Source organism: Lactuca virosa, chromosome 8 (genome assembly GCF_052849685.1).
Source record: "Lactuca virosa cultivar CGN04683 chromosome 8, Lactuca_virosa_CGN04683_v6, whole genome shotgun sequence".
NCBI classification, from domain to species: Eukaryota; Viridiplantae; Streptophyta; class Magnoliopsida; order Asterales; family Asteraceae; genus Lactuca; species Lactuca virosa.
Window position 1 is genome coordinate 8,382,467 of NC_136433.1, and position 62,320 is coordinate 8,444,786.

The 62,320-nt window shown below is 35.6% G+C and overlaps 5 protein-coding genes across 10 annotated transcripts; all 5 read left to right on the forward strand.

Annotated features, from left to right (window-relative positions):
• The first annotated feature begins 11,639 nt into the window (after positions 1 to 11,639).
• On the forward strand, positions 11,640 to 13,112 carry LOC145134155 (uncharacterized). The gene is made up of 4 exons (XM_079069048.1): positions 11,640 to 11,880; positions 12,089 to 12,565; positions 12,650 to 12,781; positions 12,854 to 13,112. The coding sequence occupies exons 1-4, from the start codon at positions 11,776 to 11,778 to the stop codon at positions 12,944 to 12,946; spliced, it is 807 nt and encodes a 268-aa protein (XP_078925174.1). The 5' UTR covers positions 11,640 to 11,775; the 3' UTR covers positions 12,947 to 13,112.
• A 1,208-nt stretch (positions 13,113 to 14,320) lies between these two features.
• On the forward strand, positions 14,321 to 19,999 carry LOC145129597 (uncharacterized). 4 transcript variants are annotated; one of them, XM_079064366.1, is made up of 7 exons: positions 14,321 to 14,453; positions 14,669 to 14,838; positions 14,937 to 16,365; positions 16,475 to 16,555; positions 16,634 to 18,672; positions 18,759 to 19,008; positions 19,100 to 19,999. In XM_079064366.1, exons 3-5 carry the CDS (start codon positions 16,302 to 16,304, stop codon positions 17,299 to 17,301), a joined length of 813 nt encoding a protein of 270 aa, XP_078920492.1. In that variant the 5' UTR covers positions 14,321 to 14,453; positions 14,669 to 14,838; positions 14,937 to 16,301; the 3' UTR covers positions 17,302 to 18,672; positions 18,759 to 19,008; positions 19,100 to 19,999. The 4 variants fall into 4 exon arrangements, with proteins under 4 accessions (XP_078920492.1, XP_078920490.1, XP_078920491.1 ...); XM_079064364.1 differs by having other exon boundaries at positions 16,475 to 18,672; XM_079064365.1 differs by having other exon boundaries at positions 16,475 to 18,672; positions 19,114 to 19,999.
• A 3,480-nt stretch (positions 20,000 to 23,479) lies between these two features.
• SPDS3 (spermidine synthase 3) lies at positions 23,480 to 26,233 on the forward strand. Of its 2 annotated transcripts, none has more exons than XM_079064461.1 (9): positions 23,480 to 23,655; positions 24,321 to 24,544; positions 24,637 to 24,758; positions 24,847 to 24,969; positions 25,067 to 25,171; positions 25,257 to 25,329; positions 25,419 to 25,686; positions 25,764 to 25,893; positions 25,999 to 26,233. In XM_079064461.1, the coding sequence occupies exons 2-9, from the start codon at positions 24,352 to 24,354 to the stop codon at positions 26,056 to 26,058; spliced, it is 1,074 nt and encodes a 357-aa protein (XP_078920587.1). In that variant the 5' UTR covers positions 23,480 to 23,655; positions 24,321 to 24,351; the 3' UTR covers positions 26,059 to 26,233. The 2 variants fall into 2 exon arrangements, with proteins under 2 accessions (XP_078920587.1, XP_078920588.1); XM_079064462.1 differs by lacking the exon at positions 23,480 to 23,655 and adding an exon at positions 24,121 to 24,210.
• Positions 26,234 to 39,382: 13,149 nt separating this feature from the next.
• On the forward strand, positions 39,383 to 43,148 carry LOC145132076 (putative protein phosphatase 2C 76). Of its 2 annotated transcripts, none has more exons than XM_079066728.1 (9): positions 39,383 to 39,805; positions 40,593 to 40,900; positions 40,986 to 41,113; positions 41,457 to 41,555; positions 41,636 to 41,794; positions 41,894 to 41,980; positions 42,067 to 42,158; positions 42,396 to 42,470; positions 42,564 to 43,148. In XM_079066728.1, exons 2-9 carry the CDS (start codon positions 40,638 to 40,640, stop codon positions 42,828 to 42,830), a joined length of 1,170 nt encoding a protein of 389 aa, XP_078922854.1. In that variant the 5' UTR covers positions 39,383 to 39,805; positions 40,593 to 40,637; the 3' UTR covers positions 42,831 to 43,148. The 2 variants fall into 2 exon arrangements, with proteins under 2 accessions (XP_078922854.1, XP_078922853.1); XM_079066727.1 differs by having other exon boundaries at positions 39,384 to 39,696.
• A 745-nt stretch (positions 43,149 to 43,893) lies between these two features.
• On the forward strand, positions 43,894 to 47,406 carry LOC145132481 (uncharacterized). Its single transcript, XM_079067280.1, has 2 exons — positions 43,894 to 44,105; positions 44,994 to 47,406. The coding sequence occupies exon 2, from the start codon at positions 45,147 to 45,149 to the stop codon at positions 47,154 to 47,156; it is 2,010 nt and encodes a 669-aa protein (XP_078923406.1). The 5' UTR covers positions 43,894 to 44,105; positions 44,994 to 45,146; the 3' UTR covers positions 47,157 to 47,406.
• The last annotated feature ends 14,914 nt before the right edge of the window (positions 47,407 to 62,320 follow it).

Genomic DNA, 62,320 nt, shown 5'->3' on the forward strand with positions numbered 1-62,320 from the left:
TCTTCCATCCTTTGGTCTTTACTAATTCTCTTATCCTGGATTGCTTCTTCGGCTACTTTCATTATCATCTTGGCCTCTGGCTGCTTCTCGTGATCCTGCAAACAAAAGGTTACCATTCGTGATAAGGAGTCTGCTAAAACATTTTGTTTCCCATCAATATGTTCGATATTGATTTGGACTCCAGTTCCTGTAACTGCATCTGTAAACTTTAACCACCGGACTCTTGAGGCTTTGTTGGAATTAGTTTTGTTGTAAAAACTAATTATTGCCTGGCAATCAGTTCTGAGGGTTATTTCCTTCTTGTCTAAGTAATGGATCTTCAATTTCTCCAGTGTGTTTATGCAGGCATTGATTTCAGCGTCAATGGTGGATTGTATAGTTTTAAACCTCCCGCTGGTATAGGCGCAAACTTGTTCTTGAGACTTTGGGTCTCCTTTCTTGTTCACTAGGCCTTCTTTCGAAGAGAACCAATATACGTGGAGCCAGATACTGTCGACTCTAAAAAGCAACGTGTTCGGACCACTTTACAGCTGTTTGTCTGTTTGTTTAAATTATTATCCTACTTTGCCTGGTTTGTCAAATTTTCTCTAGAAACCTGCCCCACCTCACAGCAGTCCTGAGAATTATTGAAGCCAGCTGTGAATAAGTTTGAATAATAGGTGGACCAGCTACCTTATCGTGGGTTTTCTCTATAATTGAGTTGTCCACTTAAAATCTTGTATAAATAAGTGTGTTTATTTTCCGATAGAGAGGCATCGAAAAGCATATACACTTCTCTCTCTATCTCCCTTGTAAGAATCATATTGTGTGAAATATAAGTTGGAAGTTCTTAAACCTTTTTTTCAAGTAAGTTTTAATAAATATATTTGAATATTCTAAGATTTAGTCTTTGTTCTTAGAATAAAAATACTTTCCTGGTAAATATTTTTATTATATTTTTATTTGGTATCAGAGCTTATGAACAAAGTGTTTATAAGCATGGTAGCTTAAAAGCCCATTCAAGGTTTGCAGGAAAAGGATATTTGTACATTTCTTCTAGTTTTGTTTAAAAATCTTTGGTTATTTAAAGTAATATCGTCTGTATTATCCTAAACGGTTGTTATTGGATTTCTTATTTATGTGGGTCCTGTTTTCAAAAACTAATGTAAAAGCCAAAGTACACGCGATCAAGTACCCAGAAGGGGGAATTATGTGTGGAAACGTGAACATTTTTCAAAGAATTTTAGCATCCACAAGTCCAATAAGAATAGTAACTCCCTTAGTATAAATACAGAAGTTATTATTTTCTATGACTGATCGTTTTGAACAAGATATAGCAGATTGGTATAAACATTCCCGAACTGCTAACCTTGAATATCTCAACCTTGAAGAAACTCAAAAGGTCAAGCTGCCAGTTTTAAGTAATAATATTTCCTGTATTCATGATAAACTACTTTTACACGCAAAAGTTTGCATCAAACGTTTTCATCAGATACTTGAAAATCAAAAGGAATTACAACTTCGTTTAGAAACCTGTGAGGAATTGATAAGAAAAACCCAGAGTGAAACCAGAAAAAGCCTACAGCAAATCTTGTTTGAAGTACATCAATATCAACCCCTCACTAAAAGTCAAGTTCTCGATCTAGTTCAAAGAATAGCCGAGCAACCAAAATTGGTTGAGAAAGAAGCACTCAAACTCACGGAAGACCTTAATCAGAAGATCCAGAAGGTTGAACGCCTTCTGCATGAAGTAAGAGCCTTCTTAACCTCATGAGCCTAGCTAGTGTCAGAGCTAGTTCGGACTATCAGGAAGCCGTCGGTGCAACAGAAGACTTTGATTCACCTGCAGTTGGATTTGCAAAACCATCTGATTACAAAAGTGGTGTAGCAGCGCAAAACACAGCCATAATTAAACAAAACAACACCCTATTATATCTAGTAATAAAGCAAAACCAGAAGCTTTCAGAAATAGAAGAAAAGGTTGAAAGACTACAAAAGGAAATCAGTCGTGGAAAAGAAGCAACACCCGCAGACCTTGAAGAATCCATCATCAGCTTATCCAAACGGTTAGACAAAGTTTCAATTACGGAAAAAACAGTTACTTCAAGAAAACAAGGTCCTATATACTTTTACCAAGATCCCAACATAATATTTAAAGAAGAATACAAGAAAGACTCGAGAAAATGAGCCACAGGGCAGCCGTTCTTAACAGAGAATCTGTAACCCAGACTCAACCACCAACACAAGAAGATCAGATACGAGGATATCAACAGATTCAACGACTTCAGTACAACACAAGAAGAAGTCTTCAGAGGACGTTTGGAACAAGGTACAACAGAACCTTAGAATCCATGGTTAGCCCAGAAAGACAACTAGAACTTTCAAGAAGCAGAAGGGCAAGTCTCGTTCCGGCAGAAGTCCTGTACTCCAACAACAGAACCACAGTTCGTCACAGAGTGTATCAACACTATTCAGAAAGAAGGATACTGGTAACAGAAGGGCAACAGACAAATATAAGGCTCTGTAATGATCAAAGTTACAGACAACTTCAAGAATCAGGGTTGCAACATGTACACATGGGATTAATTATGATCCGCATACATGCACTCCATAGGAGAGGAGCAGGGACTATGGCACTAGCAATACTCCGTGATACTAGATGGGAAAACAGTACAGCCATCATAGGGACAATGGAAATAGACTTATATGCAGGAACGCAGTTAATCTATATGGTGCCAAATATGATGATAAGCACAGAAGATTTCCATAACCACATTGAAGTTGCAATCCAAACTCATGGCTATGAAGCATGGCAAGGAGGAGAAAGCAACCTCCTGGTAACCATTAATCTCACCGGAAGATTATCAAACACCAGCTACATGGGCTTTGATATGAAGTCCAAAATGCAGTAGACCACCTGGAAACAAGCGGAATCATAGCAATTCCAGGCGAGAATCTAAGCATATCAGACCTTGAGGGAAGAAGTTGGCACCTTCAACCATCAACTCAAGCAACAGTCAGAGTTCCAATCGGAGTAGCTGTCAATAACAGGCTTGACAGATCACAAAGCTTAAAGTTCACAAGATACTCACGAAGGCCAGAACCTAGAAGATACTCTGTTGACAATAATGATAGAGAAGTCCTTGAGCAAGATGAGCCTGAAGAAGAATTTATTGGGGCATTTATTCAACAAAACAATTGGGATACTCTAGGAGAGCCATCTGGAAAATTTGACTATCTGGTCAAATATGATCCCCCTTCTGAAACAATTGCAATAGAGGACATCATACCTTCCGGCTGGGAGACGGATGATGAACAAGACGAAGATGAACATGATCAGAAAGACCCCTTTGGTGCGATAAACACAGAAAAAACAGTTGCCGTCACAACCGAAGAAGACGCTATGGAATATCCAAGAATCCGAAAGCTCAGAAGAGACCTAGAGCAGTTAGCCTTCCCAAATACAGAAGAAAGCGGACAATATGATCCTCCAAGTGATCATAATATGGGTCTCCCAACCTACCCACCTGCTAGACAGCAACAACAGCAGCAACCCACAGGGTTCAACTATCCAAGAACCAATAGAGTGTTTAAAGGAGGATATGGTGAATACTATAATCAGCGGTGGACATTACCACCAGCCCACCTCGGCACAGGAGTTTTACTAATCCTACCAGCAGATCCAGGCTTATGGGCAGACGTAATCTCCAGATGGGAGTCTATAACAATTAATAGACTCAACGACCAAGATTGGCCTGACAACAAAGCAAAACTTGCATTTGTTGAAAATCTATTTGGAGAAAATGAAAAAAGAATGTGGCAACAATGGCGAACCATGTACCCTGATGCCTACACCACACTAGAGGCTATAGCGGACGACCCACAAAACATTACTTCACAAGTTCGCCAAATTATTCTTCTGGAAGACCCCTACCGAGGATCTACTGAAGAACAAGATGCAGCCTACAGAGATCTTGAACGACTCACCTGTGAACACACAAAAGACCTATGGAAATTCCTTGATGAATTCAGGATTTTGGCTTCAAAATCAGGCAGGATGTTCTTCCCATCCACAACAGAGAAATTCTTCACCAAACTTCCACCAATATTATCAAAGAAAATTGAAGAATTATTTAGAGCCAAATATCCTGGTCTTGGATCAGGAGTCCTACCAGCGATCAAGTTCACACATAGCTTTGTTGCAGAAATGTGCAAAGAAGCTGCCCTACAAAAAGAATTAAGAGCACTTGACTTCTGTTCTAACATCCCAATCCCCGGATATTATAAAGCAACAAAGAAATACGGCCTCAGAAGATCAACAACATACAAAGGTAAACCCCACAAAACCCACATCAAGGTCTTCAAGAGGAAATATAAAGATGATAGGAGCAGGATTTCCAAATGCAAGTGCTACATCTGTGGAAAGGAAGGACACTTTGCACGAGACTGCAGAAGTGAAAAAGGGAATATGGCTAGAGCCGCCGTATTTCAAAATATGGAACTTGGTGATGAATGGGATGTCATTTCAGCCGACAATGATGATTCTAGTGTTTATAGTTTTTCCGAAGGAGAGCAAGGAAAAACAAATCAGAACATTGGGACATTAATCAATGAATCACCACTTGAAGAAACATGTTTTATGTTCCATCCAGGAAGTTCTTCACAAATTCAAAAGCAAACACAGGAAGTGGGCTCATGGAGGCCAGACAAACAACTTCCTCAAAATAGCAAAAATTGTCAGCATAATTGGGAAGAAAATGGTCTGACAAACCATGTGATGTGCTATTATTGTGGGATAGCTACAACACATAGGTCCAAGTTACATTGCTCACACTGTAAGCTCACAACATGTGCTCTTTGTGCCTTCAATTACCTTGGCAAAAGGATAACAATCAAAAGAGAAGAAAGAATTGCTGAAAGTACCCAACGAGAGGTTCAGTTGCTAAAAGAACTTTTGCAAGAAAAAGACAAGAATTTCAAACAAGCCCTCCAAGATCAAGCCAAGGAATATGCAGAAAGACTCAGGACTGAAGGGCATGCGCTCTTAAATAGAGACATTGACACTCTAAAACTGCAAAATGAAATACAAAGCTTAAAGGAAACTCTAATGGAGCAAAGAGTTGAAATAGCAAACATGCAGAAAGACTATGAACATCAGCTGCATAATAGAATTATGGATGTTCATATTCTTAAAGATCAGCTTAGAATGGCAAGAGAAAAGATAACTAGAGGAAGAGATAAGATGTTTCCAAGAAATAAACACGCCCGAACCAGAAACCCCATACCAAGACTCTCAAAATCCTTACTCGAATGAACAATTCCCACCCTTAGAAACCCAGAAGTCAGCCAAAGTGTTCATCGAAACAGAAGTCCACCATTCAATGAATACAGTTGAAGAACCCAAAGTACGAAAGGTGACAAACAAACTATACAATGTCACCGTTGAATTCGAAATCCAAGGCGTCCAGATGTTCAAAGTAAATGCTATTTTAGATACTGGTGCAACCGCTTGCTGTGTAAGCAAGGCAGTCATACCACAAGAAGCCTTAGAACCACTTGAACGAACTGTTTATTTCAATGGTGTTAACTCACGGCAACCTGCAGATCACAAAATTAAACCTGGCTACTTTGTGATTGAAGGTAATAAATTCAGAATGCCTCTGATCTATGTTCTTGATATGAGCATAAGTGATGGGATACAAATGCTCATCGGAACGAATTTCACAAGAGCCATGAATGGAGGAATTCGAATTGAAGGGGACGAAATAACCTTGTACAAAAGGGTTACAAAAATAAGATCTTTCCCCCAGGCAGAGGTTGCTGCAGTCGAAGAAGTTCAAGGATGGGACTGGTACGACGATGAAGCTCATCAAATGTTACAGGAAGCATATGCAACTTCACCTGCTATACCAGAGATTAGTCTAAATCTCTCAAAAGATTTCAACCCAGTCATCCAAGAGCTTAAGAAACAAGGCTATATTGGTGAAGAACCGTTGAAACACTGGCGAAAGAATGGAGAGTTGTGCAAAATTGATATCATCAACCCTGATATCACAATACAAGACAAGCCTCTCAAGCACGTGACACCGGCCATGGAAGACGCCTTCAAAAGGCACATTGATGCTCTACTACAATTAGGAGTTATAAGACACAGTTCAAGTAGACACAGGACCATGGCCATGTTAGTCAACTCAGGCACAACAATCGACACCAAAACTGGTGAAGAGATAAAAGGAAAGGAACGTATGGTCTTCAATTATCGAACATTGAATGACAATACGTACAAAGATCAATACTCTCTGCCAGGTATTAACACGTTGCTACACAGAATCGGGAGATCCAAGATTTATTCCAAATTTGATTTAAAATCAGGATTCCATCAAGTAGCAATGGAAGAAGCATCCATACCATGGACTGCTTTTCTGGTACCAGGAGGATTATATGAATGGCTAGTTATGCCATTTGGGCTAAAAAATGCCCCAGCAATCTTCCAACGAAAAATGGATCGATGTTTTAGAGGAACATAAAATTTTATCGCAGTTTACATTGACGACATTTTGGTCTTCTCAGAAAACGAAGAGCAACATAAACACCATTTAAGGATATTGGTTCAAAAGTGCAAAGAATTTGGCCTCGTCCTCTCTCCAACAAAAATGAAGATTGCAGTAACAGAAACAGATTTCCTCGGAGCAGTCGTTGGAAGGCAGAAGCTTAAACTCCAACCACACATAATTAAGAAAATTGCTGATTTCAATGAAGAAAATATGAAGACAAAAGCAGGCCTACGATCATTCTTAGGAATTCTTAATTACGCAAGAGGATATATCCCAAAGCTTGGTATCTTACTTGGACCCCTATATGAAAAAACAAGCCTGCATGGAGACAAAAGGCTCAAACCTTCAGATTACGAACTGATAAAGAAGATAAAGAGGCAGGTTCAAGAGTTACCAGACCTTCAAATCCCACCAAAAGAAGCCTATTTAATCCTAGAAACGGATGGATGCATGGAAGGATGGGGAGGAATTTGCAAGTGGAAGAACAAGAAAGGAGACCCAAAGTCTCAAGAACAAGTTTGCGCCTATACCAGCGGGAGGTTTAAAACTATACAATCCACCATTGACGCTGAAATCAATGCCTGCATAAACACACTGGAGAAATTGAAGATCCATTACTTAGACAAGAAGGAAATAACCCTCAGAACTGATTGCCAGGCAATAATTAGTTTTTACAACAAAACTAATTCCAACAAAGCCTCAAGAGTCCGGTGGTTAAAGTTTACAGATGCAGTTACAGGAACTGGAGTCCAAATCAATATCGAACATATTGATGGGAAACAAAATGTTTTAGCAGACTCCTTATCACGAATGGTAACCTTTTGTTTGCAGGATCACGAGAAGCAGCCAGAGGCCAAGATGATAATGAAAGTAGCCGAAGAAGCAATCCAGGATAAGAGAATTAGTAAAGACCAAAGGATGGAAGAACTCAAGCAAATGCAAAGCCTTTTGGAAGAATTGAAGTTACTACCAAAACCCATAATCAAAACCAAGGACCAACCGCAGGAAGTTACTTACCCTTTAGCCCAAAGATTTACTCAAGAAAGTCCTTCAACCTTAAAACCACAAAGCATGGCAAACATGAATCTGGCCCAATTTCATGAAGCCCATAAAAAGGAGAAAAATTGTAAAACCCAATGGTATGAAGCAGAAACCCATGACGATAGCGGAAGATGGGAATGGTATGGAGCACGTTTTGGAACATACTCAATACGGGCTAATAAAGTTGAATTTTTGGATATTCCATAGCGTCTTCTTCGGTTGTGACGGCAACTGTTTTTTCTGTGTTTATCGCACCAAAGGGGTCTTTCTGATCATGTTCATCTTCGTCTTGTTCATCATCCGTCTCCCAGCCGGAAGGTATGATGTCCTCTATTGCAATTGTTTCAGAAGGGGGATCATATTTGACCAGATAGTCAAATTTTCCAGATGGCTCTCCTAGAGTATCCCAATTGTTTTGTTGAATAAATGCCCCAATAAATTCTTCTTCAGGCTCATCTTGCTCAAGGACTTCTCTATCATTATTGTCAACAGAGTATCTTCTAGGTTCTGGCCTTCGTGAGTATCTTGTGAACTTTAAGCTTTGTGATCTGTCAAGCCTGTTATTGACAGCTACTCCGATTGGAACTCTGACTGTTGCTTGAGTTGATGGTTGAAGGTGCCAACTTCTTCCCTCAAGGTCTGATATGCTTAGATTCTCGCCTGGAATTGCTATGATTCCGCTTGTTTCCAGGTGGTCTACTGCATTTTGGACTTCATATTCAAAGCCCATGTAGCTGGTGTTTGATAATCATCCGGTGAGATTAATGGTTACCAGGAGGTTGCTTTCTCCTCCTTGCCATGCTTCATAGCCATGAGTTTGGATTGCAACTTCAATGTGGTTATGGAAATCTTCTGTGCTTATCATCATATTTGGCACCATATAGATTAACTGCGTTCCTGCAGATAAGTCTATTTCCATTGTCCCTATGATGGCTGTACTGTTTTCCCATCTAGTATCACAGAGTACTGCTAGTGCCATAGTCCCTCCTCCTCTCCTATGGAGTGCATGTATGCGGATCATAATTAATCCCATGTGTACATGTTGCAACCCTGATTCTTGAAGTTGTCTGTAACTTTGATCATTACAGAGCCTTATATTTGTCTGTTGCCCTTCTGTTACCAGTATCCTTCTTTCTGAATAGTGTTGATACACTCTGTGACGAACTGTGGTTCTGTTGTTGGAGTACAGGACTTCTGCCGGAACGAGACTTGCCCTTCTGCTTCTTGAAAGTTCTAGTTGTCTTTCTGGGTTAACCATGGATTCTAAGGTTCTGTTGTACCTTGTTCCAAACGTCCTCTGAAGACTTCTTCTTGTGTTGTACTGAAGTCGTTGAATCTGTTGATATCCTCGTATCTGATCTTCTTGTGTTGGTGGTTGAGTCTGGGTTACAGATTCTCTGTTAAGAACGGCTGCCCTGTGGCTCATTTTCTCGAGTCTTTCTTGTATTCTTCTTTAAATATTATGTTGGGATCTTGGTAAAAGTATATAGGACCTTGTTTTCTTGAAGTAACTGTTTTTTCCGTAATTGAAACTTTGTCTAACCGTTTGGATAAGCTGATGATGGATTCTTCAAGGTCTGCGGGTGTTGCTTCTTTTCCACGACTGACTTCCTTTTGTAGTCTTTCAACCTTTTCTTCTATTTCTGAAAGCTTCTAGTTTTGCTTTATTACTAGATATAATAGGGTGTTGTTTTGTTTAATTATGGTTGCGTTTTGCGCTGCTACACCACTTTTGTAATCAAATGGTTTTGCAAATCCAACTGCAGGTGAATCAAAGTCTTCTGTTGCACCGACGGCTTCCTGATAGTCCGAACTAGCTCTGACACTAGCTAGGCTCATGAGGTTAAGAAGGCTCTTACTTCATGCAGAAGGCGTTCAACCTTCTGGATCTTCTGATTAAGGTCTTCCGTGAGTTTGAGTGCTTATTTCTCAACCAATTTTGGTTGCTCGACTATTCTTTGAACTAGATCGAGAACTTGACTTTTAGTGAGGGGTTGATATTGATGTACTTCAAACGAGATTTGCTGTAGGCTTTTTCTGGTTTCACTCTGGGTTTTTCTTATCAATTCCTCACAGGTTTCTAAACGAAGTTGTAATTCCTTTTGATTTTCAAGTATCTGATGAAAACGTTTGATGCAAACTTTTGCGTGTAAAAGTAGTTTATCATGAATACAGGAAATATTATTACTTAAAACTGGCAGCTTGACCTTTTGAGTTTCTTCAAGGTTGAGATATTCAAGGTTAGCAGTTCGGGAATGTTTATACCAATCTGCTATATCTTGTTCAAAACGATCAGTCATAGAAAATAATAACTTCTGTATTTATACTAAGGGAGTTACTATTCTTATTGGACTTGTGGATGCTAAAATTCTTTGAAAAATGTTCACGTTTCCACACATAATTCCCCCTTCTGGGTACTTGATCGCGTGTACTTTGGCTTTTACATTAGTTTTTGAAAACAGGACCCACATAAATAAGAAATCCAATAACAACCGTTTAGGATAATACAGACGATATTACTTTAAATAACCAAAGATTTTTAAACAAAACTAGAAGAAAGGTACAAATATCCTTTTCCTGCAAACCTTGAATGGGCTTTTAAGCTACCATGCTTATAAACGCTTTGTTCATAAGCTCTGATACCAAATAAAAATATAATAAAAATATTTACCAGGAAAGTATTTTTATTCTAAGAACAAAGACTAAATCTTAGAATATTCAAACATATTTATTAAAACTTACTTTAAAAAAAGGTTTAAGAACTTCCAACTTATATTTCACACAATATGATTCTTACAAGGGAGATAGAGAGAGAAGTGTATATGCTTTTCGATGCCTCTCTATCGGAAAATAAACACACTTATTTATACAAGATTTTAAGTGGACAACTCAATTATAGAGAAAACCCACGATAAGGTAGCTGGTCCACCTATTATTCAAACTTATTCACAGCTGGCTTCAATAATTCTCAGGACTGCTGTGAGGTGGGGCAGGTTTCTAGAGAAAATTTGACAAACCAGGCAAAGTAGGATAATAATTTAAACAAACAGACAAACAGCTGTAAAGTGGTCCGAACACGTTGCTTTTTAGAGTCGACAGTATCTGGCTCCACGTATATTGGTTCTTAGAATAAAAATCATTTCAGTCCTGAGTCTTTCTGCATATTCAAAGCTATGTGTGAACTTGATCGCTGGTAAATATTTAAACAAACAGACAAAAGCTGTAAAGTGGTCCGAACACGTTGCTTTTTAGATAGCTTTGAATATGCAGAAAGACTCAGGACTGAAATGAGAGTCGGATAACTTCTCAATCCAGATTTGTATCTTGATTTGGATGAACTGCGGTAGGTGGCGATGTTGAATGTTGACGGCGAGAATGGAGGTTGTGGAAGACCAGATTTGTAGCAGAGAAGTGGTGGCGGTGGAGAACCGGATACCGCCCATCGAGCACGTTTTTCCGGCGATTATGGTGGCCGACTATGAAAGGGGAGGTGGCAGCATCTGGCGGCGGGCGGCGATAGTGACTTCCCGGTGTGGCGGCTGAAAACAAATTGCTGAAATCACTTTTAGGTTTAAGCGGTGGTGAGGTTTTTTTTTTGAATAAAAATAGATAATAAAAAATGGAAAAACAAACTCTAAGGGCATAATGATCTTTTTAAGTAGATAGGGACCAAAAACGATAGAAATATTCAATTTTGGACCAGTGATGCACCAACGTTTCATTTTGGACCAAAAACACATAATTATGCCAACCACAGGGACCGTTTTTGCAATTTTGTCAATTTTCTTTCCCTCATATATTGCTAAAGAGTATCATTGATTTCGTATAATAAAAGGTACTTTTATACATGTTTTTGAAAGTAAAAACTTAATAAAACATCTGACAAGAATAGAAACGATGATAAGATGTCATATAAATGAATGAAAAAGGGCACCGATACCATCAGAATACTAATCTGGTTTTATGGGTGTGAATCTTTCCCTCTTTTTCTTTTCTCTTGATGTCTTTTTGTTGTATAGTGGCGTTGTAGTTGTACTCTTTTACTAGTCTTGTTCTAGGGTTTTGCTTTGCTCAATGTGAAAAGGACTTGTCTTTTTCTCCACTAAAAGCCATTTCGGTGTGTTCTTTTTACTTCAAAGAGTCGACCTTTCTTTACAGGAGAGCAAAATACGAAAAGGGAATTTCTTGTTCAAACAAAGAAATGTCTGCAGAGACTGGCGTAACTTTCCCTTATTTTCAAAGTTTCTCACCTGATGTTCAACAATTCGATGATCTCTGTTACTCCCACAAATCCAACTCGTGCTTGGTAATTGACTAATTTCACTTTTACTACTTCTATTCACATTTAATTCTTCTATTTGATTGTATCGATCAATTGGTTCATCTTGTTGATTTCAATGGTGACGCTTTGGGCTTTTTCAGAATTAGGGTTTTCGCAATCTTGAATTGAAACTCATCGTAATTGATAGGGTTTTTCCTAATAATTATCGGTCCATTTTCTGTTTCTAATACAGGGGAGTGTGGTTCAGAGCTCCGTTATATCAGATTTCGATTTTGGGGGTGAAGGGGATCTTTTCAAAGCACAAGAACCGATGATCGAGCAACCATTGGTTACTGTTGACTCTATGTCGGCGATCACTTGTGGAGAAGACGACCTTTCTTCACAAGAACTCAGTGTAACAGATATCCAGTCGTTTCAAAACGATGCATCTCTGAATGAAATTTTCCATGAATTCAAAGAAATATTGGCAAAAGAAGCAACCGAAACTTCACCGCTTTCAGAGGTCTTGAACTATAAATTCCCAGTTAGAACAGACGAAATCCCGATTGTGAAAGAAAACGTGCATCCACCTGGACAGATCGTGAAAAGTGTGAGCTCAGATTGTTTAAGCTCGATGGAATGGATTCACCCTGGTGTTTTGAACACTATGGAAGTGAACTTTGCAAATGTTTATGGGATGCGAAGGGCGTTTAGTGAAGGAGACATAAAGGTTTTGTTTTGTTGTTTATGTTTCTGAATTTAGTTGGAAAAACCATGATACATGAATCTCAATTAGTCGAGTTTTCCATGACAGACTCTTGATAATGGCAATGGAAGCCATAGACAGCCACATCTCATGAGTGAACACACCATGGGAGACCGTTGGCAGAAGCTCTCAAGATACAGAAACAAGAAAACAAAGAGGAATTTCGGTAGAAAAATCAAGGTATACTTTTTCTTTTTATAATGTTATATATTAGCCATGGTGCAGGGTATAACATAGTGAAAGTGGTTTCAGTATGCATGCAGAAAGGCATTGGCAGACAGTCAACCAAGGATCAGGGGAAGGTTTGCCAAGACAGAAGAAACTGAAATCTTGAGAAAGTTTTAATGTAGAAAATGTAAAGAAGGAGATGTAGCCAGCCTGGTCAAAGTCAAAGCAGGTTTTGTTAAATAAGGTTCTATTTTAATTTAATTGTATGTTGTTATTAGATTAGTTTCTTGTATATCCCAAATGTTAAACCCCAACTAGTTCTTGATATTCTCTTTACAAATTAGACTAGAACTAAAAGTACTTGTGTTGTTATGTATATATGTGATCTAAATGTATAATGTCACCTTTTAGTAAAGAGGTATGTAATTTTGGGAGTAACAAGAGCAAGTATATTGATAGTGAAAGGTGATGATTTGAGTTGCATTCATCAATCGGATGTATATGAGGAGGTTTGAGGATTAATAAAGAATATTCCATAGACGATGATAAATTATTCCAAGTAAAATATCTGGATGATAATCATGTATATGCTTAAGGAACTACTACATGGATTTTAAACATGATGTCAAGGAATTAATGATTAAGCCTTTACTTACACTTAAAGAAATGCAAAATGAAATACTTAAGAAATAATTAAAGCACATCTTGCAAATAATGTCACACCATTTTTGTGAAAATATGTCTCTGTTGGCGAAACTCACACATATATAAGATTTAAGTAGAAAATGCTGTGATTTGTTAGTTTTGATAGTGTATATCGATTAGCATGTTGATCTAACGTCTAAATTATCAAAGCTCAACTTATTGAGTTTTATCCCTATTTCATAGTAAAATTTCGATTTCATTTTTTTATTTTTTTTAACCGACGTATTTTTGGATTATAAGTTTTTTGTTTAAACTAAAAGTTAAAAACTCTTACTGTTGAATGATTTTTTTTTTCAAACTAAAAGCTCTCAAAAATTATAAATTATGTGTCGAACATGTACGACATACTGAGATTTTAGGATTTTGTCTTAGGATCTTAAGATCATAAGTCGATCCTATCCCACCAGTTTATCAATTAATCTCGAAGGCGTATTGTGACACTCGTGGAGCAATCACCGTTTTAATCATTAATCTTGAATCAGATAAAACATTGTGACACTTATAGTATTCTCTTTGTAATTTTATACCTTTAGTGATCACAATAACATTGTTTTTTTTTATTCCTGCTTATATGTTACTTTCTTAAGTTCTTGGATTTATGGCATCTAGATTTATTGTGCATGTTTAACTAATTTAGTTTATTCCATGGTCAATATCTTAACCAAAACATTAACTTTAACTTATACCAATAAACAAGACCTTGTTGTATCTTTCAATCCCTATATCGTTTGATCTCAATTTGATTTTACCATGACAAACGTAAAAAAAATAAAAATAAAATAAAATAAAAAAATAAAATAAAAATCCAAAGTAATTACTTTTTATTCTTTACGTTATGACCTAATTTTTCTCCGGTCTACGCCTCATTTCTCTTGTCGGCTTCTCCTCTATCACAGAGAGCAGACGCGATCGGCGATTCAGAGCCCTAATCGGACTATCGCAGCTGCCCAGCCCCACCATCGTCGGACCATCGAATTAGGTAAGTTCTTTCTTTTAATTCTGGCTTTCGATTGTGTCTTCCGAATTTTTATTTCTGTTTCTAGTGTTCATATTTCACGAATTCAATTGTGTGTCTTCCGATTTTTGATTCCTGTTTAAAAATGTGAACTTTGCAACCCAACAGCAGCAACAATGTATCTCAATATTTCACGAATTCTGTGTTGATTTTTGTTTCCAAATTTGTTCATATTTCAGAAGAGGCGCCACTTCAAGACTCCTAAGAGAGAGCTAATGAGGTCAAACAGTCTCTAGATCTTCGAAGATGAAGACTTTAACTTCAAAATCGGAAGAACAACAATAGATTGGTGTCTACATCGAATCCGTTTTAGAAAGCCTAGTCTTCAACTCAGTTTAGCCATATCAAGGTAATCATATGATCGTGTGAGCTAAATATCTAATTAGGTTGTATTATTGGTAGATTTATCTTTCCTAATAATTTATGCATTGGTGGATTTTGTTTCAGTTGGATGTCGCGTAGTTTCCGATAAGAATTTAAATTGCTTCCTATTTTTGTATGTGTAAAAATATTCCTATCCAATAAAATTATGGATAAAATTATGATAATTCTATATTTTTTTAACTAACTCATTAAGGCTATATTAGGAATATATCAAATAAAATTAAATTGAATGGTGATTTGTCATAATTTTAGTGGGTAGGAATAATTATAGGCATAAAAGGTAGGAGGTAATTTAATTTCTCATATGGAAATAAAAATTCCCCACTAGCCATCGTTTGTTTCTCAGGATACACAACAAAATACAATATCTGAGACCTCTGAATATAACTAGACCTTATTTTACTGTTGTGAGAGAGTTTCGATGTTGTTGTAGTAGTACGGATGACAATATGAAACAAGCAAATTTTTATGGTGTTTTTTTTTGTGTATGAATGCCCTTTTTATATATCAAAAACTTTCAAAAATAACCATAATTATAATCAAAACTAAAAATTAACTATGATGATTTAATTCAATTTTAGATTCTTAACTATAAAACCGAAAACATTTAATTACAATTTTTACACATATGTTACGAGAAGAAAAAAACTGTTTGCAAAATAGAAATTTCATGAAATAACCAAAACTTAAGGGGTGTTTTAAGTATTTAGCCACAAAAGTTTGAGTTTTGTAAAATGACCATCAGATCCGCAGAGGGGGCTCTGCGGATCGCTTAATGTCTCTAAGGAACTTAACACACCTCTGCGGAAATGAGGTGACAACACTCAAAGATATAAAGCGATCTGCAGAGGTGTTCACAAGATCAGAGACACCTCTGCGGAATCTTAAAACCCCCAAAAAAAACTATCTTTTAGTGCTGCCACATCATTTCCGCGGAGGTGTGTTAAGTTCCTCAGAGACATTAAGCGATCCGCAGAGCCCCCTCTGCAGATCTGGTGGTCATTTTACAAAACTCGAAATTTTATGGCTAAATACTTAAAAGACAAAATTGCAAAAATGGTCCCTGTGGTATGCAAAATTTTGGGGTTTTAGTCCAAACCATGAGTTTTTTGGATCCATGGTCCTTTTGGAGTGGTTTCTATGTGGTTTTGGTCCCTGGACTTAACTCCCGTTAAGTTGGATCTGTTAAGCCCCCTTACGTGCCTCACACGTGAGGGTAATTTCGTCATTTCATATGTTAGGGACCATTTTTGCATGAACGTTTTTTGGATTAATTCCTTTTTCCCCTCATTTACTTTCCCCAACACTCGTCAACTCCCCAACTCCCTCATTCTTGCTTCTGCTCCATTGAACCTGCAAAAAACCCTCGTTGCTTATCCAAACAAGATAATCGACACTACACATACAAGGGCATACGTTTAATACGAAATGGTGTTCGTAATGTGGCATATCAGACCAAAACACGAAGTTGTTGATGTATCAACTGTATATGGTAAGTTGCTCTGTTTTCTTTAACTTTTATACTTTGCATTTTCTTATTGATTTAGAACAAAAAAATGCAAAATTTTGACTTTGTTAATATGTACAATTTTGATTTTTAGCTGGTGCACCCACATGGTTTAGTATTAAGCTTCATCACGGTGGGAAATTTACTAAGTTACCTGATATAAAGTACATTGGAGGTGAAGTGCGTTATGTTGATTATGTGGACATTGATGAGTTTTCTGTGCATGAACTTGATTCCATAATGCTTGACCTAGGTTACCCAGACCCACGGAATCCTGAATTCGCTGATGAATCCCCAGTTATATACTACCATTTTAGGATACCCAATGGTGACTTTCAATTTGGTCTTAGAGCTTTAGGGAATGATCAGGATGTGATCAACCTTTCTAAATACATTGCACATAACAAGCTGATTGAGGTGTACACAGAGCATGGAAAGACAAATTTACTGACTTACTTCATGTCACCAAATGCAAAGGGTAAAGTTGTCATTGAGGAATTACCAGAAAATGATGATCAAGGGGCTGAAGTTGAGGGTCAAGTTCATGCAGATTCTCCAATGAAAAATGTGAACCATGGTAATGGTGAGCCTATTGGTGAGTTCATGTCTCTGATTCTTTTTGGGAGTAAGAATGATAGTTTCTCACCAGAGTATAGAAGGGGTAGGGTTGGGAGTTCCAATATAGGTGAAAGTTCTTGTAGCAAGAGGCTTAATTTAGATTATATTGATGAGGGTGTTCACATTTCAAAGGAAAAGAATGATGATCAGGATGGTTCAACTGATGTTCAGGAGGCAGCAACTTGTGTTCATATTGATGAGATGGATGGTGTTAGGGAGGCTGCAACTGTTGTTCAAGAGGCATCAACTGTTGATGAAGGATGCTACAACACCCCCCTGTTAATAATGCTGATGAACAATTGAATGAGTTATTTGATAACCTTATGGAAAATTTGATTGGGAGTGATGATGATAATGCAGAGTATGAAGGGGATGGAGAATCTGAAGAGGGTAATCAAGAGTATGAAGAGGATGATGAATCTCAAGAAAGTGATCCAAATTTTGAAGAGTATGATGAATCTGAAAATAGTGATCCAGGGTATGAAGAAGATGAGAGACAAATAGAAGATGAAGATCATGTGGATGACATAATGGATGTTGATAAAATATACAGGATGTGAATGTGGACATGGGAGACTTCACTCTCAATGTTGAAAGTGATGTGGAAGGTTCTTGTATAAATGTTGTTCATGGGCATGAACCTGAAGATATGGAAGTGATCAACAATGAGGAATTTGAATCTTTGGATGAAGGATCTGACCAAGACAGAGAGAGAAGAGCTCTTATCAGGAATTTGAGAAAAGAAAAAAGGTGCAGTCTTGGGGCAGTACATAAACAATCATTTTCAGTTGGAGATAAATTTAATAGTAAAAAAGAATTAAAGGAGGCAATTGATCTGCATGCACTAGAATCAAGAAGGAATCTTTTCTTTAAAAAAATGACAATGTAAGGCTTAGGGCACAGTGTAGAGGAGTTGTACCTGTCACCAATAAAGGCCAAGTGGGTAGTCAAGCTACCACTTCAAAAAGAAAGGGTAAAGAATTAAAGACACAAAAAGTAACATGTGGTTGGTACATTCATGCATCTAGGTCAAATCCTGAATCCGACTGGTTTATAAGGACCTTAAACCAAACTCACACATGTTTGCAAACAAGGAAACTCAGGGCTTGTACTGCTTCTTTAATCAGCAAGAAAATCTTTGATCAAGTTGAGGCGAATCCAGATATATCTTTGAGAGCCATACAAGATCACTTTCAAAAGACCTACCAAGTGGGTGTTACTATGGACAAGGTGTTCAGGGCAAAGGATAAGGCAAGAAAGCATATAACTGGGGACTACACAAAGCAGTATGAACTGTTGAGGGACTATGTTCTCGAACTTCAAGCCACCAACCCAGACACCACAGTGAAAATAGATGTATGTTCTGAGCCTAACCCTGATTCCCCAACCAGGCAGTTTAGAAGAATTTATGTGTGTTTGGGTCCACTGAAAAAAGGGTTCAAGGAATGCCTTAGGGACTTATTAGGTTTTGATGGTGCCTTCATGAAAGGACCATTCCCTGGGCAGGTCCTTTCAGCAGTTGGTCTTGATTCCAATAATGGAATTTACCCATTAGCATATGGGATTGTTGAGTCTGAAAACACAGAAAGCTGGAAATGGTTTTTAGATAACCTTGGGGATGACTTTGACCTTGGAAGAAACTCAAATTTTACTTTCATAAATGACAGGCAAAAGGTAAAGCTGGAAGTGGTTTTTATACATTTGGTCATTTAAAGTGTGGTTTTAAGTTAATTCTAATGATTGACAATTGATTCTTGCAGGGTTTACATATTGCAGTTGAGCAATTGTTTCCCAATGCTGAGCATAGATATTGTATCAGACATATTCATGACAATATGAGGAAAAGATGGAGGCAAACAGAGTACAGGGACCACTTGTGGAGGTGTGCATCAGCTACCACCATTCCTGAGTTTGAACATTTGATGAAGGAGTTTAGTCAGTATGATAAAGAGGCATGTGAATGGTTGAAGCAAATTCCTCCTGCACATTAGGCAAGGAGTCATTTTTCAGGTAAATCTATATATTCCAATTTGGTCCTTATGTCTTTCACTTAGTGAACTGTTTTACTTGTATGTGAATTGTATTAAATGTTTTTTAATAGTAATGTACAAACAGGAAGAGCAGTTTCTGATGTGTTGATATCAAACATGTGTGAAGTGTTTAATGGGAAGATAGAGAAAGGAAGGGATAAACCTGTCATTGGATGTTTAGAATACATAAGGGAGTATCTAATGAAGAGGATATGCAATGTCATGAAGGAAATGAAAAAGGCTAAAGGTCCACTAACACCCACAGCAACAAACATCCTAGCTGCAAGAAAAACAGTTGCTTCACAATACATTGCTAGGTGGAATGGGGGAGACAAGTATCAAGTCACAGGAGCTTTGCAGGTCAACATGTGGTTGATGTTAGGAACAAAACATGCACTTGCAGAAAATGGGAATTAATTGGAATTCCATGCAGACATGCAATTGCAACTCTGAATGAGATGAGTAAAGACCCAGAGGCTGAGCTTGACATTTACAAATGGGTTCACAAGGTGTATTTTCTAGAGACATGGAAAAAGGTTTATTCTTTTAAGGTGGAGCCAATTAAGGGTAGATCCATGTGGCCCAAAAGTGAATGTCCCACAAAGCTAATCCCTACTCCACATCGCACTTAGGTGGGAAGGCCTAAGAAAAAGAGAAGACAAAGTGAGGGTGAAAGGTTAAGGTGATGGAGTGAATGCTACACAAGAAGGAGGTTCCCAAAAACCAACACATGATGGAGTGCAGAAGCTATCAAGGAAGCATATCAGTGTTACTTGTAGCAAATGCAAGAACAAGGGACACAACTCTAGGACCTGTAAAGGGCAAGGTGGGAATTAGTCCAAGAAGTAATGTGTCATGCATGCATGAAGTTTTCTATGATTTTGATTGGTTATGAAAACTTGGTTGTTATGTTTACAATATTTTGTTGAAAACTTTTGGTTGGTTGTTATGAAAACTTGGTTGTTATCTTAGGTATGGTAATGTGTCCCTTTTGGTAATGTTTAGAATCTTTGGTTGTTATGTTTAGAAACTTTGGTTGTTATATTACAAATCTTAATGAAATGTGCATTTTGGTTATGTACAATTGGTTCTAATATATACATTTTGGTAATACATTCATACCATTTCTATTCATATGTTAATTCTGATACATTCATACCATTTTGGTAAAACATTCATTACACTTGCATCATAAAATTGTACATATATCATTATCATCATAAGTCACTACAAACATGATCACATAAAATTACAACAAAATGACCAAAACACCCTTCAGAGTATACCCCTATACAAACCAATTACAGAAGAATACAATCACAAAGAAAAACCAACTTCCAAACATGTACATTTTCAGCTTCAAATTGTCATCCTTCAATGCTTTGACATTTTCCACCAACATGTTGTTCCTGCATATCAGTCCATTGCATTGATCCTGTAGCATGTTCATACTTCTAACCAACTCATTGCACCGTTCCTGCACTGAATTCAAATTTCTTAGCAGACCAGGTATGATGGCTTTCGCCCTAACACACATTGGGGGATCAAGCCACCCAATAAACCCACAAACGGAATCATTCATAGGGCATGCAAAAAATCTCCTTCCTGGATTCAGAGGGGTCCAAGACGTTTTCACCATAGCAACTTTTCCACAAAAACATAGCACCATTTTTGTTGTAACAGAGCTCAAGAAGAAGAAGGGTAGAAGAAAAGAGACGTTGGGGAACGTTGGGGAAGAAGATCGCAGGAAGTGGGGGTATTTAAAAGGAATAAATCCAAAAAACGTTCATGCAAAAATGGTCCCTAACATATGAAATGACGAAATTACCCTCACGTGTGAGACACGTGAGGGGGCTTAACTGATCCAACTTAACGGGAGTTAAGTCCAGGGACCAAAACCACATAGAAACCACTCCAAAAGGACCATGGATCCAAAAAACTCGTGGTTTGGACTAAAACCCCAAAATTTTGCATACCACAGGGACCATTTTTGCAATTTTGTCTACTTAAAACACCCCTTAAGATTTGGTTATTTCATGAAATTTCTCTTTGCAAAATGTATCCGCAATTTTTCTGGCCCGGTGATGGAATTATGGCCGCATGTCATGCACTTGTACACAAGTTTAGTTGTTCATCAAGCTTACAACTACATGGATTGCCTCTATATGCAAACACACTTTCTTTCATAGGTTTATCACAAAAATGCTTTTGAACTAAATAAATGTTGTCAAAAGGTAGCATATTTTTATTTTTATTTTTATTTTTATTTTAAAAAGATCATCGTGATCGGGAATATCATGTTTTCGCTGTTACAATGATACTTTAAAAACAAAACAAAAACAAAAATTTGTTACCTTGTGATAACATTTATAGCTCAACTGTATATTTTAAACGTTTTGGTTAGCTTGTTTATCATTGATTTATTATTACCTTGAAAATTAGCCCATCGACAACTTAAAGTTCCGCATGTACCCACTTTTATTTTTTTATTTATCCTAAATTATAGTATATAATATTAATTTCCATGAGGCTCATGAACAGTAAACTTTGTGAGTCGTCTTCGTTTTGAAGTTGCACACATTTGGTCTCTTTTGTAGGACCTAGACACACGCGTACTTTGTGTAGCTTCATCGTCTTTATGCTCCAATGGATTTCTTCCACAACACCTACACAATGTCTTTTGCTTTCCTACACTGACTGCCGTGTTGTATAAATTAATCCAAATTGTCATCATGTTTCTCAAAGTTCTTTGCATCCATTTCAATAAATCTAGTTGATTTTTTAGGTTTTACTAAAGAAAAACTCAAAGTGTTCCAATAATACTATTCATTGTTCTAGGTTCATCTAGCATTTTCAACGGGTTGATTTCTTTATCATTTGTCCTTAATTAATATCTCTCTTGAGTGATCTATGGTTGCATCATCATACTTCTTAAAGTTCTTCGTATCTAGACTATTGATTGTAGGATTGTAATACAGTTAGCCATGTGACAAATGACATAGCCAAATATAAACTAACATCAATAGAATCTCACTAAAAATGCTAGGAAGGATCCAAAATTTCTCTACTCCATTGATCTCCACCAATGGAATGTGTTGGATCCGAAATCACCACAACATCGTGTTACACAAAACATACACAGGCACACATGCACATATAAGAAATAAGTCGCATCTTTCTATATTCAGACATATTTTCAAATGAAAGAGATAATTAATTTTGGTAAATGCCTACTAATAAAATACTACCCAATTTGTTAAAATTAAAAGACATACTTAATTTATCTGAATGGTCACATTTCAAAAACGATTTATAAAATACTAATTCATTTAGAAGAGACATACTTAATTTCTCTAAATGACTACTAATAAAATATTAATCCATTTGTTAGATATACTCAAATTCTCTAAATGGTCACATCTCAAAGGCGATTAATGAAATACTAATCCATTTGAAGGCGACATACTCAATTCTGTAAATGCCTACTAATGAAATACTAATTCATTTGTTCAAGTTAAATAGACATACTCAATTTCTCAAAATGGCCACATCTCAAAAAGCGATTATATGTCAATCTTAAGTTGTTGAAGTGCTACCCTTCAAAGTAATAATAATTTGGGGATACTGACATATATTTGTAACAAACTATTTAAAGGGTTTCAAAAATACCAATTAACTATAAATATTGTATTATTGTTAGAAGGTGGCAAATGTTTATTTTTGTTTTTAAAAACCATTGTAACCGAGAAAACCTATTAATCTAGTTATCGTCGTCGCTACCGCATATACATTCAGTTCTTGATCTCCGCTGGCATCCCTCTTCTGCCTTTTATCTGCATCTATGAATATGTTTTATGTTTTTTTTTTGTTTTTCCAGTTTAATCGAGATATCCTGATCAAACTGTAAGGAGATGTTAGTACATATGTTAGCATTTAAGGTTTAGGCTCAAGACCTTTAGGGTTTAGATCGGCCCAATAGCTCCTTATATATCTTTATTTATATAAGGTTTAACCCTCATTATTAATAAAAACAATCTATTCTTTATTACAAACAAAACTTGGAATTTCCAATAATTTTATGAATAAAATGATAGATACATTGTTTAATTTCTATAGTAACAAACAAATATAACATTGTTATTTAGACATGCTACTAATTAATAATTGCATTGGAGAAAATATATTTAGTATATATATCAAAGATCGAAACATAATTTATTATTTTATTATTTTTTACAATAATAATGGTATGCATGTAATATGTATAGTAACCTTATAATTTTCTTTTGGTCAAAGAATATTTCTTTTCCATAAAAAAAGACGATAGAAAAAGAAAAAGATACTTGTTTTATATTGCTTCCACGTCACAATACCAGGACAAAACAGTCATTTCACTAACCTCTCCAACCATATTTATATACATGTGTCCATCCCGTTGCACCATTTTCATCGTCTCCATTCCAACTACGAAAAAGAAACCCCAAGACGCTCGACCAGAAAGTGCGCGACTGTGCGCTTTTCTGCACTCTTTCGGTTCTTTTTTTTTTGGTTCTCCCCTTTCCTGAAATTTTGTATAGATTACACATATACGTACACATTTAGATAATCAGAACTGACGCCATCACAGGTATATACGATTTCATCTATGATTTCGCTTCAAATGGACGTTTTTCTTGTATCGTTTGCCGTTTTCATCTCTTTTAATCGAATGCTTATGGTTCTGTCTCCGTCTCTGTTTGATCGATTGATGGGGAAATTTAAGTATCCAGCGCCTTGTTTTATCCTCATAGTCATAATTTCAGTCGTTGCAGTCGCTTTTCCCCTTTAATCGTTTAATCCCTAGCTATTTTTTCAACAGTCTGGTAGTGGTCAAGAGTAAAGTTTAAGTACTTTGTTTTATTATGGATAAATTGCTTATGCATCTAAAATTTTGGTATAGTTTTCTCTCTTTGACACGGTTCTTGATCTATAGCTTCAATGACACGCTGTTTACATGTGCCTTCTTGTTAAAAGTGGAGAGTTACTTTACGTAAATACTTATACATTCATTGCAGAATTTTTTGGTCTTACTTTTAATGGAATTACCTTACATAAATATCAGATGTTGTATCTGTTTTTCATACAACTTACACTAGTAATCTGTCCTAATTAATATGAATTCAATAGTATAAGAATGCCATTGGTGTGTTTTATCTGTTTTTGGTTGTTTGATTCATTTCTTTCATGTTCATGTTATATATTATCATTTTTTAAAGCATTATTCATGTAATAAGTTGAAATTCTTTTGGTTAGAGGCTGGAGCTGGACAAGAAAAGGCGAATATATGGAGGGAGACGCAGGAAGAGATTTGGGATGCCAGAAGACTATGGATGGGAAGGTGAATGAGGACAGGTGTCACACTGTTATCCCTTCTTGTTGCCTGAAAGCTCAGGCATACACCCCTGACCCTGAGCTTCAAGCCAACTGCCATGCAACAGTTGTTTCTGGATGGTTTTCTGAACATCAATCTTCTTCTGGTCATTCACTCATTCCCTTTCTTTCTTCACTTATTTGCATACATTTTGTCATTTGCATTCCATTTTGACCCTTTTTCCATTCTCCTTTTCAGATAATAAGGCTAAAAGAATGTACTTCCACAACCCCATGTGGCCAGGGGAAGCACATTCATTGGCTGTAGAAAAGATTTTGTTCAAGGAAAGGTCAGAATATCAAGAGGTCCTGGTTTTTGAGGTATTCACATAACACATTTCAACATTAACAAATCCTGTATTTGAATTTCCGTGTTATATGTTAATTATTTATTTGATTTGGATTGCAGTCTGCAACATATGGAAAAGTGCTTGTTCTTGATGGGATTCTTCAGCTGTCTGAGAAAGATGAATGTGCATATCAGGAGATGATAGCTCATCTTCCCCTTTGTTCCATCAAATCACCCAAAAATGCAAGTTCTTGTTTATTTCTTTTCTTGTGACACTGATATTTCTCTAATTTATAAAGAAACTAAATGTATATTGTGGTGTTGTGTTGTCTATCTACAGGTTCTGGTTGTGGGTGGTGGTGATGGAGGGGTACTTAGGGAAATTTCTCGCCACAGCTCCATAGAGTTGATTGATATATGTGAAATAGATAAGATGGTTATAGATGTATGTTATGAAAAAAATTAAAAATTTTTGGTTATTGTTTGATTTTACAGATTCTCATTGTGAATTTTATTTTTCTTGATTGTAGGTTAGCAAGAAGTTTTTCCCTGAGTTAGCTGTTGGATTTGAGGATCCTCGTGTTCATCTTCATGTTGGTGATGGTAAATATTTCAAGAATGTTTATATTGCTATTTTATTATAATAAGTCTTTCTTTGGTATCTAATTTTTATATATAATTTTTTACAATAGCTGTTGAGTTTATAAGGAACATACCAGAAGGAAAGTATGATGCTATTATCGTTGATTCTTCTGATCCTGTGGGTCCCGCTCAAGAGCTTGTGGAAAGGCCTTTCTTTGAGATGTTAGCAAAAGCTTTAAGGCCTGGTGGTGTTCTTTGTAACATGGCTGAAAGCATGTGGCTCCACACTCATCTCATTGATGATATGATTTCTGTTTGCCAAAAAATATTTAAAGGCTCTGTTCATTATGCATGGGCCAGTGTCCCCACATATCCAAGGTACGATTTTTTGTTTTTTTTTTTACAGAAAAAAAAGAAAGAAAAGATATTTTAATGCAAGTTCTTTGGTTTTGCAGTGGTGTTATTGGATTCATTTTGTGCTCAACGGAGGGCCCGCCTGTTGATTTTAGGAACCCTGTAAACCCTATTGAGAAGCTACAGGGAGCACTCGAGCATCAAAGAGAACTCAAATTCTACAACTCACAGGTGTGTTTGAGTTTTTTTATCACTTGATATGTTATATACTTTTTTTTTTTTTTTTTTTAATTAATCTTGGAATTTGATATAAATTGTTTTTACTTTATATGACAGATGCATAGAGCTGCATTTGCCTTGCCATCATTTGTTAGGAAAGAGGTGAAATCTCTTTGATTGTTTTCTTATTATGTCTTGTCTTGTGTTAGTGATACTCTTTTGGGTGTAGACTTATGACATATTGGAATTAAAATAATTGGTGGGATTTGGAAAAGATTTCGTTGTCTATTGTATGTGAATCCAATTTACAATGAGATTTTTCTTGAATCATTTGGTTATGGTTAGAAATAAATGTTTGATGATCCTATGATAAATGATTCATGGCTGGTTGATCGTTGATGTTTTTTTCCATGGATATAGATCTATGTTCTTTGTTCTTTGTATGTGTTTAGATGCTATGACATGATATCATGCCACACTAGGATTTGTTGAGAGGCAATGATAACATAGATATGGAATGCTGAAATCTAAATTCTAACATCATGTTTTTGAGTTATGATGATATTGATGGCAGTGAAGAAATCATAAAATCCCCTCCAATTGGCCTCAAATTCCCAGTTTGAAGTTAGGGATAACTAACGTTTTATAGCCTTTAGCCCTTTACATGGCTATCTGAAATCTAATTGGTTTGATGGAAATTAGAACCAACTTTTTACCAAGTTCTTAACTTCCAAGACAAAATGTAATAGTCGTTTTTAAAAGTGAACACACATCCTATAAAATGATGTGTTTGTCATTATGCATTTGTGTTTTTTCTTTCTTCTTACAAAACAAAACATCCTTTTAAAATAATTATTAAAGTGTGACGTGGATTCTATTGACCCGAACAAGTGACCTGACTCGAAACAAAGTGAAGAAACTTGCACGACGATTTCAAAGGGATGAGGTATGGACCTGTTTAGTTGTATATGTATTCGATTTAATAATATTCGTAATTAGAAATTCCAATGTCTCACTTTGAAAACAATGGATGATATAAGTGTTTTCTGGTTTCTGTCCATGCATGTATGATTGTAGGTCACACCGATTGAACCATATTAATTCTCTATGTCGTTTTATTGTTTTCCCTTGATTGCTTGCGTAACAAGAATATTTAAATATATATTATTTTACAAGTTTAGAAATGACAAAATGAAAGAAGCACGGTTTGCTCCCATTCTCACTTATAGCAAACTACTAAAATTATTTTACAAAGATAACATGTGTTTCATCCATTTTGAAAGTTAGTTGCAACCTAATACATTTTGACCGTTAAAAACTAACATTTACTTATATGATAAGTATAACACTTTTTAGTTTGAGTTTTCAGAAGATGTAATAGTTTATACGTTGGTATAATTTCTTATATATGTTGAACAAAACCCATCACATATTGATTTATATATTTACACAAGTCTTCAAAGAAAATCGTATCCACTAATATACTACAGAGCAGTTGCAGCAGCAACAACAATAACCTCAACATACCTTACGAATCTCATTACAATGGTATATGGGGAGATAGATGTCGACATTCATGTCATCATATGGGGAAGATTGATTGATTGTGTCACATATGACCTCCAACATGTGAAAATCAAGAACTTATAAATGGGAAAACAAACAACCAAGTAGCAAGAGAAGAGTTAGGCGGTGATAATAGTAAGATGGAAATATTGATAGATCGACAAGTAACGGTATATGAGATTTAGCAAAAAAAGGTGGGATCATTCATAGTGTGATGTACCAATTCATGAAATAGTGCAACATATAAGTATATGAACATGAATAGGTACCGACAATAAAGATCAGGAAACAAAACATACATGAGGGCTAGGCTACTTATCTACCTTGATTTTAGTCTCCACACCATCCTATCTGAGGTCATGTCTTTGGAAAGAGAAAACTTATCTATGTCTAACCTCATACTATTCTCCCACTTCCTTTTTGGATGTCCTCTTCTCCAAATCAACTTAATCGACATTCTCCAGATTTTTTTTTTTTTTTTTTTTTTTTTTTTTTTTATCTGCGACACTCCCAACGAATTTCATATCTTAGAATTTGATATCCTATCCAACAAAGTTCTAGTGCTTATCTACCTCAACATCCTCATTTCTACCACTTCTATCCTTCTACTACTTCTATCCTCTGATCGTGGTCTTTCTTACTTGGCCAACATTCAAATACATACATCATGGTAGGCTGACAACTACCCCATACAATTTTCCTTTTAATTTCAACAATATCTTTTTATCGCCCAAGACCCCAATGCCGCCCTCCACTTTAACCAATTTTTTTATGTGACATGTGATGTCTACCTCCACACCATCTCCCTTATGGATCATAGACCGTAGATACTTGAAGCTTTCCTTCAAGATAAGAGCTCCATCTCCTTTATGGATCATAGACCCTAGATAATTGAAGCTTTCCCCAACTGAATTGGTTTCCTATAATAGTCGTGATGCTATACAACCTAGTATCTAAAATTCTCTCTAATTATTTTATGTCATGACTAAGAAGCATAATACCTATATAGTTCCCATAGTTTTGAGTATCGCCTTTCTTATTATATAGGGGGATCAAATTACGTGATCTCTAGTCTCCTAACATCTCCGCAGTCTTAAAGATAATGTTAAATAAGTTAGTAAGCCACTTAACGCATTCTTTTTTTTAAGACATTGCCAAACCCTAATAAGAATTTGATTCAAACCAACCACTTTGTTCCTTCCTAGCTTCCCCAAATCTCTCTTCACTTCACCGCTACTAATCTTCAAGTAAGAACCTATAAAAGAAGTTTTGAGCATTTTATTTGTCGATGATAAAATTTCTTTAAAAATACCCAATTTTTCATAAATAAAATAATTTTTTTAGTAGTCTTTTGAATAATAAATAAAATACTACTGAAAACCCAAAAGCTTCCAACCCATAAGTAGTAGAGGTTGTGCCGGTAGTTGAAGCAGTCACGATGGCAGGAGTCCAAGCACTTATTCGGGTTATGCTAGTTGAGCAAATGGAGCATACGAGATAACTAGGAGAGAAGTCACAACACCAACTGATGATCCATTATTGAATGAGGGTCAGTCCAAAGAAAGAAGCTACAGTCGGACCGTGGACCAACCTGAACCACGAAGGGTTAAAAAGAACAATTGTGACTAAGAGGTTGAGAGGAATGGATGCGAGTACAAGGACTTCATGGCTTCCAAACTACCAAGTATTTCTGGTAGCTCAACACCAATGGAAGTTATTGATTGGATCACCAAGATGGAGATGGTGTTTAAAAGTTGTGATTACAATAACCAACATAAAACCATTTTAGCTGTCATACAACTAAAGACTAGAGTATTGAGCTATTGGAAAATGTTGGATGACTCCATGCCGAAGGGAGAAGCAAGGAAGATGTATTGGGAGAACTTCCTTGAGGAGTTAAAAATGTAATATTTCTCTCAACAAGATCTTCTGGAGATCAATAATTGTAGCGCCCATGTTTCGAGGCTAAGCATTGATGCGACGATGTAATAGTTAGGGTCAACAAATGTAACTCAATTTGAAATAATAAAAATGAATTATTTGAGTATTATGTGAATTATGGGAATTTATGTTCTTTATACTTGTTTATAATGATATAATAAAGTAAAAATGAAAATAAGCATAAAAAATAGAATGTTAGATAAACCCGATATCTATGAAGAAAGTTGTAGTGGTCATGACAAGGATTCCGGAGATATAAAGAACGTCGAAATCCGAGTTATAACGAAGAAGTTATGACTTGTCGAAGTTTCGCGACAAAACCAGCGCGACGCTGTGTGACGTAAAAAGTGAGTTTACGATAAAGAGCTTTTTAGCCTTAGCGATCTAAACGAAAGTCGTAGTATACGTTAAACCGAGAGCATGCATAAAAAGAACGTTCAAATCTGACTTCGTATGAGGAAGTTATGAATTTTCTAAAATTTTACATAACAGTGTGTAGCCTGAAGTTCGAATTTTAGATCGATCAACTTTTAGCCGACACGACCAAAATGATAATTGAATATCTCATTAATAGGAGTTCAACGATAAAAATACAGTCGAAAACGGAGTCTGTATGTAGAAGTTATGAATTTTACACGGTCCTTAAACAGTGTAATCTTCTCATACTGTTAAATATAAAATCGGTCGAGAAATAGCCGATGGAGTCAAAAGGAGAGTTGTATATCTTGTCAATACCTACACGTGGATATAAATAACGTTAAAACGGAGCTCGTATGCGAAAGTTACGGGGTTTAGAATTCGGAAGGGTGCTGCTGCGAAGTGGGTGACGTGACGCAATCTGAGCCATTGCTTTCTCTCCACTAGATGACGAAACGTGGCACCAACTCGACGAGTTTGGGGGCCAGAAACTCGATGATTTGGGCCAGAACTCGACGAGTTCATCACTTTTTCAGCCTATAAATACCAACCGAGGCCAACCTTCATCCTTCACTCCTTCCCCACTTCGTTCTCTCTCTATACATTCTCTAAACCTCCCAAAACACCGCCAAAAGTAGGAAACTTCCCTAGCACTAGAAGAAAGCCCCGGAGCACCAGAAGGCTCCGAGAAAAAGAGTTTTTCGGTTCGGAAACTCTGCCCCGTAGAGCCCGGTTTTCAAGCAAACCTCCCGGTTTCGTCGAAGCGAAGCGTTGTCCAAGTTGGAATCACCACCTTATCAAGTGAGTGTATAGTTACTTTCATCTTACACATAGATATGAAGTATTTTATACAAATTACGTGCTATGTGTTCATATTATCTGTTTACTTGAGATCTATGCTGAATGAAAGATTTAAACTTCTTTTTTCAGATCTAAATTGTATATTTATTTTATATCTTAAGATCTATGCTGGACGAACAATTTTGTGCATGTTTTTAATGATTTAAACTGTATATGTATTTTATATCTACAAATATGTTAGGTTAAACTGTATATGTTTTTAATGATTTAAACTGTATATGAAATAGTTGATGTGATGAAATAAAATGATGAGAAGCCTCGGTGTTGACGATGATCCAGTCATCTAGTGGAGTATGGATGACGACCACAAACTTTTCTAGACAGTCCAGTGGAACGCTAGAAGGCTCGCAACCTGTAGGTGTTTGTGAACGATGTGTTAACCGGTGAACTCCATCCCCCTCATGGTTGCCTTACGAACATATATGGCTGAGGAATCCCCTTAGCAGTAGTGTCCATCCCGATGAAATTCCTTAGGATAGGTCCCTTATGATAAATGATTTAAGGACGCAAAGTGAGGATAACGGGAACAGGTAATCGGGTTGAATGATTGTTGAAAATAATAAACCTATTTATTATGGTTTGAAAACCTTATGTGCTCATCAGACTCCCCAACCCGACCCACTCAGTTTTTTGTATTACATGTAGTGACACAAGAGCATAGATGTGATGATCCGATAAGAGATTATGGATTATAGGCCAGTAGAAATAAATAGATAGTCGTAAGGCCTATGTTGTTTTTGGTTTATGCTTTTGATCTGTATTGACGATGACATCCCGAGTTTTGTAATGTAATGAAAATACAGTTCTTTGGAAATGCTCCTATCTTTATTTTTATAGGAACAAATTCCGCAACATTTTTCTTTAAAAGTATACTCTGATTTTCAAATAAAGCATAAACAATTTGGTCTTTTCTGGCCTTGAAATTGGGTATGCAACAATAATGAATTCCAAAACCTGGAGAAAGGAAAGAAGAGTGTTAGCAAGTATGTTGCAACTTTCACTAAGAAGATGAAGCTAGTTCCTAACTAGGTTCCTACCAAACTATCCAAAGTAAACAAGTTTTGTATTGGACTACCAGCAGATTATGGGCAAAGAGTAAAGCTAGAAACTACTCTGAAAGCATCCATCTGCGCGACTAAGAATGTAGAGACCCAGATAAAGGAGAAGGGTATGGAAAAAGTTGCGAAAGGAGAGAAAAAGGAAGCTTGATGGATCTTCAAGATCCGATAAGAAAAATAAATTCTAGAAGTCTGACCCCAACGATAAGAGATTTGGGGGTAACAATGAAGCCAAATGGTGTGAGAAGTGCAAAAAAGAAGCATTTCGGACAATGCAAAGAAGAAGTGACCTGCTACAAATGTGGAAGGCTTGGTTGCTATGCTGATGAGTGCACTTACAATGGGAGGGTATATTTTGAATACAGAGAATAAGGGCACTTGATGAAGGACTGTCCAAAGAAGAAAAAATCTACAAAACCGAATGCACTGCCAAAACCAAGGGAAAGAGCATTTCAAATGATCTTTGATGAAACAGATGACACTATAGGAGATTAAGATTATGGAGCTGCCTATCCGAAGACCAAAATATGAAGTAGCCATCCTATATAATATAGTATTATGTAGCCTGGGGAAAGAGACATAATATAGTGTGAACTTGAATAACAGTGTAATCGTTTTTAAGAAGTAATATAATCCTTAGTTATATTATATCATCCGATGTGTTAAGTTGCTAAATGATTTTCTTGTGTGGTGATTTGGAAAAAATGTGAGGAAATTCTTGGTACGAGTATGAGTAGGTGTGAAAGGTAGTAGATGATGGGTATTATGCAAAACATATAACCCTATGTGTGCATGCAACCCTAAAATTTTTTTATCTATGTTTTCTCTAATTGAACATACAATATGAACAACAATGTAGAAACCCTAGAATACTAGTATATAATCAAAATACACAATTAGGTTTATTAAAACATACCTTGATTGTTATATAGCAATAACAAATGAAAATCCTTAGTGTTGTTGAAGCTTTGAGAGCAAGCGTCACAATTGTCACGCCTCTAGTGATTCACACCCAACAGCAGCAATGAAAGATGATTGAGAAGGAGGAGGGAGGCTTCAATTTTTCGGTTGGATCTCTTGGAAAACAAGTGGCTGAAAATTGTAGGGTTATGACCCTATTTATAGTGCAGATAGGAAACCCTAGATAACCCAAATTCAAGATTATCTTAAACCGGGTAATTATCCACTCTCCTGATTATCCATTAAGAATTATTATAGAATCCCTTAACCCTTAAGAAACCTACCAAGTCCTAAGGATGGTTCTAGATTGCCTCTTACGCAACTATTAAACAATTACAATTCAATCCTTGCACTTTTAATTGATTATTTTAATCCCAAAATTAATTCAAATTAATTTATGATTAAATATTAATCAGATATTACTATTTATAATTAATATATTATTCTCATAATATATTAACAAATTATTTATTTCAATTTACTAATCAAATAATAAATCAATCTCTTTCTCCAAAATCATCCTTTCCAGTTGCTAATCTTGAGGGCAACCCAAAAAGACGGTGCTACTATCAATTTAAGTATATACCAATTATAATTATGAGCCTAGACACCTAATCCAACAGTAGAGGCCTATACTACCGGAAACTAGTAGCTAAGAAACTCCAAGAGCTTGACAAGGAAGGCATAAGAATTACGGTTATACCTTAGGATGAAAAAGTGATTTGCGAGTCATCATCCATCCATGTTTTGCTGATGATTTTGGGACGTACTCATCCTAAGGGGGGCGGGGGAATTGTAACGCCCGCAAATTCGGGCTAGACAAATAAGAAATAATAAGCAATAAAACGACATTTTGATAGAAGTTTATTTATGATGAATAATCTTAATTAAAGTTATAGTATATGTGACAAGGATTCCGTACATATAAAGAACTTTGAAATCCGACTTCGTATGAAGAACACGATTAAACCGACATGGCTATGCACGTTGTAAAAAGTGAATTTTAGATAGATGGCTTATTAGCCTAATAAATCTAAATTAAAGTCGTAGTAATCATAAAACCGAGAGTGTGCATATAGAGAACGTCCAAATCTGAATTCATATGAGGAAGTTATGATTTTTCAAAGTTTCAACGCAACAGTACGAACATTGAAATCGAAATTCAAATCGTTTGATTGTTAGCCAAAACAATCTAAACGAGAATTAAAGATCTCGTAAATATGCACCCATCGTGATAAAGACAATCAAGAATGGAGTTACGAATTTCGCAAGAACTTTAACAGTCTAAACCAGTCCAAATATGAATTTGAGTTAGATTGATAATTAGCTGTTGAGACCTAAAGAAAAGTTGTAGATCTCGTCGAGAGGATTCCGGGGATAAAAGAACGTTGAAGACGGAGCTCATATGCGAAAGTTATGGTCGTTCGAAGATTCGCAAAAATACCCGCCGGGGTGACGTGGCAACACCGGAGTGTGTCACGTGGCATGTCGGGAGACGGCATCTTCCAAGAGACAAGGTGATGTGGCACCATGAGATTTGTGCGGCGCGCCCCCTGGACCCTATATATATATATATATATATATATATATATATATATATATATATATATATATATATATATATATATATATATATATATATATATATATATATATATATATATATATATATATATATCTTTCGGATTCACTCATTTCCCTCACAAATATATTCACAATCTCTCTGAAATCTCTCTAGTCTTTGAGTTTGATTCTTCCTAACTTTTAGAATAGTTTAGTAACAACTATGGAGCTCTAGGAGCCCGACAAAAATAAGTGTTCGGATCGGAGTTCTGCTCGCGTAATATTCTGGTTTTCGCTAAAATTCTTGTATGTTAAGCTGCGCTTATATTATTTCAAGTGTAACTTATGTTTATGTTAATAGTCGTTATTACAAACCTATAAATAAGATTTATTGGTGATTCCAATTTATTATACTGATTGATCTACTTACGGGAATGATGTGTAGGCTGGATTTAGTGCAGTGTTTAAAGTGAAATTTCCAAACAGTAGACTTTATATACCAAATGGACCCTATCTCCGATATGATCCTACTATTACTTGACAGATCTTGATGTAAACATTGGGATTAGTGAGGAATCTAGACTGTCATTAGTCACCAAGAATATAAGACTAAGACTTAGTAACATCCGTACCTAGGTCACATCAAAGGAAAAGACAACGTGTTAGGCGAAGCGCTGCCAAATTCACCAGTCATCCGCTTTTAACAAGTGAGTGCATAGTTACTTTCAAACATACACATAGATACATGTATTCTAATTGCTTTAAACGCTATGTGTGCTGATTAGGTGTGTCTAATATATATGTGCAACATGATATAGTTATTACTTGAATAAACTATATATATTTTATCAACTTAAAATATGATTGGGTAGTGAAGGGTTGTGTAAAATAATAGATGAGAGGTTGTGATAGGTTAGCAAAGGGTTATGAGAAATAATAGGTTATGGCCTACTATACTTACCAAAGTACAATCGTACTACTGTGCTCACCCAAAGTACTATTGTACTACTGCGCCTAGTCATCTAGGAAAATATTAGTTAGTAAAAAGTTGTGCGAAATAATAAGCTGTGACTTCCTGTGTTGTGACCAAAATACTATTGTACTGCTATGTTTACACAAAGTACTACCGTACTGTTGTGTTGTGCCCAAAGTATTATTGTACTGCTATGCCTGGATGTTTAAGGAAGAATAAATGACGACCGCTACTGATAAAAGATCCTTTAGGAGAGATCCCTCGAGATAATTATCTAAGGATTATAAAGTAAGGATAATGGGAATGGGTAACTGGGTTATTTGTTTGTTGTGAAATATATAACTAAAGATTATAATATTGTGGGTTGAAAACCCTATGTACTCACCAATTTTCCCAACCTGATCCACTCAGATTCTTTGTATCACAAGTAGTAGTACAAAGATAATTATGTATGATCTGATGAGAGATTCAAGGAAATATAGGACATGTTTTAAAGAATGTTGTAAGGCCTGTAATGATTTTGTTTATGCTTATGTTTCTTGTATCAGTTATGACATCTCAAGTTTTAATAATCAATGAAAAACATTTATTCAGAAATACTTTTATGAGACAAATTTCGTATTTATAAATAAACTATGTTTTAAAATAAGCATAAATAAAAAGGTCTATTATGATCGTGAAAATGGGGATGTCACTATATATATATATATATATATATATATATATATATATATATATATATATATATATATATATATATATATTCCAGATTTAAGCTCATCTTCAAGCTTGATTTATGGGTTTGAAAACCCTAACTCAGTCAGACCTTCAAGAACTCGTCAGACCTTCAAGCTCGATTTTGGGAAAACCTTCACATGTGAGTGTGTTCATCTTCAAGTAACCCAAAATACACAATCAAATTCTTCTTTGTTCTTGGAAATCAATTTATGGGCTTGAAAACCCTAACTCGACTAAGGGTTATTCTTGAGTTCGATTTTTGGTCTTTATGTGTTTCTGGAAAACACACATAGCAATAGGTATGCTTTTATGTGTGAGTTGAAGATCGTATGTATGTGTGTGTTCATCTGATCTCGGGTTCTTGAGTTTATGTGTTCATCAAATTTGATTTTGTGTTCATCTGATTTGAATAAACAACTTAAAAAAAAGTTGCAGATGAAGAATGATTTAAAAGGGAGAAAATGGTGGCTTGGATATGATATTTTCTGTCGTTGGTTTGTGTTAATTTGATATTTGATGAACATGTTGTAGCAGGTGGCGATGGAGGGTTGCTTGGATAAACAAACCCAGATCCATGAATTTTTAAGTTTTTGCAGATGAATACATACACACATGAACTTCTGGGTTTTTTTTATCAAATGAATGCATACACACACTGACACATCCCAAAAATACAGTCCAAAAATTTCGTTTTAAAACTTATAACAAAACCATAAATCATCCATCATCATAAAGAAAATCAAGAATCATGTATCTCAAAACATCATATCAAATACTGTATCAAAATCATATGGGAAAAATATAAGAGTCTAAACATCCCAGGCTAAAACTGTGGTGTGTGCCATGCGATCATCCCGATCCCTTCCCCTTGCTAGTGGAAGTACCTGAAATCAAAACTGAAAACTGTAAGCACGAAGCTTAGTGAGTCTCTCCTACTACCACATACCATACACATAACACATAAACATATCTTGGGCCCCGCCCCTGCTACATTGAGTCAAGCTCGGCATCGGCTTTCCCGGCATCGGGCCCCGCCCGACATCGAACCCTATTTGGCATCGGGCCCCGCTCGACATCAAGCAAATCTCAGAATACATAAGAGCATAACAACAATACACATAAACCTAATCACATAACATTAACACTTAAACGTTCCTCAGGCCCCGCCCTGCATCGGACCGTAATCCGGTAACATACTAACATTCCTCGGGACCGCCCCGACATCGAACCGAAGTCCAGAAACATTCAATACAAACACATGCAAGAGTCACAAAGACATCAAGCATACATGCATTCCTCGGGACCGCCCCGACATCGAATCGAAATCCAGAAAAGCATATAATCCTACATCGGGCCCAGCCTGACATCAGACCATAGTCCGGAACTACTACTAACTAAATGGGCCGGCCTTGGTGCCTTAGACCCGTTCCTACTGGAGGAAACTCACCTCGAGTGCTAGCTGTGAAATCTCTTGTGAGGAATCCCTGACGGCTGCTCCAACGACTCCCCGACTATCAATTTCACAATAACATTTAATCAGAATCTGCTAATCCTTCTTAGGGTAAAATGACCATTTTACCCCTGGTCAAAGTCAACGTCCTGGTCAAAGTCAAAGTCAAGGTCAACTCCCAGTCAACCCAACTCGTTGAGTTATCTCCCAACTCGACGAGTTCCTGAACAACTCAGACTCGTGGTCAACCGAGTCAACTAGTCGAGTCCCTTCCCAGACTCGTCGAGTTCTACCTGTCATAAAATCGGGACACCCAGCTTCAACTCGGCGAGTCCCTTACTGGACTCGCCGGGTTCCCCTGTCTGTTTGGGCTATCTTAGAGGATTAAGCCCCTACACTTCAGATCCAAGCTTCATATTTTATAATAACCCTGAAAATGTCCTTTTAACGGTAAAGTTTCTAACTTTACCCCCTTAATACCCCTTCTTAAAGGGTTTAGCTCAAACTCTAATTCCTTGGGACCTAGAACTTGGTCATTGAGCCATCTATCCACCAAACTAAGGCTTACCACTTCAGATCTACTCTTCTAACACTACTTAGACACGTAAAGTTCCAACCTTTCTCCACATGCATGGCCTTTTGGGGCTAAAAAAGGCCAATATAACACTCTATGTCTTGCATGGGGGCTCCAATGGCATAAAGTTTGCACCTTTATGTCATAAAAACCCCTCTAAGTCCTAGATCTGGAAGATTATCCACTTTGGTTGTCCATTCACCAAAAGTTATCATTCTTGGGCCACAATCTTCATAAAAGAGAAAAAGGAAGAGATCTATGAACTAGAGGTCAAGATAGAAACTTGATTACCAGAAAATATAGCCAAAGAAGTGTAGTTTCTGGATCTACACTCTTCCTCTTGAGCCTTCTAACTCCTTCTTCTTCTCCAAGCTTCAAGAACACAAAAGATTGCTTACAAGTGGCTCACACACTCACAAGATGCTCTAGGGTTTTGTGGATTAGGGTTTGGGACAAGGAGGCTGTAAATGAGGCCAAGGGGTGGGGATTAAGATGCTTAAATAGGGTGCAAAACCCAGAAATTAGGGTTTCATTCTTGCTGATCTACTCGTCGAGTAGACAACTTAAACCCCGCGCATAATCTGCCTTCTACTCGACGAGTTAGGGCCACAAACTCGTCGAGTCATTCTCATAAAATGAATAAATAAGTATTTAATGCATACCAGGGATCTGAGCGTTACAATTCTCCCCCATTTGTCTTATACTTCGTCCTCGAAGTCTGCTGCATCTGAAAACAACACTGGATAGTGCTCCCTCATCTCCTCATCGGGCTCCCAAGTTCACTCTGAACCCTTGTGGAACTGTCAAATACGCCGAAAACCGGCTAAACATACTATTGCAGGTCATAAAGACGTATTTTGAACATTTCATCAAGTTCAACGGGAAAATATAAAAAAAAAAATACTCAGTGAGTAAATATGTATAAATCAAAAAATAAATTATTTTTTTAAGTCATTATCCTATTTAAAAATTATAGGTATTTGTGTATCTCTTTTATTAAATAACTAGGTGTAAAACTCGTGTAATACACGAGTTGATTAAGAAAAAAAATAAATATCAAAATGTAAACAACTAAGTATTTTTTAAAATAAGGAATGAAGAAAAGTATTAACAACAATTTGCTATTATATTTAATATTTTACATATATAAGTATAAATATAAAATATTATATGGTTTTTTAATTTTAAAAATTGAAAAATCTAAAAATTGATATATAAATATTATTTATTTTAATGAAACTAATTGACATGATAAAATAAATTTTTTTTATTAAAGTGATCCGTTTAAAAACTAAAACAAATGTAGTAGAAGCTAGGGACCCGATGGTCACCCTGTTCGTAGTGGACGCGTCAGCGTGCCACATGGCAGACCTATTCGGTGACAGAGCTCACTGCCACTGCAGCTACACCACTACCCATAAAATAAAACACCCAAAAACGCCCTCTTTCTTTCGCATCCCCTATTCATTGATTCCAATCACATATTCTTTGGATTCAATCTTTTTTTTTTCTTTTCGATTTCTAGGGTTTCAGATTCTCTTTTCAGTTTTTCTTAAATACAACAATTTCTCACTATACTTTTCTTTTGTCCTTCTTTCTGATCTCGCATCTGCATCTCAGATTCCGATCCTGCCTTTTCTTCTTCGATAATTGATATAACATGTTGCTAGATCTGTTGTTCCTTTGCAGTTTCTGGAGCAAATCACTCTGAAAAGTAAGATTTGCAGATTTAGATCACTTGTTTATTGTTGCTTAGATTCAAGGGTTTACGATTCAGTTTGTGGATTCCGTTAACGAAATGTGTTACATTTGACTCGATTTTAGTAAGATTCGTACTTTTTGAGGATATAGCTCAATTTTTCAGATTATGTTTATTTCGTTACTTTTGAATTATCTATTATTAACACATGTGGCTAGTTTGTCCCGATTCCGGTTTAAGCTATTAAGCATGTTAATATGAAAAAAAGAAGAAGATTGGTTGTCAAAGCCTCAAAAGGATGTAGCAATGATTGTTCTTTAAGATTATAACTGCAAGTTGATCCCTATTTACTATTTGGGTAAATGTTGAAAAACTTGTGTCATTTCCAGTTTTAGCTGATCAAATCAAGTCCATCTTACACATGAGGCTTGATATCCTAAATAAATTGGACACAGTTGAAACTTTATCATGTATTCAAGGATATAGGTTCTGGAATGCAATTATAATTCATTTTTAACTCAACTTGTAGCTTCTTTATCCTGAATGCTCTTAATGTTTGGGGGTTGGCGTTTGCAAATTACATATTTAGCAAATTCAGTATAGGTAATTGGCTTGAGTGTGACATTGTTGTTTAAGAAATTCTATGTATGATAGCAACTCACAAGAAGTTTCCATACATAAAAAGTTGATTTTATTACTACGGAATCATTTGGAAGGTGAAATCATATCTATTTGTAGGAAATTACCATGCATGGTACTGCAGTATTGCATTACCATGTATGGTAACAGATTACATTATAAAGTGGTTGGAAACTTTTCGCGAACTTATTGGTGCACACAAAAGTTCCTCTTGTCACAAGGAATATGATGGATTTGTGATGTTTTGGGTCCTTTCTCTTTTGTTTCTTAAGGTTAAAATTTGGATGATAAGGACAAACGAGCTTGTGGACTCTTAAATGGTATGCAGCAGCTATCTCAGGACAGTAATTGTGCAAGCTGTGAATATTCAGAAAGTCGCAGAGGGGTTGTTGCAGTTTCCAAATTTTAGAAAAGGTCTGAAGACTGTTTCTACAGCAACCTTTTTGTCTGATCGAATATTTCCTTCTGGTAGAAGAATGATGGTGGATACCAGTGCAACGGGAAACCAGGGTCCAACTACTAACAAAAGTTCACCAGAGAAGGATGATAATGGTGGCTGTGCAAGTGGAGGATGGAAGAGGTGATTGTCCTTTTTTAAGAACACTTTGCTATGTTGCTGTTTATTCTCTTTGCTGACATGTCTTTATTATGTCTTGTATTGACAGTGAAGATGGAAAATTGGGATGTGGCTATTCAAGCTTCAGAGGTAAAAGAGCTAGCATGGAGGACTTCTTTGATGTCAAGACTTGCAAGATTAATGGGCAGACTGTCTGTCTATTCGGGATATTTGATGGTTATATTCTTTCTCAGCAATCTTTATGATAGAATCTTTTTTTTTAGGAGAAACTTATTATTATTATTATTAATTAATATGTTGACTAATGCCTGAAGATGGTTGATCAAGTGATTTATTACTTATAAAGCAGTTTGGGATTAAATGAAGATGATTCTGGGTTCCTTGAGAAAGAAAAGTTTACTTTTTGGGCTTTCAGTGCTTCCACAAAACTAGCATGCATGTGTTGTGCTTGTGCACACATACATTGATGCTTAACATGTGAAATACATTGATGTTATCTTTTAGACTTTTCAGACATGTCTGTTCTACTTCTTACTTGAAGATGGTTAGCTTTGTGTAGGTCATGGTGGATCACGTGCAGCCGAGTATTTAAAGGAAAATCTTTTCAAGAATCTCATGAATCATCCAGAATTTTTGACAAACACCAAAGTGGCCATAAGTGAGTACCTATGGCTATGACTTATATATAAAAATGAAAAAAGAAGAGAAATTTATAAACTTGAATGAATGAATTAACAGGTGAGACTTATCAGCAGACTGACTCAGACTTCTTGGAGTCTGGAAAAGATACGTTTCGTGATGATGGTTCTACTGCTTCAACAGCAGTTTTAGTAGGCAATCATTTGTATGTTGCTAATGTTGGAGATTCTCGAACTGTCATATCAAAGGCAGGAAAAGGTAATTTTTAGAAAAATTGCCTTTTCTATTTTCTTTCTTATAACTTATAAATATTTTCCTCTTTAAACGGATTCATAATTTGTATTACTCAATTGATAGCTATTCCTCTTTCCGAGGATCACAAACCAAATAGAAGCGATGAGAGGAAGAGAATTGAAAATGCTGGTGGAGTTGTGATGTGGGCAGGTAATGGTAATTTTATTATTTATTTATTTATTTACTTAAGTGACATGTTTCGGTATATGTTCTGGTTTAATGTTTTTCTTTTTCAGGTACTTGGAGGGTTGGAGGTGTTTTAGCAATGTCACGTGCTTTTGGAAACCGTATGCTGAAGCAATTTGTTGTTGCAGAACCCGAAATCCAGGTAATTATCGCGTAATTTTTAGGGTTTTTTTTTTTATTATTATTATAAATAATATACTTCAACTCGAATGTGTTCATTAGGTCAGAACATAATTTCCTTTTCTGGTGATGATGCATTAATGAATAATGATATGTCAATTGTATGCTGTTAGAAAATTCCTTACTGTTGAAAATCATGACCTTTGCATAAACATATTCTCTTGATTTTTACTGATTGTTGGTTTGTTTTTTTCATCAGGAACAAGAACTGGATGAGGAATTTGAATTACTTGTTCTTGCAAGTGATGGTCTCTGGGATGTTGTACCAAATGAGGTATACAAAGTTATAGATCTCATTGATTCTCCAATATTTAATATTAATATTATATAAACAAATGAATAATTCTATATTTCTCATATTTTCCAGGATGCTGTGACACTGGCATTGTCAGAAGAAGAGCCTGAGTTAGCTGCTAGAAAGTTGATAGAAACTGCTTTTAGCCGAGGAAGTGCTGATAATATCACTTGCATTGTAGTCAGGCTTTATCATCATCAATCTCCACCACCTACAATAGACCCCCCTCAAATCCAAACTGATGATACCCAAACCCAAACCCAAACCCAAACTGAAACTGAAATCCAAACCCAAAATGAGAATGAGAATGAAACCAAGACTGGACCAATAGATGGCTGAATGATTGATTTGGTTGGTGTTGTATGATGATGACTGAAGTAGGGTCTGAAGCTCCAAGGGTGCGTTTGTGCGTGCATATTGTTCGTAGCTGTTGATACATGTGTTTATCATCTTGTCATCTTAAGTGAACCCCAAAAACGACTGTCTGTTTGTTTGTTTATCTGTCTGTCTCTTGAACGCTTATCTTACCCGTCCACCTACCTACCCGGTGTAAATTGTGTCTTTTTTATTTTTTTTTTATTTTTTTTATCTTATGGTTTTTTTATCAACAATAATGCGACATTAATTAATTATTCAAGAATCTTTTTATTTGCTACATGGAATGGATCTTGCAAACTTATAACGGTGTTTCTTAATTCTTATATGTTAAACCAAAAATCAGAGCTCTAATAGACTTTGTTAGTTCCATGTATCAATGTATGGCATGTTAGCTTGAGTTCCACTGTTGCATCTAATGGACTTTTATTGTCAAAAATTTAAACGCATCTATATCATTATGCTATCCATATGGAAAAAATGTTTGAATTTGTGCTCCATACATTCGTCACATACTAGTAAAAAAAACAGAAAAAAGGGTAGAATTCATGGTCAATTGCTTTGGAATTGGAATGGACTATTTTAGAACATACACATAGCCATAAGTGTACAAACACATTGAATATGATCAGGTACCAACTTTTCGGTGTTTCGTTCTTCGATTTACCATAATGCCCTTCTATAGGATGAACGGCGTAACCGAGTTCACGAGAAACAGGAAATAGTTAAGAGTGCTAGTTATGTATGACTGAAATAAGATTAATCATGTATGCTAAACACGTAAAGATTAATGGTGTAATTTATATTCCAGGACATTTACATTCAAAATGAGAAACATCACTTATTAATGTATATAAAAGGGTAGTATAGTAATTAGCCTAAAGGTGCATTGTATAAATTTTAGTGGCATAACAACTCTACTCAACCATGGTAAAAAGTTAACCCTGGTTAAGTTAACTGGTTAGGGTTCACTCCAAAGAAAAAAAAAAACTAGATCGAGCCCATCTGAGTCTACCCATCTTTTATATTAGTGTAAATTCCTAATTTTTTAAGAGATAGTATTTCTTATTGTAGTGGCATATCGAGGGCTGATTGTTCTTCAGCCATTCTCCGAGGGGTTTTTACCAAACTTTCTCTTCGGTCTTTTCCTCTCCCTTACACAACAATTTGGTGGGAAATTGCAAAGGTCAAACAATAATCAAATCCTATGCGGATTCAAATTCCTTCGAACATCAATTGGTAAATTACTCTCGTTTCTTTCAATTTCACTTGCATTTCACGTAATTCGAATCTAGGGTTTGACTTTCGTTTACTCTGTTTTGGGATTTTAGTGTTGATTTGCTTCAATTTCGACTTCATTGTCAATTGTCAGATTACTTAAGTTTTTCAGATTTGCGTTCAGCGTTTGTAATTTGAATCTCATGTTTGTTGTCGCTGTGACACTTGTTTAACTTCATAAGCAACTTTATAAGTTTCGGATTTTAGGTCTGATTATTAGTTGCTTTTGCGACTATCTTTGTAGTTACGTAATAATCCATGATATATTTTTTTTCTTCCGTCTCGGTCGAAAATTTGAATCTGAATTGTTATAAAATGTCTATCTCATAATTGACTCTGATCATTCATTAGTTTGTGCACCTGATGTTTCACTGCAGCACTTCAATTATTATAAATGAATGAGGTAGTGAGATACATATAGCAACTAGCAACACAAGTGGTGTTGGTTTAGGTTTTAGATTTGGATGTCTCAGTAATTCAAATTTCAGTAATGTTGATTGATGTAATTATGCGGTATCGTTTGAAATCTTTAGATAACCTAATCATCTTATGATTCTCATCTCATAAATTGGTATGTGTATCTTGTCTTTGTGCATGAAGATGGGTAGAAGCATGTTAGTGGTTAGTGATTACATTATTAAGGTTGAATTAGAGTAATGTAATTTTAATGCATATGTTTCACAGAGTTGCAATGTAACTGCTTACTTTTGGCATAATTTGAATCTCACATACCTAATAGAAAAGATACCCATTCCATCATAATACCCTCTAGAAAAAGAAAGTCATTTACGATTATACTACAACATGACATGATGTCTTTTAATTAACATGTCTATTCTGTCATTTCAGGTATCTTGTCTTGATTCTTCCACCATTTCTATCACAAAGGGAAAGACCTTGATTTTTAGCCTTGAATACCCGTGCTTTCTCTTTCACTCTGTTCTGAATTATCTATAGGAAGAGAAACTGACAAGGAAGCATTGAGAGTCACCTTCAAAACTCATGGAATGCAATAAAGATGAAGCAATTAGGGCAAAAACAATCGCTGAAAAGAAATTATCTGATAAAGATTTTCCTGGTGCTAAGAAGTTCATCTTAAAAGCCCAAAACCTATATCCTAGTCTTGATGGCATCTCTCAGATGTTGACCACTCTTGATGTGTATATCGCCTCAGAGAACAAGATAAGTGGAGAAGTTGATTGGTATGGGATACTCGGTGCAAACCCTAATGATGATGAAGAAACAATCAGAAAACACTACAGAAAGTTGGCTCTTTTGTTACACCCTGATAAAAACAAATCAGTAGGTGCAGATGGTGCTTTTAAACTTCTTTCAGAAGCATGGAGTTTGTTATCTGACAAAGCTAAAAGATCATCCTATAACCAAAGGAGAAGTATGAGAGCATTCCAACAGAAAGTTTCAGTTCAAGTTCCACCTCCTTCAGCTCCTGGTGCCAATGGAGCCCACACAAAGCAACCACCTTCAAAGCCAAACAACCGGACTACAACCACCGCCACTAGGCCGCCAGCTCCTCCACCACCTTCCCGCCCACCTCCACCTCCACCTCCGCTTCGTACCGATACTTTTTGGACAATTTGCCATCGATGCAAGATGCATTACGAGTATCTAAAACTATATCTCAATCATACTCTTTTGTGTCCCAATTGTCACGAGCCGTTTCTAGCCAAGGAAATGCCGCCACCTGTCAACCTCCCGAAACCATCTTCTTCATCTGCTCACCACCATCAGAATCCAACTAACCATGTAAAAACCACAAAAGTCCAGGGAGGCCCTTTCACAAAACCAAATGTGCCTGCAGACCCCTCGGTTGCAACAAAAGCAGCAAGTGTTATTCAGCAAGTAGTTGCTGACAGGTTGAAAAGAGAACGTGAAGAATTCTATGCTAATTGGCCTTCAAAAAAGAGAAAAGCAGATGATGATAGTCAAGGCTCTGGTGTTAAGATCCCGTTTCAGATGTCAACAACAGGGGTAAAAATGACCGGTTTTGAGACAGCTAATTTAAATAATAGGTTAAATAGAACTAGGGAGTTGACTCCATTAGAAAGCCGAAACATGTTAATGAAAAAAGCCCAAACAGAGATTAAAAAAAAACTAATCCAATGGGAATCCGAGGAGAAATCGAAAGAAAACTTAAACAAAAACAACCCATCATCTCAAAATCAAAATCAAAATAGCAAACAAGTTTATGAACAAGAAAATGGAGAAGAAGAAGAAGAAGAAGAAGAAGAAGAAGAACTTGCAATGAATGTTCCGGATCCCGACTTCCATGATTTTGACCTTGAACGCACTGAAAATTCATTTGAAGATAACCAAGTGTGGGCTGCTTATGATGATGATGATGGAATGCCAAGATTCTATGCTTTGATTCATAAAGTTCTTTCAAGAAAACCACTGAAGATGAAAATCAGTTGGCTAAATTCAAAAACCACAGCCGAATTCGGAAGCCTAGAATGGTTGGGTTCGGGTTTCCGGAAGGTTTGTGGGGAGTTTAGAATCGGGAGACATGAACTCTACAAAACCCTAAATTCATTCTCCCAGAAGGTTGAGTGGACAAAATCCCAACGTGGGAGTGTTTTGATTTTACCTAGGAAGAACCAAGTGTGGGCCCTGTACAGAAACTGGTCGCCTGATTGGGACGAGAATGTTCCGGATGATGTGATACATAAGTATGACATGGTGGAGGTTCTAGAAGATTACAATGAAGAAAAAGGTGTTCCGGTCAGCCGTCTTTTGAAGCATGCTGGATTCAGAACTGTTTTTCATCCTGTTACAGACGAAAGTGAAGTGACAGTCATTCCAAAAGAAGAAATGTTTCGATTCTCACATCAAGTCCCGAAATATGTCTTGAATGGGACAGAGGGGCAAAATTGTCCAAAAGGTTGCCTTGAGCTGGATCCAGCTGCTACGCCTTCTGACCTTATTCAAGAGGACACCATTGAGAATGATGGTGTGAAGGGCAAGATTGGAAATGGTGAAGAGAAGAAGATATAGCTACAGTGGAGGTAAGTTTTTTTTTTTTTTTTTTTTGGGTAGTAGTTTGATTTTGTATGGAGGATAATGATAATGACTCACATTTTGTTCATGACATGGGCTGACTATCTGTGAGGTCTTTTTGTGCAAAAAGGTTTTACATTCATGGTATAGAACAGAACAGAACAGAATAGAATATAATCTGTTGAAAAGATTTGTATGGATCATGATTTATTCCTAAATCAGGACTAACTTCAGTTCTGTTCCAAAACTATTTAGTATTTACTTTTTACTCCACCAACAGCTTTACTTTTTTATAGATAAGATATTGGAACTTATTTAGATCGTTAAAAGTTGAGTCTTGATCTTTTGGTAAATTATTTGAAATATTTCTCTGTGTAGGGAAATATATTCCATTATTACTTCTACTTATTTGTGAGAGGTAGCAACTTCTGATACGGATGAACATATGTTCTTTATTTATGAGCATATACCATGAATTACTCTGTTTAGTTGTGAGAAGTAGCAGCTTTTACTGATTAATCGATCTTTGTATCCACTATTATACTAAACACCACTAAAGAGGCAGCAACTTCAATCACAGATGAATCGATAATGATGTTATGATGAATAAATATAAGATTATAACTTGTTTTTTGCTATATGTATTATGAAATTAATTTATCAGGGTTTTTGTTTGACTGATGTTCATCCAATTTTTGGAAACCGAATGGAAATTGTTTTGCTATGTTTCTCTAAGTTGGATAACGATCCCCTATATTTGATAGTGGCTTTATTCAATATTTTCAATCACGTAAAATTTATGCGATCCTCCAATATTTTTGGGATTTGATTTTTGGTTGTTAAGTTATGAATATTTAATGTTTTAGGGTTTTTTTTAACCATCATACCCTTATGGTTACAATCTAATCTCACGATTACGAAGCAACAGATTTAGGAACCTAGTCGCTGGTTATGTGGTTAGATTGTGTTATTTGTTATGTTGTCTAATCTCATTTTGTAGGTTTTACAAAAAAATTGCATACATTTACATTTTAGTAGGTTAAAACCCATAGAAACCACAGTTAACTGTAGGGATGTCAACAGGACCAAAACGGGGTGGAAATAGCTACCCCCGACCCCAATCCTGGCCCGGAATTCTCTTGTTTCCCCGCCCCCGTTTCCCTTGAGAATCCTTTATTAACCCGTTTATTTTGTTTAACCTTATTTACCGTATTTTTAACTTGTTTATTTCGTTTAGCTTTAATATTACACAAATTACTCAAATACACAACATATATTACACAATGACTATTCTGTCTAATATTTATTTTTTATAAATAAGGTAATTACGTCGGAGACCCCACGTGGTATTCAGGACAAAACTCATCGTTCCCAAAAACTAAACGGGGGTAAATCCCTCCCTTGAACCCGAAAATATTATTCCATATTAATAGTCCATGTTTTTTTTGTCCCAAAATAATAGTCTATTTCTAATAATAAATATGTCTTTTACCATAATAACCCTCATTACTAGTTAAATTACCATGAAATTAAATGTAACTACCAAAATTAAATGCAATAAAAAGGTAAAATTGTCATTTCATTTAATAAAATTAATGTTAATTAATGTTTTCTTAATGTATGTTTTTTGTCGGTGGACAATTATTTTGGGACGGCGGGAATATAAAAGTACTCTTGTACAAAAACGAGGTCCAAAGTGGGTTTCTAACATCCCTATGGTTAAGAAAAGAAAAACACTATTGATATTTTAAAATGGTAATGACAAATCAAAGATTTATAAAAATTTATTAAATTACAAAGATAGAAACTTTGTCTATAAGTTTATAACGATTAGTTAAAATTAGTATATATTGTTATGAATATCTTATCTACGTTCTATATATGTAGACATTTGTTAAAATTATGATTTTATACCATGCAATATAAATTTGAATAGAGTAAGAAAAAAATACAATAAATTATGGAAATGACATTGTTATTGACAAATTAAAAGTAACGCTAATGTAATAATATACATAAACACAACACAATAAGTTACAAATTAAAATGATGAATGAAGTGTGATTTACTGAAATTAAGTAAAAAAATGATATAAAAAATTAAAATCTACAAATTGTTTATAAATTTCTAAAAACTTTTTTATACACAACATTGGACGTTATGTTTGTAAGTCTACCATCTGTATCTAAAACAATTTTAATCATTCTCTACTTTGAACTCTAAATAAGACAACATACAATTGCCCATGTGTAAAACAAGATCTTTGAGAAAACAAACCAACATTCAATAACGGTTGCCCTTGACTCTTATAATATGTCATTGCAAAACATACAACCAATGTTTATAATATTTCATTGCAAAACATACAACCAATGTAAATTATCTTTTTTGGAATTTGAAGAATTTTAGGACTTAAAAGACATTCTTGGAAAAAATATTAGGTTTCCAATATTACTTTTAGATATGATAACTGCCACAAGAACACGTTTGCCCAAATATATAACTTGTAGTCTAGTGTCGTTACATAAGCCATTTTTCTGATCAATGTTTCTCAATAACATAACTGGAACCCCAACTTTTAAAATCAACTTATGATTTGGCAGACCTGACACTTTAAAGCAACATACATACAATTGTCCATATATGAAAACATATTCTCTAAGAAACAAACCAACTTCCGATGAGAACTGTCATTGACTCTTGTTAGTGGCATTACAAAACATACAGACAAGAAATTGTCTTTTGAAATTTGAAAGGATTTTGTTCCAGACAGAGTTAAAAACATTCTTTGAATAAAGGTTTGGTTTTCAATATTATACAAATAGTCTTTAATCATAAATTTACAAACACTTCTTTATATATAATAATGGATGCTATGCTGGTAAGTCTATAATGAAATATTATTAAACTTACTTACTAACAATTCATTTGCAAATCTACGATCCTTATCTAAAAATTAACAATTTTAATTCTTCCCACTTTGAACTCTAGATAAGAAAACATATAAATGTCCATGTATGAAAACATATTCGCTAAGAAACAAACCAACTTTCTATAAGAATTGTCATTGACTCTTATTAATTGTTATTACAAAACATACGAACATTGGAAATTGTCTTTGAAATTTGAAAGATTTTTTTTTTGCAGACAGAGTTAAAGACATTTTTGGAATAAAAGTCTGGTTTCCAATATTAGACAAATATAATATTTAATTATAAATTTGCAAATTTTTTTTTTGCATATAATAATGAATGTTATGTTGGTAAGTCTATAATAAAATATTGTTAACCTTACTTACTAACAATTTGTTATACATAGTAATATAATATTTTCAAATACTTATTTATATATTACAAAAAGATAGAAAATGTTCCACACATATTTGTAGTATCTAAAAAACATTTTCATGTAGTTTAATTTGAGTTTTAGTATATTTGTGTTTTTGGAAAACAATGACAACTTCAAAATGAAATGTGCTTTCAATAAAGAGGAGATTCGTAGCATATATACCCTTAGCTAAATAGATTCCCATAAAGTCGGGTAAATGAACTCTCACCCATGAACAATACATACCCTACCTTGTAACTAATTACTCTCTTTGTAGTTGGCTTTCCATAATAATTCAACTTTTTAGATAATTTTATTGTTTTTCCTTAAGTATATGTCTAATGCTATTTCTCTGCCTCTCATTTATACAAATTGCCTATGAATGATATAAAGAAACTGCAACGAACCGAACTTTCTGTCATCTATTCTATGAGAATTATCAGAGTTTTATCTACAATGCAGAATTCTAAACAAATTAAAAGCTTACTTCCCAGGACACATCACAAGTTTACAATAAAAATCTACATACAATTTAGAACAACAAAGAAAATACATTAAATATCAACCTACTAACTAAGTCTTCCTTGTGCTCATGTATTCTCTTCTGCTACCACGGTTGCTACAACCTGAACCTGCAAAACATAAACATCTGCAGCATCAGACACAACGTGTCTGGTAAGTTATTCTTCTATCCTTTCTTATCTTTCATCTTTCTTTTCTATCGCATGCTCTATCATCTAACTCTTTTTCTAATAGCATACACTGCTATTCTTTTCTCTTCTTCCATCTATCTCTTCTACTCTTCTCTAATATTCCTCTCTATTCTTTCTCATCTCATCTATCTCTTTCTCTGCCATCTAATCTATTTCTCTTACTCTTCTGTTAGTCACTTCTTAGGCTCTTCTGATGATCTATCTATATTTTAACTTTATCTCTAACTATGTCTCTTCTCTGCTCTAACTCTTACTATGTTCTCTGCTTTATCCCTTCTCTACTCTTAGTATGCTTTCACATACTCTGCTTACTCTTCATCTCTCTCTTTATCCCCCCTCTCTCTTTATTCTAAACTCTAAAGCCTCAACATTCTTTTCTCATTTAGACCCAAAGTGTGACTATTGTAAAATCAGGTCATTCCTAGACTCGAACATCTCATATGTAGCATGTAGACATATCATATACTAGACCTAATAGTAGAAATTAGGTCAGAAACTTCTTGAAACTTGGAGTCAATTAGAAACAAAAGCTAGTATACTCAATTTTTATATAGCTTCGGAATCGTCCAATTACTTATAAAATGCCAAAGCTCAATCTCAAAACTTTAACACAAAAATCAAGTTCGATAGATCAAAGCTCAAGGATAGATTAAATTACCTAACTTCCTAATTGGAACTTATGAAATGCTTAACTAATTTAAGTATTTAACAAACTCAAATTAATTAAATCATGATATGATTTAATTACAAGTTGGAAATATTGTCTACACATCACAATTCGAATTATTACCAAAAACATAATTCAAACATTCATCTAATCAAACATTCTCATTTTATAAACTCTTATTTCATCATATGAAATAATATAATATTTATGTTTATAAAATGTAAACTATAAGCTAAATTATTTATCAAAATGACAAGAATCTGTGGACTTATTTCTAAAAACAAAAATACATACCTAAAAACCAACACAAATAACCAAAAGGTATAGAGCGGGAAGATGGTGCGGGAAGAGGAACTGCACCCCGGAACACAATACCGTGGGTGTGTTTAGGGGGTGCAGGGAAAGGGTGAGGGGAGGATACTCTGCCCTCTCTCTCTCTCTCTCTCTCTCTCTCTCTCTCTCTCTCCTCGTGTGATTGGTCAACATTTTTTATATTTTCTATTTCAGTTTCTTTACTATTTATTAAATTATATATATACTAAAAAATTATAAAAAGCATATTTTAAAATTCATGGTTTTTAATTCCCTACAAAATGAGTATAATATTTGTATAAAACATATACATATTTTTTAAAATAAAAAATAAAGGTAGTGAAAGGTGACCATTTCCTGCCTTTTGGTGAGTGAAAAACGAGTGAGGGGAAAACTGACGTGACACTTAAAAAGTGAAAGGTGAAAGGTGACGATACCCTCCGTTCTAAAAATAGTTAAGAGACCGTATTTATTAAAGATATAAATTTCAAAGCCTCTTAAAACCCTCTCTCTCCCTAAAAAATTCGGCCATACACAACCCTCATACTCTTTCTCACTCATTATACCTTGCTCCTTTATGTAAAATCTCGAGGTCAGATTTTACATGTCAATATGAGAGAAAAGATGACCTTAGAAGCAAACTCTAAAAGAGAGACTTAGCCATTCCATTTTTCATACATTTAGTTACATTTCTGGAGTTTTGTGACCCATTTTGGTGAAGTATAACCCCAAAGAGATGACGAGAGAGATAGAGGCAAAATTGTTGGATTAGATGTCTAAGCCCATAATTATTATAGGTATGTACTCGACCCGAGAGTAGCATGGTCCATTTGGGTTGCATAGCATCAGGACAATTTGTTAGGATGGACTTTTGAGAAGAGGTTAAATATGATTTAGTAATATATTATAAGTTTTAATATATTAATATGAAATCATATGATTTAATTAGTATTGATCAAGAATTAGTTTGGAATTAATTTAGTGATCAAAAGAGACTAATTAAATATATGGGGACTAATTATGGTAATTGGTTATATTTATATGTGTTGGGCTTATGATTCATATTGGACTAAGTTTATGTATGGATACATAAAGAGTTGGGCCACATGAACCATGGATCATAAAACCCATGGGTATGGATTTGGGTTATACCCATGACCCTTGGAATCCTACATATAAATATGTGCTCTATAGCTAAAAAAACGCCTACACAAGTTCTTGGAGTTCTTGGAGGTGTTTTTGGTGCATGGAGATTCTCTCTCAAGAGCCACCTTATGTCCATGGTGTGTTGTGATTCCATTTGAGGCATCCACACTATTGGTGCTAAGCTCTTTAAGCCAAATACAACAAGGTTTCAAGCTACATAAAAGGTATGTCATCCCAACTAGTATTTCATATTGTTTATGTCAATTGCATGTTAGTTATAGGCTTAATGCTTTGGAAACACCATTACATGTATAATCAGAGAAAACATAGATCCAAGGCATTTAGGGTTGTATGTGCACCATAGGATGTTGTAGTATACAAAACCCAACAAAAATTTCACTTTCTCTGTTTCTTTTCTCTAAAAACACCACACACACCCTCTCTATAAATTATCCCCTTTTCTGACATTAAACCCACAAAATTTTAAAGATTCTTGGGTGTTCTTGAAGCCCAAAATTGAATCTAGGTAAGGCACTTCATTCTATCCTTTATCCTCTCCATTTAGATGCAAGTTCTAATATGTTTTCTCTTCATTTTCGGATTCTATGCCCCTCCCATGGATATAATCTTTTCTTCTATCTTAATGTTTATATATTTTCACCATCATATGTTTCATGTGTTAAAAATAGCAAAAATCCATGATCAAACCTATGTTTAAGATCTTGATTTAAGTCATTCATGTGCATATAACTTCAAAAATCGGCTTCTACTCCTTTATCTTCTTCAAACTTGTTTTCTTATAGTTAAAATGGTTTTGAGAACATCATGGATGTGTTTTAACACCATGTGTAACGTCCCTAAAATAATGACATAAAATTTTCGTTTTTAGATTAATAATTCGTTAATACGTATAATTTCCATTAAACCAATGTAATCAAGATTTATCAAAACATCATCAAATGAGAGTAAATCACAAAATGTAGAACATGTGGTGTGTGCTATGAAATCATCCCGAGCTCTTCCATTTGAAAACCAAAGTACCTGAAACATAAACTGAAAACCGTAAGCACAAAGCTTAGTGAGTTCCCCAAGATACCACATACCACACATATATAAATCACATACCGGGCTCACGCCCTCCATCGGGCCTCGCTCGGTCTCGAGTCCCACTCGGCCTCGGGCCCCGCCTGACATCGTGCCCCACTCGACCTCGGGCCCCACACGACATCGAGCCCCGCTCGGATTACAGATCTGTCAATCACCAGGCCCCGCCTGACATTGGGCCCGCCCAATACACACATAATCATATAACCATATAATCATATAAACATATAACCTTACTAGGACATGAAATAATCACAAATACTATAGCATACCATATAGTCATCGAGCCCCGCCCGGCATCGGGCCTCGCCCGGTAAGCATAAAAACACATACTGATAAGTAGCATACAATATACTCATCAGGCCCCGCCTGGCATCGGGCCTTGCCCGGTAAGCATACCATCACACAACACATGCAAGAGTCACACATACATCTAACATCCTAACATATAAACCATGGGCCGACATTGGTGCCTTCGACCCGCTAAACCCAGTGAGGAAACTCACCTCGACTGCTGAATCTCACTGAAAATCCATGGCTGCTGGTCCAACGAATCCCTGAGCTTAACAATACCAAAACAACACCCAATTAATATTTGGGTTCCAAACCATAACAATAAATCCATACTTGGGGTAAAAGGACAATTTTACCCCTAACCTAGCTTGGTCCAAGACTAAGGCCCAAACTCACAATCTAAAAGGCCTAAAAGCCATTTAAACAACCAAGGCCCAATTATGGACCAATTTTCCAAATTGGGCCCAAATCCCTTACATAGGCCTTACCCTAAAGCCCAACCATTTTTCCTAGTCCAAAACACTTGTACTCAGATGGCCCATTAAGAACTCAAACACCCAAGCCCAAAAGAAAGCCCAAACTTGAAGCCCAATATGCAAAATCCTACCTGACTGAGTACGCGGGGCGTACTCAGCTGTACGCTAAGCATACACCCTATTTGGCTTGTACACTGTGCGTACATACTTGTATGCCCAACGTACTCATCGATTAAGCCAAACTCTTCATTAAGCTCTTAATGCTTAAGTCCAGAAGTCCATACCACAGATCTGAGTCCTAATAAGAGTCTGGAACCATAAAGTCACTAACTTGGTGACTTTGCATGCCCCAAAAGAACCCAACTTCAAGATATAGCATTATACTTTCACCAAATGGACACAATCTCATGCATAGGGGATTCTAAACCCTAAAGGAGACAACTTTATGAATCTAGAATCTCAGAAACACCAAGAGTGGCAACTAGATCTTAGAAACACCAAAAGTGGCAACTAGATCTCATTCTTGGGGCCAAAAAGGAACCAAAACTCATATATAATAGATCTAAGCCATTAATGCACAAGTTCATAGATTTTTTCCTTAAACAAGCTGGAAATGAAGTAGAGAATCAGGATCCACAAGCTCTTCCTTGATCCACAACCTTGCACCAAACTCCATCTTCTTGAATATGAACCAAAACACACCAAGATGTACACAATGAGCTCAAAAACACCACCATAGAGGCTAAGGGACAATTTATAGGGTTTTGGGGGCTTGGAGGTTGGTAAAGAGGCCAACCCTAAAGACTTAAAGTGCTTATATAGGGTACAAGACCCTAAATTAGGGTTTTCATTTACTCCTTGTATGCCTCGCGTACTCCTCGTACGCCCAACGTACGAGGCCCCGCACTCCCGATCCTTCCTTTGTAGTACGCTAAGCGTACACCACATTACGCCTCGTGTACTACCCTTCACACCAATACCCCCCGCGTACTCCCTAGGTACACCCCGCGTACTAGGGTTTCCTCTTAAACCCTAAAGCACTCCGAATGCCATAACTTCTTCCTTATAAATCTGATTCCGACGATCCTTATATCCATGAAAAGGTAAAAAGAAGCTCTATGCTTTAATCAACTCATACCCGCCTTAAAATTTAACGAACAAACATCTTATTTCCATAAAAGCCCGACCTGTCATATTACCAAAATACCCTTTGGCTCCAAAACACAAACCGGACACCCAGATCATCCAAATTACATCATCCACCTCCAAATGAGTCCAAATATCAATTCTTCAAGGGTCCTAAGTGTGCTAATACACACTACTTGATCACCATCCCAAAATGGGAAACGATTCGAAATAGGGCGTTACACCATGCATGTGGAAAAACATTGTTGCATGTTCATGATCTTAGTACACAAATCGGTTCTCAAGTTAAGAACATAAAACTCATTTTAAGAGTGCTTGAGAAATAAGATTTTGTACTTGGATGCATATATATATATCTATATATATATATAATGATTTAAAATCTACTTGACCTTTGGAACATGACCATAACATGACTGGATCATGATTTCATTAAAATATTTAAAAGGATTTTCTCAAAGTAATGATTAAAACTCACTTTTCCAACCCATTAGCATACATGCAATCTGCTAGATTTCTTCACTTGACTTTGAACTGCCATATCTTACTCATTTCTTAACAAAAAAACCGAGATCTTTTCTTAGATATGGTAATCTGAGTTATATTTCGAATCAAAGTGGTCTCACTGAAAAACATTAAGATTTCGACATTCAAACAATTTTTACAATATTGTTGCTCCAACAACACTTCTTTTGTGAGTATTAGTTTTGTGTTGCATGTGCAAGAGAGTTAATCATCACTAAAAATCATTGAAAAGTTATTTTGAACTCCTAACATGTTAAGCTAAGATAACCTCAAATATTGTGGGTAAAAACATTGTTGAAATGTTGGTACAAAATCTCAAATTTTGAGGTCAATTTTCTAGTTCAAACACTAATAAACACTTATTCTTATATTTCATGGGATGTAAATATACCATTAAGCACCAAATAAAATACAAATTGAATTTTTTTCAAAGACATTATGATATTATCAAGTTGTTGTAAAGTTTCAAGTGCTAAAACTATTTTCTTCTTATTTTTTTTTTTTTTACAAAAATGAGTATTTTAGAGCCATAAATTCCAAATAAATACTTCCAATGGTCAATAAATTATGGGAAAAATCCCTAGATGATCTATACTGAGAATAAATACTCCATGTAAAATAAAATTTCGTTTCGACACTCTTTAGTAATTATTTTGATTTTCTTAGAATTAAACACGGGTTATTTTTAAAACCAGATTATGCTATTTCAGATGACATTTTAATATATTTTCGCAACTTCATGACACTATAAAGCAGATAAATAACTATTTTTTAGATTTTTTTCATGAACATTTGCTATTTTTCCATGATTTAATGAATCAAGTGGTGGAAAAATAGCTACAGTTGCCCAAAAATTAAAAAAATTTACATGGAAGATCATGACTATAGTTAGACTTATTATAACAACCCATAAAATTATAAATTCCATTACTAATCACATGAAAAAAAAATTGGGAATCATCAATTGGAATTTTTACTAAACCAAAGGATTCATAAAATTATAATATTTTAGAAATTGGTTACAATCTATGTGAAATTTAATTTGTAACGCATGTCCCATGTATGAGTTAATTTCTAAATGTTAAACCTTCATTTTTGGGTGGCCAAAACGTGGCAATATTCTTATGATCGGATGAATTACATGACTCGCCACGATGTGACCATAGGTGCCACGACCTGACCATAGGTGCCACGACGTCACAACTGTTTTTGGAGGAAACCCTAATCCTTAGGCTTTGGGCCCTATTTAAAGGACATTATAGCTAGGGTTTCGTGATCATTCAGCCTCCATCACCCTCCCAATATCAAAAACCCTAACCCTAGCCTCCATTGCTTTTGTGAACTCATTTTTGGTACTTGTGGTGGTCTTTGAAGGAGAAGGAAGCCTTTAGTGTGAAGATTCACCTTGGAAATATCATCTACATCTTCTAGCATATCTTCTGGACCTTGGTGAGTGTCCAAGACTCAACCTTTTCCTTGATAAGTTGCTAGATCTCTAGTTTTGTCCATTATTCTTCGTGTCTTGATGATTGTGGGTGGTAAGATCTCATAAAGTTTGCATGTCACACCCCCAAACCAGAACGGCGGAAACTTCTGTGGGCGGATGGAGTGACTTCATGTACAGTATCATAACAATTGAATATAAATGAAACATAGTAGCACAAACATTCATACATTGAGATTTCAAGTATTACATTGTTTACAAAACTCTGTTTGTTCAAAAGTTGAATACAAATAACTGAAAAGTAGAAAACATGGAACAACGACGCCGACCCTCAAAATGATTTGAATACCTGTTTACTGATTTCCTGAGAATACAAGTGATTTTGAAAAGTGTCAACAATTAAGTTGGTGAGTTCATAAGCATTTTGCATGAGAAGGATTTGTAGCGTTTTCGTGTAAAATGATTTTGTATACTTCTAGAAGATCCGATATTTTCTTTAATATGAACTGTAAATGTACGTATTTCCTTTGTATATTTTCCTTGTAAAATGATAATGTATGTTTCCAGAAAAACCAATATTTTCTTAAATATGAACTGTAAATGTATGTATTTCCTTTGTATCTTTTCCTTGTAAAATGATAATGTATGTTTCCAGAAAATCCAATATTTTCTTAAATATGAATTGTAGTCTTAAACCCTAAGACCAAAATGTAAGTAGTGTTGTATTGAAAATAGTATGTCGTTTCATTTCTTTATAAAACTAAGGAAGTGTAAGTTTCTCCGTAAACCAAGTCATTTTGTTAATCCCTATGTGAGCTATTATAACCATGCTAATATGACTGATATGCCTGAACGACATTCTTCAGGCGTCGGAGCTGGTAGACATTTGTCACCCTAGACTTGCCGGTCTAACTATAGCTAACAACTGAGATGTGGGATTGTCAATCCCATATAGATCTATACACAACTATATCGCTCTCCCTCAAGGAGACTCTGGTTATAATGCAGGACTTAAGGTGTACACTAGGTAGGTACGGTGAAGAGAACGTCTCACAAGAGCATCAACATATTTACATGAATTATGACTCCCTTTTCTTGTAAAATGAAATAATTATACTTTTGAAAAATTATATGGTTCGTCTGAAATGAAAGTGAAATTTTGTGACTCCCAAACTATTTCAATTATAGTTATCTCGTATGTTTGTTGAGACTATTTATATATTCTTTTATATAAATATAAAGTTGTAATTTTGTCTAATGTCAAAATATGTAATCAAAACATGATATCTTTGGGTTGTAACCCCCCAAAATAGTAGATGACTAATGTAACCATTTTTGCTAGAAAAGCTATCTTTTAGTAAAAGTTTCCAAAAACCTTGTAGTTTTCCAAATCATACTTTTCCTTATGATATTTGTAGCATATATAGAGTTATGTTTTTGTTAACTTTGCATATCAAAACTAATACATCACAAATATTGTATAAAAAGTAGCAATAATCATATCTTATGCAAATAATATCTTATTTTTAACATAAAGATGAAGACATGTAAGTATTTGCGTGATGAACAAAGTTTTACTTGTATTCCCCCCCTAAAAACATGAAAAAAGCTTGAAAATGTGGGGGTATGAACTCACATTGAGTGGTTTTGTGGGTAATTTCAGAAGATGGTGTGAAGGTTTCCAAGCCTAACACTTGAATGTGGTGGTTGAACTTTCTTGGCAAGAATGCTATCCTAAGAATTTAACACATAATAATATGGGGGTAAATATAATGAAACTAACATAAAAGTGTATAAATACACTAGATTTGAAGGAATACTTACCAAATCTAAGAATACACTTGAAGATCTTTGAACTTGGAGGTTGGACTTGGTTGTTTGAGAGCAAATGATATTAATCAGTAAGTGAGGATGGAAATGGTGGAGTTTGGGGAGGGTGAATTCGACTTTAATGTAAGAAGTACTAGGATAGGATGTTTACTCGGAAATCTGTTGTGTAATGCTTGGGATACTGGTGGTTAATACTTTGCATGGGAAAATGATGAAGCATCTTATCATAAAAGTCAACTACCTTATCCTCTTTAACCCTACTGAAATCACCTTAGGAAGGTAGTGTTTTCGGCTATGCATGACCGAAATCACCTCATTTCCTTTGTGATTTCGGTCCTAACTTCCCCCACTAATGTGATTTCGGCCTTAGTGGACTCATCCTTATAGTTTTCGGCCTTAATGGACTTATCTTTGGAGTTTTCGGCCTTAGTGTTTTCTAGGCATTAGGATTTCGGTCATACCTCATTCCCTCATGGTGATTTCGGATTTGAATCACCCACTAAGGGGGTGATTTCGGTCTAGTACTTCCTAAACATTAAATGAGTGGGGTCCTATGCTTAAGATTATAAGGCAAGGTATTAATTCATGGTTTATGTTTCAACTATTTGATTTGTCTTGACTTGTTCTAGTTTGTTTACTTTCAAAAGCTTGTTATAAATATGTGGCTGTCATGTACCTAAGATTAGATATAGAACTTTCAAATTTATATAGTTTTAAGCTTAAAAACATAATCCATCATCCCAAGTTTGTTAATCTTCTTCCTTAAGTCACGAAAAAATAAAAATATCTGAATGCCAAGATAAAATATAATAAAAGCAATTACAAAAACTTGCTAGCTATTGTTTTTAGTACATAAGAAAAACTGATTGAATTGAAGTAAAAAAAAAAATTAGTTCATGTTGTACCTGATGCTTTGTTCCACCAGTAATAAAATGGTTTTGTAGCTTCATTAGTTTTGAATTGAATTGAATTCTTGTCATTTTTTAAGGAAAAAAAATATGAGTTTTCACTTATCTTAAAACTTTGTTCGGCGGTTTTTTTTTCTAGAAAACAAAATTCGATTTGTATTATAATGTACTATTCGATTTAGTTTATGTAATTTTTTAAGAAAGCAAAATGAGCAACAAGTTAAAAATTATAGGCTTTTACTTAAAATTAGGTGGTTTCATGTGGTTCTACGTCTAAGATTACATACCTAACAGCCATATATTCCCTTTTCCCATATATATATATATATATATATATATATATATATATATATATATATATATATATATATATATATATATATATATATATATATATACTTACATACATACCTATACAACTAATGCCCTTATGGCTTTCAAGAGTTTATTGCAACAAGGTTACATTGTGAATTCACTTGCACATTCTTACAATTTAGACCTTGCTTGATCTAAAACTTTCGGGTTGTCACATTGCAACTTTATGAATCTCTAGGCCATTTGGGGTGTTTAGTGTTCTTGACCCATTGAGTTGTCCTTTCATACCCTTGGAAGGGTCTTCATCCATGAAAATGGGTTCCAAATGGTTAATTTTGCTTCATGCATCATCTAAAAGGTATTAATGGATTAAGAAGTTGAGTTAAGCACTTAATGGACATGCAAAGTCATAAAGTTGGAAACTTTATGACTCTTGAGGGTATTTTAGCCATGGATCTGAAAAATGGATGTGAGTGCTTAAGCCATTAAGCACTTAATAAGAGTTTTGGACTTCTGGGAGCACGCCTCGCGTACCTAGAGTACGCCCTGCGTACGAGGTCAACCACCTCGATGGTGGTCAACATGCGAGTATGCCCAACGTACATAGGGAGTACGCCCCACGTACTTATTCAGTGGTGACTCGACTGGGTTGACTCAGTTGACTCGGTTGGTTTGACCAATTTGACTTTGACTTTGACCAAGTTTGACCTTAAGGGTATTTTGGGATTTTGATTGAGATCGGTCATTTGGTTGGAATAGGTATCGATTAGATATGAGATTCGGAGTCGAGACCTCATCATCTTTTGTCCAGTTTGTGAGGTGAGTTTTCCTCATTGTACTTGCGGGTCGAAGGCACCAAGGCCGACCATTAGATTAGATATCTTGTTATGTGATAGTATGTTATCATGATGTAGTGATCTGTTAGATCTGTATCTTGGTATATAGGATGATGAT

Coding starts and splice junctions, on each gene's coding strand:
- LOC145134155 (XM_079069048.1), top strand. CDS start 11,776: ATGTCTGCAGAGACTGGCGTAACTTTCCCTTATTTTCAAAGTTTCTCA. Junction 11,881..12,088: donor ACAAATCCAACTCGTGCTTG/GTAATTGACTAA, acceptor TTTCTAATACAG/GGGAGTGTGGTTCAGAGCTC. Junction 12,782..12,853: donor ATTTCGGTAGAAAAATCAAG/GTATACTTTTTC, acceptor AAGTGGTTTCAG/TATGCATGCAGAAAGGCATT.
- LOC145129597 (XM_079064364.1), top strand. CDS start 16,302: ATGGTGTTCGTAATGTGGCATATCAGACCAAAACACGAAGTTGTTGAT. Junction 16,366..16,474: donor TGATGTATCAACTGTATATG/GTAAGTTGCTCT, acceptor TTTGATTTTTAG/CTGGTGCACCCACATGGTTT.
- SPDS3 (XM_079064461.1), top strand. CDS start 24,352: ATGGAGGGAGACGCAGGAAGAGATTTGGGATGCCAGAAGACTATGGAT. Junction 25,330..25,418: donor TCATCTTCATGTTGGTGATG/GTAAATATTTCA, acceptor TTTTTACAATAG/CTGTTGAGTTTATAAGGAAC. Junction 25,687..25,763: donor AGTGTCCCCACATATCCAAG/GTACGATTTTTT, acceptor TTGGTTTTGCAG/TGGTGTTATTGGATTCATTT.
- LOC145132076 (XM_079066728.1), top strand. CDS start 40,638: ATGGTATGCAGCAGCTATCTCAGGACAGTAATTGTGCAAGCTGTGAAT. Junction 41,556..41,635: donor AAACACCAAAGTGGCCATAA/GTGAGTACCTAT, acceptor ATGAATTAACAG/GTGAGACTTATCAGCAGACT. Junction 41,981..42,066: donor TGGAGTTGTGATGTGGGCAG/GTAATGGTAATT, acceptor TTTCTTTTTCAG/GTACTTGGAGGGTTGGAGGT.
- LOC145132481 (XM_079067280.1), top strand. CDS start 45,147: ATGGAATGCAATAAAGATGAAGCAATTAGGGCAAAAACAATCGCTGAA.